Below are 72,089 nucleotides of genomic sequence, written 5' to 3' on the forward strand. Positions count from 1 at the left end.
ATTATCCGGACTTGCCATGAGGTCCGTTGTGGATCATTTGTGGCCGAAAGGGCCAAGGCCGAATAGCTACTTTAGCTTAGTGCAACAATTCCTTGGTGCTGTGCCACACATCGATGCTGTAAAGAGGTCGGCGTGCATAGAAGGCTCACGGATGGCCCTTGCCCGTGTCAAAACATACTGGGCGGAGATGGATGCCACCACTGTTGTGGCACAGGGTTCGGCCATAGGCCGAGTGTCTGCCGAGCACTACTTTGAAGAAGTTCTTGAAGGCGCTCGTTTGATAGAGGCTCAGTGCTCGAAGAATATTATGTTTGAGTGACATGTATTCCCATTGTAAAAACAATGTTTTATTGAGTTTATCAAGGCTGTATTTATACTTTTTCCCAAAAGTACTATGATGCCTCCTGTGTGGCCGTTTATGTATATATGTATATAACCTGAAAGATGGCAGTCGTCGGCTTCAGCCCCCACGCATATAATGCGGGGGTGTTCGCAGAAGACGCACGTTCACACTTGATCCAACGTCTTGGTCCATTAAGGAGGTGATAGCGTAGCGAACTAGGCAAGTGGACTATAATGCTTTAATATTTTCACTTAGCCAGAGGAGTTTGACAGTGGGGCTACTATATAGCCCCTGGTGGCTCCGCACTCATCCGAATTCGGGGCGCATACATGCTTGGCCGGGAAACGGCCCTTCGTCAAGGCGGAGGAATCCCGAAGATTCTGCTAGGTCATCGAGTGGTTGACCAGTCTCACGCTATATCATGACAGTCAGTTTTTGGCTTTCTCTACTGAGGTGCTTGTCCGGATGAACCAGGGCACAATCGCAGTAGTTCTCCTGGTGCCTCCTTAGCCGATAGAGCGGAACGTAAGGCAACAAAACACAGGAGCCGGGCAAACCCAACATTTGAGCAAAGACATGATTCGGAGCTGATGCATATAAGGCCAAACTCGCGACGCCGAACACTCCCTAAGGTATTCGGTCTTTATGATGTAAACCGGGCTTAAATAGTGCCCTTTGTAATAAGCCCCTGGTGTCCAGGTACGTGCAATATTCTGACGTGGCCACATGCCAATACATCAGCATCCTTCTCAACTGTACTGAGAATCCGAGGGATGTGTTTCAACAAGAGACAGTAAAAAAGGTTTACGCAGGGTCTTAATCTAAAAAGAATCCTTGGAACGGGTCACTACTGCACGTCTGCGCCTGTGTCTCCGTTGTGCTGTATCCTGGACGGGTGTAGCACGATGGTCATCTATAAAAGAGAGGAACTTAGTTGAAAAGTTGTTGTGCAAAAAGGTAGGTTATACTAAATAAACCATGTACAGTTCAAGATGAGTAAAGTTGAGCCTAATTGTCACTTGTTTACACACGTTGAGCCCCTTGTATTGTTATAGGGGTATAGCCATCAAACCTATATCAATTATATATAGCTGCACCGGACTCGTCTAACCATGTTCGTGGTCTTAACAACCTATCAGATGCTCTAGTTGGTGAGGCCGTCTAGTGTGCGGCTGCCAAGGCGGCAGCACGGTCTTCCGCGCGCAAGGAGCGCTCAATATTTCCATTTACTGTAATGATGCCACGTGGACCGGGCATCTTAAGCATGAGAGAAGCGTAATGCGGTATTGCGTTAAAGCGAGCGAAAGCTTCGCGTCCGAGTAGTGCTTGATAGCCACTTTGGAACGGAGCGATGTGGAAGGTTAAATTTTCACCGCAGAAGTTATCGGGAAAGCCGAATATAACCTCTAGTAGCAGGGAGCCCGTGCAATGGGCTTCTGGGCCTGGCGTTACTCCTTTAAAGGTAGTATTGCTATGGCTAATTTTTGTTGGGTCTATCCCCATTTTGCGGACTGTGTCCTGATATATCAGGTTTAAACTACTGCCGCCGTCCATCAGGACTCGTGTGAAGTGGTATCCGTCAATTATCGGGTCTAACACCAAGGCAGCCCATCCTGCATGCCGGATACTTGCCGAGTAATCCCGATGTTCAAAGGTGATTGGTTGGGACGACCAGTGGCAGAACTCCGCGGTGATAGGCCCTGGGGCACGTGTCTCTAGGAGTGCTGCTTTGTTTCTCCCCTTCATCACGTGTAACACGTTTACTGTTTTGATTTCTAGTGGGAATTTCTTCTGTTCCCTAGTGCTTTGCTTGCGAGGCTCGTCCTCGTCTTCGCTTGGTGTATCCTGCCCCTTGTGTTCGGCGTTGAGCTTGCCGGACTTCTTGAAGACCCAACATTCTCTATGGGTATGATTTGCAGGTTTATCGGGGGTGCTTTGGATCTGGCATATTTTGTCGAGAATCTTGTTTAGGCTGGATAGTTTGTCTCTGTTGCCTTTGGAGGGCAACTTTTGCTGACCTGGCCGAGAGCTTCTGAATCCGACGTTTACCGCCGTGCTCTTCGGGCTGCCTTCTTTATTCCGGCGCTTGTTTTTGCTGCGTCGTGGCTTCCCGTTTCCGTCCCTGACTTCGGATGTACTTGGGTCGCTGGTGCTTCATTGGGCTAACCAGCTGTCCTCGCCCGCGCAAAAGCGGGTCATGAGGCTTGTTAATGCTGCCATTGTTCACGGCTTTTCTTGGCCGAGGTGTCTGGCAAGCCATTCGTCTCGAACGCTGTGCTTGAAAGCGGCTAAGGCTTCGGCGTCCGGACAATCGACTATTTGGTTCTTTTTAGTGAGAAACCTGTTCCAAAGCTTTCGGGCTGACTCTCCGGGCTGTTGAGTTATATGACTTAAATCGTCTGCGTCCGGTGGTCAGACATAGGTCCCTTGAAAATTTGCCCGAAAAGCATCTTCAAGCTCTTCCCAGCTTCCAATGGAGTTTTCGGGGAGGCTTTTAAGTCAGTGCCGAGCTGGCCCTTTGAGCTTGAGGGGTAAGTACTTGGTGGCGTGGAGATCGTCTCCTCGAGCCATGTGGATATGGAGGATGTAGTCCTCAATCTAGACCCCAGGGTCTGTCGTTCCGTCGTACGCCTCTATGTTTACGGGTTTGAATCCCTCTGGGATTCATGGTCCAACACCTCATCGGTGAAACATAGGGGGTGTGCGGCACCCCTGTATTTAGGTGTACCGTGGTGTTCGGATTTTTGTTGTGTTGCATTGCATGCTGGAGCGCGCTTTCTTGGCCCATAGATGGATCTGATTGCACCGTCCTTTTGATGCGAGCCCTCACGTGGATCGCGTACGGGCTTGTGTGCGGCGTCGTTTGCCGCTCTATGTTGGCCACGAGGTCGTCTATCCGACCGGATGACTGTTTTGTTTTTTGATTGCGGGGGATCTAAGGCCTCCTCATCGAATTCAGGTAGCAGCTTTTGCTTCGGGTAGCTCTTTGTGTGGCGACTACCGCCGTACTTTGCTGCAATGTTGAGTACTTTACTCCATCTAATTCTGAGTGTGTCTTGTGCAGCCCTGAGCCTTTGCTTCTGCTTTTTCAGACTTCTCGCAGTGGCGACAAGCCTTTGATGGGTATTCTGTGGCTCCGGGTGCCTGTCCGGTGTGATGTCATCCGGACTGTTGTCTTCGCCGGAGACGGGTTGTTCGGTTTGATTTTCCGTGTTGCCGTGGTCGGACGGTGGTTCAATGCCGTGTTTGTCGTCCGCTGGCTCACCCTGCTCTATTGCTGGGTCTATATGATCGCTGTTTCTACCGAGGCGGGATTTGGAGCAGTGCTTACGCCGCCGCTTTGACTGCTTCTCGAGGGAACGATCCTTCGCTGTGTCCTTTCGTTCCTTGTCGTCGTTTTCTTTGGGTGTGTCCACCATGTATACAACATATGATGAAGTGGGCGTCTAGTGCCCTGTGGGCAGTGGCTCCTGTTCGTCTCCTGCATCGTCGTCCATACCGTCGATGTCTTCGGAGTCAAAGTCGAGCATGTCGGTCAAATCATCGACAGTGGCTACTAAGTGGGTGGTGGGTGGGCGACAAATTTCTTCGTCATCCGCATCCCAATCCTGCCGGACATAGTTCGGCCAGGGCTCTCCTGACAAGGATAGAGACTTTAATGAATTCAGTATGTCGCCGAAGGGCGAGTGCTGAAAGATATCCGCGGAGGTGAACTCCATGATCGGCCCACAGTTGGATTCGACAGGCATGGGCGCCGGCGGTTCGGAGTCCGTGGCCGGGGAAGGATCCAACAGTTCGGCGACACGGCTCTTGTTAGGGGTGAAGTTAGTATTTGGCTCTATCGCCGCTGAGAGTGCGGCCTCCATGGCGGGGTCTATCCACCCGTCCTTGGATGGTGCAACTGGCTCCAAATTGAGGGTCGGAGCGGTCGCTGGTGCGATCTCCCGAACACTGTTCGATGGTAGAGCTAAATCATGCTCATCGTGACCGTGCGGCACACTCGGCAAGGGCTCGAATCCGTCGAAGATCAAGTCTCCGTGGATGTCGGCCGTGTGGTTTATGCTTCCAATCCTGACCTGGTGGCCAGGGGCGTAGCTCTCTATCTTCTCTAGATGGCCAAGCGAGTTGGCCCGCAATGCGAAGCCGCCGAATACAAAGATCTGTCCGAGGAGAAAAGTCTCACCCCGGACTGCATCTCTATTGATGATTGAAGGAGCCATCCAGCCTAACGATGACGACACAGAGGAAGTCTCAATGAAAGCACCAATGTCGGTGTCAAAACCGGTGGATCTCGGGTAGGGGGTCCCGAACTGTGTGTCTAGGCGGATGGTAACAGGAGGCAGGGGACACGATGTTTACCTAGGTTTGGGCCCTCTTCATGGAGGTAATACCCTACGTCCCGCTTGATTGTTCTTGATGATATGAGTATTACAAGAGTTGATCTACCACGAGATCAAAGAGGCTAAACCCTAGAAGCTAGCCTACGGTATGATTGTTTTTTTTTGGTCCTACGGACTAAACCCTCTGGTTTATATAGACAACGGAGGGGGCTAGGGTTACACAGAGTCGGTTACAAGGAATGAAATCTACATATCCATACTGCCAAGCGTGCCTTCCATGCCAAGGAGAATCCCATTTGTACACGGGACGAATCTTCAATCTTGTATCTTCATAGTCCAACAGTCCGGCTGTCCGGATACCCCCTAATCCAGGACTCCCTCACCACCCCACCTGTTTCCTCACTGCAGTAACAGGTATCCTAGCACATATATCTAGACAAGATAAACTCACACAGAGGCATTTGTTTTGCTGACTAGAATGACAACAGCCAACAACTCACCAACTAAATCAGACAAAGGCCAGCTAACAAGTCGCTTTAGTAATGTTCGCAGCATTCTCCACGAATCTCTCGACACCAAACACTGCAACGGTGGCAGAGCCTAAAGAAAAACAAATAGGGAGCCCTCTAGTGGATCTGACGATGTATCTATCATAACACTGGGAAGGGACAAAAGAAAAACGAGGGGATTTGGGCTGTGCGAATCGAATCAACCTTGGCGGTCGCCGGTGTGCTTGACCTCGACGCCCTTATCGATGAGCTTGGCCAGGTTGAGCGCCGTCTCCTTACGGCCCGCCTGAGCAAAAAAACAAACAAGAAAGCATCAACGGCACGCTCGCACCAGCATGAATTGAATCACCGAACCAGCCTGCAGCACCAGCTTACCATCTCACCAGCCAAATCCTCCTCCGCCGACCTGCAGCTCCATAATGAACTGGGAGACCATGAGCGGCTCCTCCCCCTCCCTGAGCTGCACGATCTTGGGGTCCAGCGTGAGCCCACACGGAAGCACGGCAGCTCCACGGTCCGCCCCGGGCCCGGAACTCGTCACCGGTGAGCATTATGGAGTGCGGGCACTTGGCCCTATCCTCCTCATCCAGCGGGTCCGGCAGCGACCTTGCGGAGCGAGCCTCCGACGCGGGAGGAGTTGAGGCGGCCGAGGTCGAGCCCGGAGATGATCCCCGATGGCGCCGCCTCGAGGGCCTACCGGTGCGCGCGCACGAAGGGCCGCACCGGTGCGCCCCGCCGGCCCGGCGCCTCGTCGACGTGCAGCGGCGGTTGGATAAGGATGGGGATGACCGTGTGGCTATGGTGTAGCGAGCAGAGGTGGCGGCGGCGATGGGGAAAAGGGAGCGTGAGCGGCAGCGGTGAAGGGGATAAGGGAGCTAGGGGGATAAGGGTGCTAGGACGGCGACGGGGGACCGTCGTCGTCGATCTGGATCGGGGAGAGGATTGGGGTGGGTGGCGGATCTTGAGCTAAAGAATGGAGGCAGGGGAGGGAGGAATGAGAGAAAGAATGGAGGCGGGGGGAGGGGGGGTGGGTGGGTGGGTGGAAAATGTCCATGAGGACAGACCTAGGGTTTCGACTCGGGTGGGTTTAGCCCGTTGGATCCGGAAGCATCCGACGGTGGTTGATGCGTGATCCGCGCGATATGCCCATGGTCCAATCAGAACGCAGCAAACCATTTGATAACCTTATGACCATATAAATTGGTCATGATCGATTCAAGATAAAAATTTTCATTCCATTTTTCAGTGCTCAAAATGAGTTTTTTTGTGAAAGTCCTATCAAATAATTGTTCAAATGATCTCATATTGTGCACAATGGTGCATCTTGGAATTTGAAACAATGTTGCCTAAGGGAGTTTTCATTTTCTTTGCACGGAAAATTCATTTTCTATTTTTCGAGTGCCCGGAAAGAGGTTTTTTTGAAGGACCTACCATATATTTGTTGCAAAATTGTACCAAATCAATTTTCTAAAATACTAGGACATATTTAATGCACAATTTACCAAATGGTTGGGTGTAAAAAATTTTGATCCACCTCTCGTGAAAAAGACAAATTTCCGCCGATTCAGCTGGAAGCGGGTCAAATTTGAACTGTAGCTACATCGTAGTTTGATCCTTATTTTTTTCCAAAAATCATTTCTAGGTACATAAGTATCTATTTAATCAGAGAAACACCAAAAAAAATTCCAAGATTCAACCACTAGCTAGGAACGGTCATTCCCGCCATTTTGACCGCATTTTGAAACAGGCATAAAAAATTCAAAAAAATCAAAAAATTGGAAAACCTTCGCATTGTTTCATTATATGTGGCCAAGTTCCCAGGAAAAGTAACAAACTTGTAATACAACAATTATTTTAAAAAAATGTTCTCAGAAACGAGCTATCATGTGTGAAGATTCATGGCTTTCAAGCCAAATGATCAATCTTATGGCCACATTCATGGCATAGTTTGTTCAAATGATCTCATATTGTGCACAAGGGTACATCTTGGAATTCCAAACAATGTTGCCTAAGGAATTTTTCATTTTCTTTGGACGAAAAACCATTTTCTATTTTTTGAGTGCCCAAAAGGAGGTTTTTTTGTGAAGGACCTCCCAAATAATTGTTGCAAAATTTGACCAAATCAATTTTATAAAATACTAGGCCATATTTAATGCACAATTGACCAAATGGTTGGGTGTAAAAAGTTTTGATCCACCTCTCGTGAAAAAGACAAATTTCCGCCGATTCAGCTGGAAGCGGGTCAAATTTGAACTTTAGCTGCCTTGTAGTTTGCTCTTTATTTTTACCAAAAATCATTTCTAGGTACATAAATATCTATTTAATAAGAGAAACACCAAAAAAATTCCAAGATTCAACCATTAGCTAGGAAAGGTCATTCCCGCCGTTTTGACCGCATTTTGAAAGAAGCATAACAAATTAAAAAAAATCAAAAAATTGGGAAACTTCGCATTGTGTCATTATATGTGGCCAAGTTCCCAGAAAAAATAACAAACTTTTAATAAGGTAATTATTTTAAAAAAGTGTTCTCAGAAACGAGCTATCACGTGTGGAGATCAATGGCTTTCAAGCCAAATGATCAATCTTATGGCCACATTCATGGCATAGTTTGTTCAAATGATGTCATATTGTGCACAAGGGTGCATCTTGGAACGGCAAACAATATTGCCTAAGGAAGTTTTCATTTTCTTTGGACGAAGAAACCATTTTCCATTTTTCGAGTGCCCAAAAGGAGGTTTTTTTTTGTGAAGGACCTCCCAAATAATTGTTGCAAAATCGGACCAAATCATTTTTATAAAATACTAGGTCATATTTAATGCATAATTGACCAAATGGTTGGGTGTAAAAAGTTTTGATCCACCTCTCGTGAAAAAGACAAATTTCCGCCAATTCAGCTGGAAGCGGGTCAAATTTGAACTGTAGCTGCCTTGTAGTTTGCTCTTTATTTTTTCCAAAAATCAATTCTAGGTACATAAGTATCTATTTAATCAGAGAAACACCAAAAAAATTCCAAGATTCAACCACTAGCTAGGAATGGTCATTCCCGCCGTTTTAACCGCATTTTGAAACGGGCATAAAAAATTGAAAAAAAAACAAAAAAAATGGGAATCCTTCGCATCGTGTCATTATATGTGGCCAAGTTCCCAGGAAAAATAACAAACTTGTAATACGGCAATTATTTAAAAAAAGTGTTCTCAGAAACGATCTATCAAGTATGGAGATCAATGGCTTTCAAGCCAAATGATCAATCTTATGGCCACATTCATGGCATAGTTTGTTCAAATTATCTCATATTGTGCACAAGGGTGCATATTCGAATGGCAAACAATGTTACCTAAGGAAGTTTTCATTTTCTTTGGACGAAAAAACCATTTTCCATTTTTTTGAATGCCCAAAAGAAGGTTTTTTTGTGAAGGATCTCCCAAATAATTGTTGCAAAATTGGACCAAATCAATTTGATAAAATACTAGGACATATTTAATGCACAATTGACAAAATGGTTGGGTGTAAAAAGTTTGGATCCGCCTCTCGTAAAAAAAACAAATTTCCGCCGATTCAGTTGGAAGCGGGTCAAATTTGAACTGCAGCCGCCTCATAGTTTGCTATTTATTTTTTCCAAAAATTATTTCTAGTTATACAAGTACCTATTTAATCATAAATACATGGTTTGGTGGCGATACGTCGAGGTTTGGGTGGTGGCCGAGGGCCCCAACTCTAGAGCGCGTAAACTCGCATGCCCGCCACGTGGTCACCGCGTGACTGTGGCATTGCCATGTGTTCTGGGCGGCCTAGGCATGTCTAGTGGGTTGGGCACTCCCTACGTAGGTGCTAGGAAGAAAATTACAACATAAGATTCTCACGAGGAGACCGATCGATGGTCAAACATGAATTAGCAGCCAAGTGTTTGATTAGCGGTATGGGAAATGTACATGGCTAATGGGCGTGAGTTTTGGCTGAGGATGATCAGTTACTAAGAAGACCGTCTTCAGAAATTTTCAGCTCAAAAGGAGGAGCCTAGGTGGTACTTGCTTTGCAAACTACCACACTGGACATAAATACAAATGTTGAAGCTGGGCTCAAAGTAATGAATGGATTGAGCTCGCATTTGGTGTAGGATGGTTATTTGGGCATAGGAAAGCACTGTAGAAAATGGATACTATTTGGACATGCCAAAGTGGTACTTCCTTCACAAAGTGCTGTTTTGAACAGAATAGGAAAATGAATATTGTTTAATTATTTTTGAACTAGGCAAGGAAGGTTTTTGACATATTTGATGAATATATGATCCAAACAATTTATGAGAATTTTTTGGGAATTTTTCGAATAACAGAAATATAGGTTGCTTCACAACCTAGGACAAAAATTGACACATGGACATGACACATAGGCAAAACTGATGAGATGGCGCCTAGTCATCGCAACCCACCATAATTTACAAGGCTATGACCATCTATATTGGTCATTAACAACTAGAAATAAGGCAGCGGACTAGCGATGTTTGCTTTATGACCATTTCTTGTAAGAAAATTACGACCTTTCTGACCAAAATGGTCGCAATGGTTTAGGGTTTGGAGCCCCCCGAACAGCTTTTGACGAATTGCTCTCAAATGGTCATAGATCTATGACCAATTCTTCTAGGGTCACTGCCAGAAGGTCACTAGTTGACATATTTCTTGTAGTGATATACCTACGTACCCCCAAACGATCAGATACGGAGCCAAAACCTTAATTCCACCGCCGTAACTTTCTGTATCCACGAGATCCCATCTTGGGGACTGTTCCGGAGCTCCGCCGGAGGGGGCATCCATCACGGAGGGCTTCTACATCAACACCATAGCCCCTCCGATGAAGTGTGAGTAGCTTACCTCAGACCTTCGGGTCCATAGTTATTAGCTAGATGGCTTCTTCTCTCTTTTTGGATCTCAATACAATGTTCTCCCCCTCTCTTGTGGAGATCTATTCGATGTAATCTTATTTTTGCGGTGTGTTTGTTGAGACCGATGAATTGTGGGTTTATGATCAAGATTATCTATGAAAAATATTTGAATGTACTCCGAATTCTTTTATGTATGATTGGTTATCTTTGCAAGTCTCTTCGAATTATCAGTTTGGTTTGGCCTACTAGATTGATCTTTCTTGCAATGGGAGAAGTGCTTAGCTTTGGGTTCAATCTTGCGGTGTCCTTTCCCAGTGATAGTAGGGGCAGCAAGGCACGTATTGTATTGTTGCCATCGAGGATAACAAGATGGGGTTTTCATCATATTGCATGAGTTTATCCCTCTACATCATGTCATCTTGCTTAAGGCGTTACTCTGTTTTCATGAACTTAATACTCTAGATGCATGCTGGATAGCGGTCGATGAGTGGAGTAATAGTAGTAGATGCAGGCAGGAGTCGGTCTACTTGTCTTGGACATGATGCCTATATACATGATCATACCTAGATATTCTCATAACTATGCTCAATTCTGTCAATTGCTCAATAGTAATTCGTTCACCCACCGTAAAATACCTATGCTCTTGAGAGAAGCCACTAGTGAAACCTATGGCCCCCCGTGTCTATCTTCATCATATTAATCTTCCAATACTTAGTTATTTCCTTTGCTTTCATTTTACTTTGCATCTCTATCACAAAAATACCAAAAATATTATCTTATCATATCTATCAGATCTCACTCTCGTAAGTGTCCGTGAAGGGATTGACAACCCCTTATCGCATTGGTTGCGAGGAGTTATTTGCTTTGTGCAAGTACGAGGGACTCGCGTGTAGCCTCCTACTGGATTGATACCTTGGTTCTCAAAAACTGAGGGAAATACTTACGCTACTTTGCTGCATCATCCTTTCTTCTTCAAGGAAATCCAACGCAGTGCTCAAGAGGTAGCAACCCGCTCCTTGGCCCGGATTAGCTCTGCCCGAAGAGCCCCCATGGCGGCAGCACCATCACTACAAAAAAAATACACATCCGTGACATTTTGGGCCAAACGAATTTTTTTTGTCATACATATGACACTTCTATGACGATAATTGTGACAAAACCCGGTATCATCATAGATGTGGTGGGCTCCTACTTCTATGACAAAAAATCATGACAGAAAATGGGCTTTTCGTCCTGGGCGGGCCGGAGACGCAGCTGCATGACATTCTTTGGGCCGTCCATGACGGAGAAAACTGTGGTAGAAGCGAGGGGGAGGAAAATTTCGGGGAGTTCCCGGTTATGGTGGGAGGTCGGGGGCCGAGCGATGCGCGTTTCTCTCGTACACGTACGCGCGTGTGTGCGAGGCGTTGGCTCTAACTGAACCCGAGCGAGGCGTTGGGCTCTAACTGAACCTGAGCGATTGCACTGCAGACTACGCGTTACTGAACCCGAGCGATCAATCGATGGCTGTTAACTGAACCCAATCGAGCGATTCCTTCGCTACTGCTGCTAACTGAAGCCGATCGATGGGATGAACAGTGAGCGTTGCGGGGGGGGGGGGGGGGGGGGGGGGGGGGGGGGGGGTTGGATGAACAGTGAGCGATGGCGTTGCCTCTGGATGAACAGGACCCCGTAGTGTGGTGGAGGGCTGGATGAACAGTAGACGGTGGAGGGGTGCCCGTGGAGGGGTGGATGAACAGGACCCCATGGTGTGGAGGGCTGGATGAACAGTAGACAGTGGAGGGGTGGTTGAACAGGACCCCGTGGTGTGGAGGGCTGGATGAACAGTAGACGGTGGAGGGGTGCCCGCGGAGGGGTGGTTGAACAAGACCCCGTGGTGTGGAGGGCTGGATGAACAGTAGACGGTGGAGGGGTGGTTGAACAGTAGCCGGTGGAGTAGCGCGCGGTGGAGGCTGGATGAACATGAGCCCGTGGAGGCTGGAGGAGGTCGACGGTGGAGATGAACAGTATCCCGTGGAGTCCCATTTTGCGGTACGGCACACCCCTCCCGATGAACAGGGCCTCCGTTTCGACCATAGCGCTCCAACACAAGTCCGTTTCCTCCGTTTTGCGGTACGCCACACCCCTCTCGATCAACAGGACCCCCGTTTCGACCGTTGGAGGTCCGTTTCCTCCGTTTTGAGGTACGCCAGACCCCTCCCAATGAACAGGACCCCGTTTCGAACGTGGCCAGTCGAACACAAGGCCGTTTCCTCCGTTCTGCGGTACCCCAGGCCTCGTTTCCATTGCCTATTCCGTCCAAGCCCTCCCGATGAACACGGCGCATTCTGTTGCCTCCCCATGAACACGACGATGACGCTGTTTCTCCATTCCAACCTAGCCATGTACACGAGTCATCGCCGTACATATGCGCGAGTAGGCGTTCGAGACCCCGCTCGTATGTACACATACGTGGTCGTATTTTTTCTTTGTTGCACCCTAGCCGCTGTACGTACGTGTAAATGCTATGTGCGCGCCTCTACTATGACACGTGCGCGCCTCTACATCGACCAGTATGTACGTACACGTTTGCGACCAGAATGACAATGCTACGTACGCTTCGACCAGGTGGGTCCCGACTGTCAGGCACTTCCTTGCCTACAAAGATGTAGCTGGTCGGTCCCAGCAGTCAGGGGGTGAATTGTTTTTTTTTTTTGCCCGGACACACTTCCATGCGTGCGAAGATGTAGCTGGTGGGTCCCAGCAGTCAGGGGGAATCATTTTTTTCGCGAAATACGGCGGCCCGTCCGGTGGGTCCCGCTGTCAGGTGGAGGAATAATTATTTTGCACGTAATAAGGAGGCACTTCCTTGCTGCGGCCGTGGACCCAGCTGTCAGCCTCTCCACGTACAGTCCACGTCCGATGGAAGCCGTTCCTTGACCACGTTGACCACGCCGCACCGAGAGCACCAGGGCAGTGGACGGCGGCGAGGCCTAGGAAGGGGACGACGCAGAGCCGGGGAAGGCGTGGTAGTGGATGCCCACGCGTAGAGGAGTACGAGGGTTCACTGATTCGCTGCGGTGTGAGGCTGCCGTCGCCATAGAATAACAGGGGGTGTGGGTGAGTAGAGGGATGGCCTGGCCAGCGGTGGGAGTAGTAGGGGGCGGTGAGGCCTCCGCCGCATCGCAGCCGGCCACAGGAGGCAGGATCACGAGGCACGACCGGCGCTGGTTTGGGCGGTTAGAGCAAGAAGACCAGAGGTTGAAGAAGCACTACGACCGTTGGATGGACATCATACGGTCACTGGAGCTAGAATCGTGCATATTGACTAAGTTGACAAAGCCCTCCGTCCCCGTCAACTTAGTAGGCCTACAAGTCAGCCTGCCACTATACTGGGTCCCAGCTAACAGGGGGAGTATTCATTTTTTTTGCGTAATAAGGAGGCACTTCCTTGCGTGCGAAGATATAGCTGGTGGGTCCGACATGTCAGCAGCGGTAACGTTTTTTTCGTGAAATACAGAGGACCTTTCGGTGGGTCCCTGATGTCAGGTGGAGGAATCATTATTTTGTGCGTAATAAGGAGGCATTTCCTTGCGTGCGGCCGTGGACCCTGCTGTCGTCCTCTCCACGTAAAGTCCACTTGAGATGCATGTCGGTCGTTGACCACGTTGACCAGGCCGCACCGAGAGCACCAGGGCGGTGGACGACGGGGAGGCCTAGGAAGGGAACGACACGGAGGTAGGGAAGACTCAGCAGTTGTTTCTCACGTGGAGGGGAGTACGACTGTACGAGGGTTTACTGGTTCGTCTGCCATCACCAGAGAATAACAGCAGGTGTGGGTGAGTAGAGGGATGGCTAGGCCAGCGATGGGACTACGGTGGGGCGGTGAGGCCTGCGCGGCAGCAGAGCCGGCCGCGGGGAGGAGGGAGCAGTCAGTCCCGCCGGTGCCTGTTTGAGCGGGTGGAGCAGGAAGAGCAGAGATTGAAGAAGCACAACGGCCGTTGGATGGCCATCCAACAGTCACTGCTTGTGCGTCAACCTTTTTTTAGGAAAGCCTCAAATCTGTGGAAAATAGCATACAACCCATTTGCTAATTCTTAAGGTTTTTTTGGAGCCCATATTCTTTTTGTTAGCATTACAGCCCATATTGTGGCCACGGTTAAGAAATTATACGAAATTTTGCATATTTCGGTGCGGTCCGAACTGTTTTTAATCCCGAAATTTCGACTCACATTCAAACTAATTGTAAAAATAAATGTATATCAATATAAAATCCAACAAATTCTCCACGCATAAAAATTAATGTAATTTAAAATCTCGAAATGAAAAAAAGATATTTGAAACTAATTGCTGGTTTGATGTGTTTTAAAAATGTACATCCCGTTTCTCCTTACTGATGGGCCATTTTCTCGGCCAGCCGAATGAAAGCTCTCCTCATCTTGAAAGATTTGCAGCCCAACAGGCCTGAGAAAGCGACTTACTTGGCAAATCACAAAAAAACTGGGCTGTGGCCGTGGACCCAGCTGTCAGTCCATTTATTTTTTTAGTCCATTTGGTGGGCTGGGTGAAACAATGATATAGCATCTATGCAGCCCATTTAAATCCCATTTTCATTTTTCTCGAAAGCCGCGGACTTGCTGGGCTGGGTGAAAATATCATGTTGGGCTAGACGGAGAAATGTTATAAAAACATAAACACATGATTAAACGTCAGTAAAATCTTTGCATGCTTATGTACGCAATCACTAGGAGTTAACTTGCCAAGTTATATATAAACAATTATTATTATTATTTTGTAAGAACTTTCAACTTACGAAATAAAATATCATTTTAATTTGATGAGTTAATAGTACATGGGGTATTATTATTTTTTAGGCTAGACGTGGGACATTTGAGTTGGTTCTAGGGGAAAGTACTGGGAGAAAACTCAGTTTACATCGAAAAAGAAAATTGGGAGAAAATTCAGAGACCTGTTGGGTCCACCTGAGGAGGGGAATATGTTGAGAGGAAGGAGATTCAAAGCACGACAGCCGAGTGAACTAGTTTTTTTACGGACAAGTGAACTAGTTTACATACATAAGAAAATTGCCACTAAAAAGCAATCAGGTTAATGCGTTCTTAAAAGAATATTTCAGACAAAACAGATAATTATGACACATAGGCTAATGCATGAAACACTCACATGATAAAGGTGCTTATAAATAGATAAAGTACAACATCTATACCTTGCTGGCACGCTTGATCATGACGCTGCGGTTGTCCATGTACTCGTCGGTTACGGGAAGCAGACACGCCCTCATGTCCAAGATCTGCATGTACATGTCGTAGCATGCGTATGCGCCCTTGGCCACGTAGGTTATGTAGGCTAGATTCAGAGGTACCTCCCACGTGTTTAGGTCGTCTTCTTTCATGTTGGCGTATCAGGGGTCGATGATGGTCTCAGCGAGGTCAACCACGGAGTCCTTCTCCTGCCCGTTGCTGATGATCTTGTATTGCTTCTGGATGTCGACAAGCTTGTTACACCAGATGACCGAATCGTCGCATTCTTCCTTCTCTCCACCGTAGCGAAGGTGCAGTCGGCGCTGCCGATGAAACGGGCGAATGCTCCAGAACCTGGTGCAGCCATAGGACTGAGGTGAGGCAGAGCTTCACCGAGTCCGTATCGTTGGTGTACATAACATTCAACTTGGTGCAGCCATAGGACTGAACGGCGAACTCAAAGGGGAACTCCTTGCTGAAGTCCATATTCAGCAGGCTCACCCCTCGGATCGCCATTGGAGTCTCTTCGAGTGAACGAGTGTGTAGGCGGCGGCAGCAGTTCATTTATCAGCTCTTGGGGAACTGGATTCAACAGTAAGCTGAGTGTGTACAGGCGACAACATTTACCACCCCTCCCTCGTCCGCTGCACGCCCGACAGAAGATGCACCCTCGACCACATGTCGGTTCACGAGCGAGTCTGTATTGGTACTGTAATAACAGGAGTTAGTGGTCACTTTACTTAAATTTAATTAGCTTTAATAGAAATTTGTACTTAAAACAAGCAATGCATTCACTCGTTCTATCAGTGCCACAGGATCAACATGCACAACAATTAGAATTATTATTCTCAGGACGCACACGATCATCACATTTGTCGCACTTTCACAAAAGAAAATACTACCGAGTTTGAACTGTTTGTTATGGTTGTTGTCCTCTGCATCATCATGCCGTGTTTCCCAGCTTGCAAGATTCAGAACCAACAAATAAGATCCAAATAATAAGTACAACAAAGATGCCTACACATCTCATTGATTCCCAGCTTGCAAGATTCAGAACCAACAAATAAGATCCAAATAATAAGTACAACAAAGATGCCTACACATCTCACTGATTCCCAGCTTGCAAGATTCAGAACCAACCCATTAGAGCCTTTTGATAAAGTGAATATCGGGATTAAATCCATCTTGGCTAGCCATGTCATACAATCAAAGAACTTGGCAAATGCTCTTGACCATCACAACATCGATAGTTGAGTATTCCTGTTTGCACAACATGTTTGCACAGCACAAACAAGGAGACAGGAGAGCATGATTTCGCTTTAATAGCGGCCTCCTTGAACTCAACCTCCAGCTCTACTTGGATGAGGTCTGCCTGGAGTTCCATGATTCAATTCATGCGTCTTTTTTTGCAGTTCACCTGAAATGAAGCAAAGATTGCATCATTCAGCTAGCAAGAAGTACTTGCTCTTGTGAGCTGGCAGGTTCTTCTTTAGTAGTTGCACTAAAATTGAGGAACATTAAGGTTGGCTGTCTGGCTCATGTAAGGTGCAACTATAATTTTCTTATCCTTTTGTGCAGTTCCACTAAAATAAAGTGCCATTGTGGTGACAGTGACGGCTCCATCTTGCAAAGGCTAATAAAATGTTGCACGAGATTACCAGCAGAACTTGACAGAGATTTTGGAAACTCCAATCACCATTTTGTGCAGTTCCACCAAAATTGAGAGATGTTGCCCACGTGACATTTTAGTTGAACTGCACAAGACACTCATTCCAAAAAAGTGTTTTCTGCAGTTCACCAAAAGGTCACAATAGCAACAAGGTGAAATGGATATCCCTATCTGCACAAAAAGATAGAAAGTAAACAGTTGCTGGTCAATAAGAATATACGAAACATATACAAAATGAAAAGAAGCATCTTAATTATGTTCATGGCAATCACGCAAGGACAATAGAAATTTTGAAACGTCAGCGATGCTTCATGTTACCAGAAGCATTACAATCAACAATGAGATTCCTCAAATATGGGATTACTTTAATGGTGGCATTGCTTGTTTACCAGACACAGTAAATCAACAACAGCTAAATAGTTGGTTTAAGGGCATGGGACCGTGGGGACAGGAAACCAGGACACTCAGCAGCGTAAAGGAGCAACTTACTTATCATACTGGGGAAAACAGCAGGAGTGCCATTGTACTATGTGAGGGCAGCAAATCTAATCCTGGAGACCTTTTACTATGTGAGGGCAGCAAATCTAATCCTGGAGACCTTTTACTATGTGAGGGCAGCAAATCTAATCCTGAGACCTTTTACTATGTGAGGGCAGGAAATCTAATCCTCGAGACCTTTTACTATGTGATGGCAGCAAATCTAATCCTGGACATACTCTGTTGACTTGTCCACCAGCCGCCACTTTCTATCCTTTTTTCAACCAATAATAGATCTGTTCCTTATCCACTTTGTACTGCGTTTTCCCATTATTTCCCTTTTCAACCAAGAGACCGGTTGGGTATCCGGTCTCTACTACTTTCACCATATTATTTCCTCTTTGAATCAAGTCCTAGATTCATGCTACAACTTTCCCCCCTTTCTTCGTTGTTTGAACAAAGCCCTAGATTCGAATGCATGAAGTAGCTTTACCTCTAATAATACTAAAAATTTAGGTGGCTTTGGAAGAGCTGATGGGAGTAGAAAAAGATGCACATGCAGACACGTGGGGAGCTGGGGAAGTAGAGCGAGGCCGCTTTCGAAGAACTTATACCTGAGGGTCGCCGGGATGTCGAGGGCGGCAGGTCGGATCTGCGGACAATACGACAGGGAGGAAGAAGGGTCGGAGGACCTCCCGAGCCAGCCATGTGTCGGAGAGAACGACACGGGCAGAGGATCGGGCCCCTCCGGCAGCTGTGGGTTTCCTCCCTCAGCGGCGATGATCGCGTGAATGATGCACCTTTTAGTACTCTACACACACCGGCCGAAGGGATCCGACCGGATCTGTGACCAGCGGTGAGTAGAGAGAAAATGTCGCTACCGCTGTCTTGTTTACATCTGGAGAGGATGAGAGAATGAAGAGAGCAACCCTAGTAAAGCAAGTGCTCAGGCCCCTGCGTCCATATATAGTGGAGTGATTAACTTTTTTCTCTCCACAACAAGCGTTTCAACTTGTGTACGTGGCATTAAAGAAAAGAAACTCTCTATTTAAGGTGACTACTGTACGACTCCTACTTACTACTAGTAGTAGTACTGTATTGTTCACTTGTGCTCCCCGCCCCTCCATTCATTGAACAACCCCATGGGTGAATAAACATACAGTAAGTACTGTATTTATATAGAACGAACAAGCTCGAACTATTTTCGCGTAGTTAAAAGTTGAGGGCGGGGCTTTTCTCGGGCAGTACACGCGACAGTTATTGGGTAGGGCCAAAAGACTATTTTAATTTTTTTTAAAACTTCGAGACAGCCACATAGCATGGAGCCGACCCCAACGATTTTAAGCTTACAGGCACGGTACATGCTATCCTAGACTACTATACACATGAAACTGCCACACGAGCGTTCGGGCTGCGCTTGGCTGTCAGGACCCCGATTCCAAGTCACATCGATCTAGCCGGTAACACCTCATATCACTTTGCGGCCTCACGCACGGTATTCCCATGGGTGTCGCCTTACCATGGCCCGGGACCGTTTGCGCCTTTTGGCTCACGTATATGATAGTGTCGCTAGCATCCATATGACAGAGAACCCGGGCCGACATGGCTAGTCGTGAACCCAAAGCGGCACTAACCTATGGGGACAGGCATACATGAATCACATCGAGCATGTCGGTCAGCAGCTTGTGAATCTGGGCTGTAGCACTGAGCTAACAAGACTTCGGGAACCCGGGCTGTAGTAGGCTAGGCAGGACTCTGGATGTCACCGCGTGACATTTCCCCGAAGGGACAGACACAGGAACGAAGTGAAACACATGCCGGCCAGTCAAGTGTCCTGAGCAGTAGTGCTGGGCTAGCAGGACTCCGGTGAACCGGGCTGTAGCGGACTACTATGGCTCATGGAAGCACTAGACTACATTTCCCCATAAGAGAGGCTGCCAAGGATAAACAACTAGATTGTCGGATCCCACACACACCAAGCATTTCAATCATACACACAATATGCTCGGTATGTGTAAATACAACATGGCATCACAACATAACTCTACAACTCAAGTATTTATTCCTTAGGCTCCGAGGAGTGAGATATTACAAACGTGGGTCTCATGACCCAACAATCACAACATACAAATCAAGCACATGCGGAAGCTTAACATGTCTGAGTACAAACATCTGCAAATGGAAAAAGGATAAGAAGCCTGACTATCTACCAGATCCTGCCGAGGGCACAAGATCGTAGCTGCGGTATCAAGCTAACGTCGAAGTCCACGCGGAACTACTAGCGAGACTGAAGTCTCTCTCTGCAAAACATAAATTAAGAAAACGTGAGTACAAAGGTACTCAGCAAGACTTATATCAGAACTAGCTACATATGCATCGGTATCAACAAGGGGGGGGGGGGTGGTGGAGTTTAACTGCAGCAAGCTAGCTTTGACTCAGTGGCTAACCTAAACTACGACTGCAAGAAACTCTTTTGAGGTGGCGCACACGAGTCCACATATTCACCATTCAATACACCACCACGGAACCGCTCCCGTCTCCCTACGAGAAGGCCATCCATAGCACTCACAGTTATCTTGCGAGTTTTAGAGTATCCACTTTCACTTGTCTATGAACTATGCAAGGGGTCCAAGTTTCCATATCCGAGGAATCCGGCTATTCGAATAGATAATGATAACCCTGTAGGGGTGTAATTCTTCACACACACTTCCACCACTTACCGTCGTTTACACGACATGTACTCGGCAACCTTCAAGCGGAAGCCCAACGAGGGTGTCGGCCATGGCCTACCTAAACATTCAATTCTCTAGTCCAGGTTTATCGCCTATCCAGGTTCCATCCGCAGGGAGTCCGGCCGAGGTTTCCACATACGGCCCCGAATGATGTGAACAGGGTTCCCGAGACACCAAACGGGCGCCCGGTACACCGTGCCACGGTGTATCTACCGCAACATAGCCCACCCCTGGGGTCAGCGCTACGCACGGCCGCCAACACATAACCTACAAACACCAGAAGCTAGTTGCAACTCCTGGACAGATTACTAGGGTGATTAAGAAGCCGAGAGGGTCAATTAAGGATCCCAATGAGTGGTAGTAGCTGTTCATGGATCACAGACACAGAACTCAATTCCTGAGGACGGTTTCAATGAGACAACCCACCATGTACTCCTACATGGCCTCTCACCACTACCTTTACCAAAACGTGTTCACACACTTAGCTCACACACAGTAGGACATGTTCACACACCTCCGATTCATTCCTGATGAATCAGACCTGACACAACTCTATGCAATAGCAGGCATGACAAACAAGCATGAATGAGTAGGCACATCAGGGCTCAAACAACTCCTACTCATGCTAGTGGGTTTCATCTATTTACCGTGGCAATGACAGGTCATGCAGAGGAAAGGGGTTCAACTACCGCAGCATGTAATAGTTGAATCGTTGTTGTCGTAATGCAGTAAAAGAGAGCAGGAGCGAGAGAGTGGGATTGTATCGGAATGAACAAGGGGGTTTTGCTTGCCTGGCACTCCTGAAGATAACATAGTTCTTCATCGGTGTCATCGATCTCATCGTCGAAACCACGTCTATCGAGAGGGGACAAATACCGACAGCAAAGAAAGAAACACAATCAATGCAATGCACAATATGATGCATGATCATGACATGTCAATATGCTGTGGTTCGAGCTAATGCAACTAGCTACATGTTAAATGGAGTTGGTTTGAACCCTAGGTTCAAATTCAAACTCCATATGTGAAATTCAAATGCCATTTAATTGATTTGACCTGATCAGCAGGTATAAGTTGATATAACATGCATGAAAGTGGTACAGATGGATAGATTGGATTTTTTTGATCATTTTCATATATAATTTATTTCATTTGGAGTTACGGTTGAATTTCTATGAATTTTAGAAGTTATACGAATTTCTGGAATTTTCTAAACTTTTCGGATTTAATCAAATTTCAGAAAATTGTTACAGTGTCAGCATGACGTCAAGATGACGTCATCAGGTCAACATAGCTAACCGGGGTCAAACCTGAGTTGTGGGTCCCACATGTCGGTGTAACAGGGTCAGCAGCAGAGGCTGACCAGTGGGGCCAGGTCAACGCTGAGGTGGTAAGGTCAAACTAACCAGTGGGCCATGGGCATTAGCTTAATCTAAGCAGGGGGATAAACCTGTGATTAATTAAGGGTGTGGGCCCATTTGTCAGTGACGGAGGAGGTTAGTTAGCCCCGTCATTAGTACTAATGATGGTGCCACGTTGGCTGCCGCCGGGGATGGTCGCCGGGGAGCACGCAGCACGGCGGAGGGCTTCGGTTTCGCGCTATAGGGCATGGATCGACGAGCGGTTTGCGGCTACGGGAATCTGGAAGTCTCACGCGTCTAAAGGAGGCAACGGCTCACGCCGGAGTGGACTAAATCGACGACGGCGACAGCTTTTGCGGCGGTCGGAGTTCGGGTTAGTTTGGGCTCGGCGTTAGGGTGCTCAGGAGGAGGATTTGGTGGGCGTTCCAAGCTCCTGGGAGCGTGCAGAGAATGGTGACGCGCTCGGTTTCGAGCCTCAGCGGCTGCAGCGATGGCGGGGACATCGCCGGCGACGTGGAGCTCTCGGTTCCGGCTCTGGAGCTAGCTAGAGGATGTGCGCGACGACGAGGTAAGGGGGGTTTCGATCGGGGGCTCACAGAGGATCGTTTGGCGCAGACGGCGAGGCCGGGGAGGGTCGAGGCTGAGCGGGAGGCCGAGAGGGATCTCCGGCGACCGAAGTTGAATAAGATGGTGGTGAGGGCGCTCGGGGGCATTCGGCATCACGTAGCTTGGTGGAGAGGACGAGGCAGACGTGGCGGAGCCCGTGGACTGCTTGGAGAGGCGAGGGGAGCTCGGTGGCCACAGGGGCAGCGGGCGGCGACGACGGTTGCGCTCCGGCGTTCTCGGGTCTAAGGGGGAGCGAGGCAGAGAGCGGGGTGGGGGCAAGTGAGAGGTCGGGCGGATCTGTACAACAACGGGGTGGTCATCCGCGGCGTCTCGCTGGCCAGCGAGGGCTAGGCAGGCAGCTGCGTGCCAGCCCGCGCGGGCGCCGTGCTCGGCCTCGCCTCTGCCAGTAGGCAGAGGTTGAAGACAGGCATGCCCCTGGTGGGCTGGGCCGGTTAGCTGGGCCGCCGTGTAAGGAGGCCCAAGTGGGTGAGGCAGGTGAGTTCTTCTCTCTCTCTCTCTCTCTTTCCTATTTTCTGTTTTCTATTTTTTTGCAGTATGTTTTGACTAGTCCAAGGACAGGGTAGAGCTAGGGCTGTGACAACTCACCCCCACTAAACAAGAATCTCGCCCCGAGATTCAAGACGCGAGGTAAGAAGATAGAGGGACACAAGCTAACACAATCTTCACGATCCAGATGTCTTTCTTGAGGATATTGATTCATTGCGTCATCTTGATCTTGACGTCTTTGCTTTCGGGATCTTCATCCAGCATGATGACGGTAGAAAGAAAATCTACAAGAATCGATCTCCTCGGAGATCGAGCACTCAAGATCAACTCATGGAGTGAGATATAAAACATCTCTTGAGTTGAGACACGAAACACACATTAGGGGTGATGGAAAGAAGAGGATGATAAAGGTTCACATTTGGTAGGCAACAATTCCACGCTTAAGTAGGATGGTGCATGGTTTCAAAGTAGCGAGGAGATAATTGCCATGATACCATAACGAGACATCTTAAGGAAGGTGAATCGCAGAAATATTCCCTTAAGTGGCAAAAAGAATTACTTTTGATTCAGAGATCATTGAAACTCTTCATACCAGCTTAAGGTAATTTACAATTGATCGTTTGATATAGCTCGAAGAGATGGCATACTTGGACTAGGATGGATGATGTGGAATACCTTGTTGAAGACAACGCAATGGATGATTTTTGCTTATCATTGGAAATGTATGGAACCCGTGGTAGGACCACTTTGAAGATGATCCTGATCAGTAACTACTGAGAAGGGTAGTCCATAGTAGGATGACACAATGGCGGTGCAAGCTGGGAACAAAATGCAAATGCTAGGAATGATTCTAGTAACTGGAGAGAAACCCAACAGTAGAGAGAGATTCCACTGTTTGAAAGGTTATGGCATAATCGAAGAAACTGAGACTGGATCCCAATTAATGCCGACGATAAATCCTAGTGCTTGCGCGTGCTCTCAAGAACTTGAGCATTTCCGTATTCATCAAGGTTCTGCCACTATCCGTGTCAAGGATCCTAGCAACACAACATGCTACCATGATGAATAATGGTGGAAGATGCAGATGCAAAGAAAGATAACACTTTCTCATATTTTCACCTTAGCGAGGCCAAGGGATCAGAATCTGGATGATCGACCGAGAGACATTTAGCACTCCGCCTCTAATGTTCTCCTTGATGTCCTAGCGTAATCCATTCATAGATATGGTTTGATATCTAGAACATCAAGTAAAAGGTCGGACTTTGGCAGCTCAAGAATCCATAAGGAATAACTACGGAGGCAGATCCTGCGAGATCCTTATGGGGAGGTGACTAACTTCTTCAACCAGGATACTACAATAATATGCCTTCCGGTTAGGTGTGTTGGCCACGACATCCACATTACCGGTTACAGAGGGACCAACAATATAGTTCTTGGAGTACGTTCCAACCATCATATCTGCCCGAGATTCAGATCTGGTTGGTGTTAGGATATTCCAGACTCATCGAGTCTAGAAAGAAAATGAAAGTTTGCAACACAAATCGACGAGATGTCATTGCGAGATTCTCAGGAAATGGACTATGGTAGTAATCTCCAAAACATGAGCCAGTTTTGCTACAAACCTGTGAACACGCTGTCCCAGACAAGCATGACCACATAGTAGTCTTATAATAAAACACTACCGAGTCCAGATGGGGAACCATCATCAAGGATATCAAAGTCCTTGCGTAAGTCTAGCTCTTAAGAAGAAACTTCTTTTCCTTGAACAAATCAATCAGTGGCTTGGTGTGCTGGGGATTCATATAGAATGAAGGTTGCAAGTCTCCAGACCATAGAATACTTCGCACGTATGCATGACTGACTTGGGATGATTCCAGAGAAGGCGATACAAACTTTCCCAAATTCATGGCGGCAACTTGCTTCAAATGCACGTGAACTAGAGGAAGTCACTTTTAATACCAAACATATGCTTCATGAGCTAGCATGAAGAAATGCTTTCAAAGTTTCCAACACTAGCTTAATGTTCAACATGAATCATGGATAAGATGAAGATATTGTCGATGGGCTCAACAACAGGTCATCCAGATTTCCATGAAGATGGAATTCCATAATTAGGTGAACAAGGTGATAGCATTGGTCAGAATAAAGTATGTAATGGTGTATGCCCGAGGAATCAACCTCGAGTAGGACAACATTACGAACATCGTTGGTTCTGATTTGATTTGAGGATAGCCCACACTCAAATCAAAGTTTGGACAAGACAATAGATCCAATAACTGATCACGAGGACCAATCGATGAAGATATCATCTTTCTTCAACACACACACACACAAAAGATATCCCTTAACACGAACTAAGCAAGATAAGCTTTTATCTTCCAACTCTCCAAGTTGTTGTTAAGCTTAACCAACTAGCTCAGGGGTATCCAACACAGATTCTTGGAGAAAAGGGTGGCTACAAGAAACCAACTTGATCATGAACTCAACATAGCGCTCAGGTGACAACCTGGTAATACTTCCAAGAAGATATTTGGAACATCACGAACCACCGATATGTTACTAAGCTCGAGAACAATCTTGCTTTTCAGGGCAAGACAATGTGATCAAGAGAGTGATGGATTGACACACTCCTAACACATTGGTCGAAGAGTGCACCATAAACAATGATTAGGTAGCACAATCTACCTTAGAACGATGATTCAATAACCAACATGCTAAGAATGAAGTTATTGTCCTTTAACTACCAAGCAACGGGGTTGCTAGGAGTATTGATTTCACACATCACAGTTCACTTGTCGGCACTCCGGTTACAACAACACGGGACCGAGGAATGGATATTGATAGCGAGAAGTATCACTATGTCAAGAATTCATGAGAAATGGTGCAATTCTCCAGACAATCCTGACATAAAGGGGGTAATACTTCGAGGTAGAACAGAACAAATGCTGGATTGGCATTTTGATCTGTAGAACACAACTACTTTGACCACTCCAAGAAATGGATGAGGTGCTGGAGTTAGTTTCTCCTAGTCATTCCGGAATAGAATGGCTTGATGGACCACAAGAATAATAGGCATCGATAACAGGAATGCACAACTAGTCCTGACTATCAAATGATAGATGGTGGTCGGATAACAAATGAAGAGGGACAACTCAAGGGGACATATATCTTTCTGAGTTGTGAATGCATAGATTAATATGTCGAACCAAGTCCAACATATTTCTTCCGGATAACCCATGCAGAAAGGAAGAACTGGCAGAATCACAATATGAATGGAGTACTCCTCAAGAGCACCCTGGTTGTGATCTTTTGATTCAATCGAATTTCTGCCAAGGATGGTTCATGGTATTTGGAAGAAGGAAATACCACGGACCTCGAGGGCTATCGAAAAGGTTACTAATATTCTAAAGGTACGAGCAACACTATCAACACGAAGTAGGGTGAATCACCAGTTCGAAAACCCAGGAGTAGAATACCTACTACTAATGGCATCACGAAATGCTTTCGAGAATGGTGGCCAGAATTATCACACTGGGGATACAAAACATGGCTAGATCACTAGGTGACTCCCTAAAACACCTAGGGTCATAGTAATAGCTCCAACATATATGTCGAGGCAACAAAGTACCTCAACTCACCGATTAGTGTGATTAATCTGGCCCAAATGGACATCAGGAATAGGAGGAAGGGATTTGCAAATGCATCAGACTATTTAGAAACCTGGGATGACTCAAACAGCATAACGGCTGTGAATGCTCAAAATATTTGAGACATCCTGCAAAATAGTGGCATGACCACTCAACATTACAATATCATGGTTCTGAGGCCAGCTATGAGCATACGGAGGTAAAAGGAAATGAACTGAGACTTGAATCCAACAATCCTATAATTCGACGGATTAGAAACACGTCATCCTGATAGATAGATGAGAAGGCCTAGTTCTTAATTCCCGTAGAAAAGAAGAGGATGACTCAAATCAGAGGGCATGAGGTATAAGGAGTAAAAAGAGCCTTACGTTCCCTTCCACAATCAATTCCCTTACATAACTAAAGCATTTCTAGACTCGACTTCGACCAGTTTGGCTTGGTAATCCTACAGGCAGTCAGGCTCTGATACCAAAGCTGTCAGGACCCCGATTCCAAGTCACATCGATCTAGCCGGTAACACCTCATATCACTTTGCGGCCTCACGCACGGTATTCCCACGGGTGTCGCCTTACCATGGCCCGGGACCGTTTGTGCCTTTTGGCTCACGTATATGATAGTGTCGCTAGCATCCATATGACAGAGAACCCGGGCCGACATGGCTAGTCGTGAACCCAAAGCGGCACTAACCTATGGGGACAGGCATACATGAATCACATCGAGCATGTCGGTCAGCAGCGTGTGAATCCGGGCTGTAACACTGGGCTAACAGGACTCCGGGAACCCGGGCTGTAGCAGGCTAGGCAGGACTCCGGATGTCACCGCGTGACATTTCCCCGAAGGGACAGACACAGGAACGAAGTGAAACACATGCCGGCCAATCAAGTGTCCTGAGCAGTAGTGCTGGGTTAGCAGGACTCCGGTGAACCGGGCTGTAGCGGACTACTATGGCTCATGGAAGCACTAGACTACATTTCCCCATAAGAGAGGCTGCCAACGATAAACAACTAGATTGTCGGATCCCACACTTACCAAGCATTTCAATCATACACACAATATGCTCGGTATGTGTAAATACAACATGGCATCACAACATAACTCTACAACTCAAGTATTTATTCCTTAGGCTCCGAGGAGTGAGATATTACAAACATGGGTCTCATGACCCAACAATCACAGCATACAAATCTAGCACATGCGGAAGCTTAACATGTCTGAGTACAGACATCTACAAATGGAAAAAGGCTAAGAAGCCTGACTATCTACCAGATCCTGCCGAGGGCACAAGATCGTAGCTGAGGTATCAAGCTAACGTCGAAGTCCATGTGGAACTACTAGCGAGACTGAAGTCTCTCTCTGCAAAACATAAATTAAGCAAACGTGAGTACAAAGGTACTCAACAAGACTTATATCAGAACTAGCTACATATGCATCAGTATCAACAAGGGGGGGTGGTGGAGTTTAACTGCAGCAAGCCAGCTTTGACTCAGTGGCTAACCTGAACTACGACTGCAAGCAATTCTTTTGAGGTGGCGCACACGAGTCCACATATTCACCATTCAATACACCACTATGGAACTGCTCCCGTCTCCCTACGAGAAGGCCATCCATAGCACTCACACTTATCTTGCGAGTTTTAGAGTATCCACTTTCACTTGTCTCTGAACTATGCAAGGGGTCCAAGTTTCCATATCCGAGGAATCCGGCTATTCGAATAGATAATGATAACCCTGCAGGGGTGTACTTCTTCACACACGCTTCCACCACTTACCGTCGTTTACACGACATGTACTCGACAACCTTCAAGCGGAAGCCCAACGAGGGTGTCGGCCACGGCCTACCTAAACACTCAAGTCTCTAGTCCAGGTTTATCGCCTATCCAGGTTCCATCCGCAGGGAGTCCGACCGAGATTTCCACATACGGCCCCGAACGATGTGAACAGGGTTCCCGAGACACCAAACGGGCGCCCGGTACACCGTGCCACGGTGTATCTACCGCAACATAGCCCACCCCTGGGGTCAGCGCTACGCACGGCCGCCAACACATAACCTACAAACACCAGAAACTAGTTGCAACTCCTGGACAGAGTACTAGGGTGATTAAGAAGCCGAGAGGGTCAATTAAGGATCCCAATGAGTGGTCATAGCTGTTCATGGATCACAGACATAGAACTCAGTTCCTGAGGACGGTTTCAATGAGACAACCCACCATGTACTCCTACATGGCCTCTCACTGCTACCTTTACCAAAACGTGTTCACACACTTAGCTCACACACAGTAGGACATGTTCACACACCTCCGATTCATTCTCGATGAATCAGACCTGACACAACTCTATGCAATAGCAGGCATGACAAACAAGCATGAATGAGTAGGCACATCAGGGCTTAAACAACTCCTACTCATGCTAGTGGGTTTCATCTATTTACTGTGGCAATGACAGGTCATGCAGAGGAAAGTGGTTCAACTACCGCAGCATGTAACAGTTGAATCGTTGTTGTCCTAATGCAGTAAAAGAGAGCAGGAGCAAGAGAGTGGGATTGTATCGGAATGAACAAGGGGGTTTTGCTTGCCTGGCACTCCTGAAGATAACATAGTTCTTCATCGGTGTCATCGATCTCATCGTCAAAACCACGTCTATCGAGAGGGGACAAATACCGGCAGCAGAGAAAGAAACACAATCAATGCAATGCACAATATGATGCATGATCATGACATGTCAATATGCTGTGGTTCAAGCTAATGCAACTAGCTACATGTCAAATGGAGTTGGTTTGAACCCTAGGTTCAAATTCAAACTCCATATGTGAAATTCAAATGCCATTTAATTGATTTGACCTGATCAGCAGGTATAAGTTGATCTAACATGCATGAAAGTGGTACAGATGGATAATTGGATTTTTCTGATCATTTTTCATATATAATTTATTTCATTTGGAGTTACGGTTGAATTTCTATGAATTTTAGAAGTTATACTAATTTCTGGAATTTTCTAAACTTTTCGGATTTAATCAAATTTCAGAAAATAGTTACAGCGTCAGCATGACATCAAGATGACGTCATCAGGTCAACACAGCTGACCGGGGTCAAACCTGAGTTGTGGGTCCCACATGTCGGTGTAACAGGGTCAGCAGCAGAGGCTGACCAGTGGGGCCAGGTCAACGCTGAGTTGGCAAGGTCAAACTGACCAGTGGGCCACGGGCATTAGCTTAATCTAAGCAGGGGGATAAACCTGTGATTAATTAAGGGTGTGGGCCCATTTGTCAGTGACAGAGGAGGTTAGTTAGCCCCGTCATTAGTACTAATGACGGTGCCACGTTGGCTGCCGCCGGGGATGGTCGCCGGCGAGCACGCAGCACGACGGAGGGCTTCAGTTTCGCGCTATAGGGCATGGATCGACGAGCGGTTTGCGGCTACGGAAAGCTGGAAGTCTCGCGCATCTAAAGGAGGCAACGGCTCGCGCCGGAGTGGACTAAATCGACGACGGCGACAGCTTTTGCGATGGCTGGAGTTCGGGTTAGTTTGGGTCGGCGTTAGGGTGCTCGGGAGGAGGATTTGGTGGGCGTTCCAAGCTCCTGGGAGCATGCAGAGAACGGTGACGCGCTCGGTTTCGAGCCTCAGCGGCTGCAGCGATGGCGGGGACATCGCCGTCGACATGGAGCTCTCGGTTCCGGCTGTGGAGCTAGCTAGAGGATGCGCGCGACGACGAGGTAAGGGGGGTTTCGATCGGGGGCTCACATAGGATCGTTTAGCGCAGACGGCGAGGCCGGGGAGGGTCGAGGCTGAGCGGGAGGCCGAGAGGGATCTCCGGCGACCGAGGTTGAAGAAGATGGTGGTGAGGGTGCTCGGGGGCATCCAGCATCGCGTAGCTTGGTGGAGAGGACGAGGCAGACGTGGCGGAGCCCGTGGACTGCTCGGAGAGGCGAGGGGAGCTCGGTGGCCATGGGGGCAGCGGGCGGCGGCGACGGTTGCGCTCCGGCGTTCTCAGGTCCGAGGGGGGAGCGAGGCAGAGAGCGGGGTGGGGGCAAGTGAGAGGTTGGGCGGATCCGTACAGCAACGGGGTGGTCATCCGCGGCGTCGCGCTGGCCAGCGAGGGCCAGGCAGGCAGCTGCGTGCCAGCCCGCGCGGGCGCTGTGCTTGGCCTCGCCTCTGCCAGTAGGCAGAGGTTGAAGATAGGCATGCCCCTGGTGGGCTGGGCCGGTTAGCTGGGCCGCCGGGTAAGGAGGCCCAAGTGGGTGAGGCAGGTGAGTTCTTCTCTCTCTCTCTCTTTCCTATTTTCTGTTTTCTATTTTTTTGCAGTATGTTTTGACTTAGTTTAAATACTAAAACACTTTATAAAATTCTGCAAACTTTTATGGGCACTATCTGATTTAAACCAGAGGCCCTCACCAAGTTTCAGAATATATGGAGCTACCAAATATTTTATAGGAATTAGTAGCTCCAATTCAAATAAGTATTGACTTAATTCAAAGGCCCAAATAAATTATTTCTGTGACTCCCAAAATATTGGTTTGAATTTCACCTCATGCCAATATTATCACAGAATAACAGGAACGTTTTCTTGGACTCATTTGATGAGATTTAAATATTGGTTATTTTTAGAGGTTTTCTGAGGCTTGGAAAATTCCTCAATTCAAATTTCAATTGAATTTAAACATGATGCAGCAACCAAACTAGTCCAAGGCCAGGGTAGATCTAGGGCTGTGACATTGGCTCTTCGCCTCTTTGGGAAGTCGAACAATGATGTAATACTACTGCACTGGAGGAGTACTACAGTATGCTTCTGGCCATCTGACACCGATTGAACTACTGCATGTCCACCGCGTGCGGGAGGGAGAGCGTGTAGCGAAAGCTTCTCCTAGTCTTGCCAGCCACCACGCTCATGGGCTAGGGAGGGACGCTCCTGCCTTTGCGTGTATGATAGGTGGGCCCTATACGTGTGTGGCCAACCTGTCATACAGCCAAAGGCATGTGGAGTTAAGTCTGTGAGGGAGAGGATAATCAAACTTCTCGTTGATGTACAAGTTGATGCGACACATCAAAGCACTTCACTCGATATATTTCAATAATTTGCGTGTGTGACTCCCAGATGCAGAGGCCGGGGGTCATCATCCTCCTTTTCGAGAGAAAATAGACGCGTGTGTGAGAGGACGACTGCGTGCGTGCACCTCTTCTCTTCCTGTATAACATACTACTAAACTCAGAGTACAAGTTTTTGTGGGTGGCACGATGGTGCGTGCGAGAAGTCCCAAGAGATAGGTTTAATGCATTAATTGCAATGCATGCATGCATAAAGTACATGCATTGGTCAATTTTCTCTTAATACTTGCATGCAATGATTTAATGCACCTTGGAATCTGAACATGTGTTGGGGACAACCAAATTGAGCCTTATAAAATGGAAAAACTAAAATTTTGAGATAAACCTTATAAAACCGGAAAGGAGGGAGTAGAAAAAGAAGTACTCCATCCGGGAATAGTGCCGCACTTCGAAACTAGAACCGTTAATAAATTTTGAGCTTGCGTCTCGTCACATTCCAAATTACTCCACGCTATATTGAATTGCAAACCTGTTCACACCGATCACAACCTGTCCACGCTATATTGACATGCGACGACTGTTACAGGCGCATGCATGCGATCGTCCATAGCCAGACGGATCAGATCTCCCGCTCGGCGAGGTTGCAGGACGACATGATAGCCTCATTTGAACAGGCTACCGGCGTCATCCGGCAACTAAGGGAGGGCAATGAGAGGCTCCGGGCCGAGCACGACCTGCTGAGGGAGAAGATCATCCGAAGTGCAGTCCTGCAGGAGGAGACTAGTGCCTTGTTGAGGAAACTTATGGACGAGAATGACATGCTCCGCAACGAGCGCCAAAGGCTGGTGGAGGAATCCGTGGATGTTCTCAAGCTGCGTCTTGAGGACACGAAAGAGCTCATTGCCGCTCGCCGCGGAGACTAGTTTCCTGGTTTCTTTTGATGTAATAATCGGTTTAGGATGTGGATTGTGTCATCGGTTGTGAAATGTTGGGTTCTAGCGCGGATGTTTGGCCTTTGTTGGACTCTTGTGATGTTGAGATTTCAATCTGGTAGCTTTTAGTCCTTCGTGTTAGGCTAGAATTGTGCTGAACTTCTTGTGAATTGTGGTAATTTTCAGTAATGAAAATCGGAAGGGGCAAGCCCTTCTTTGATCAAATTTTTTTTTTAATCGTCCTTATATATTCATCAGTCTTGCTATAAGTCGCAGTAGATGCTATATAGGTCCGTCGGATCTTACATCAAGATCCGTGCTTTCAGATTTTCTTTTTTCTCTCTTAAATCTTAGTCGAGTGAGACATAGCCACGCCATTAAACAGAGGCTCGGGCGCCATTAATGGAGACCTTGGGAGAGAGGTGGATGGCAGATGGAGGTCAAAGGGCTCTCCTCCCGATAAGCACGCGCAGGGGTCTGATCGCACGCCTCACGTACTCAAATAGCTATCCTGCACGTCGCCTCCTAGCTAATAAAAAAGGGGACGCGTGGCGGCACGTAAATGGTACTAGTAAGTAGAACGCCCACGGTTTCAATAATACTTGTGTTTCCGATAGTAACGTGACAGCACTTCTTCCAAAATGACTTTGTTGATTGTTAATGTGTGCGCCTTCGCAAATCGGACTGCAAATTTACCACAGTATGTTGGTGCCATGTCATGGCACCAAGCCAAGTTTCATTATTTTCATGCGTGTTTTGGATTTACAGGAATTAAAAAACTAATTTTCTCAATGTTTCCAACCCAGGCACGACGCCCAGAATTTTGAATTTCATTCCCATTTCTTGCATGGAACCTAGAAAGTTACCCGAGGACACACATGTGATTTTTCAACCAACTTTGGTGCACTGGAACATGTGCTTGTATTTCAAATTTGAATTATGCACACAAAGTTGACACGTTCCCTCCCAGAACCACGAGCCTTTTTGAGAGAAGCTCCGATTTGCAAGAAGCTTATACCAAAATTTGTTCCTATTCGGCCAATTTTTTTACCACGTCATGGTGCTACCATGACATGACACCATGCCAAGTTTCATGATTTTAAAACCAAGTTTCTCAATGTTATTGACCGAGCCACGATGCCCAGATGTTTGAATTTTATTCTCATTTTTTGCATGGGACCTACTCCCTCCTTCCATCTATATAGGGCCTAATGTGTTTTTCAAGACAACCTTTGACTATTGACAAGATTAATAGCACATGAGATGTATACTATGCAAATTATATTATTGGAATCTCCTTTGACATACAAAATTGAAGGTATGCTTTGTGTAAGTTGCATGTCATATATTATTGCTCTAACGTTTGGTCAAAGTTAGCCTCGAAAAACGCATTGGGACCTATATGAATGAGAGGAGTCGACTTCGAGAGAACGTGTTTGTTCTAGAGACACCGAGGAAGACTACTATATATCGATGGTGCATGTAGGCGGGAATTAAACTAAGGGATGTTATTATTGGTTTCGGGGATATAGGGGAAGAGTGAGAGGCGGGGGGGGGGGGGGGGGGGGGTAGCTAGAAGGAGATTGTTAAGTGTGAGTGTGTGTTTTACCCATCTAGGCGGAAGTTATGTGCAGAAAAGAGGAGAACGATTCGATGTGGCGTTAGGATTGAGGGTAATTAACTACGTATGGAGACATAGAGAACTTGAACGTGCATGTGTGAGATGTATACATGTATACGTGGGATGTGTGTGTGTGCGCGCGCATGATCGAGATAAAAGAAAGAAGACATAAGTCATAAGATCAATGACATGGGAGAGACGGATCGGTATGACAATATGCATGCATGTGAGAATGCATGGAAGAAGTCCCAACAATTGAGCATCTGTTTTTGTCTTTAAGAGATAGTGGCGTGGGCTGGATCATGCATCTATGGCGAGCAGAGGGAGTGAGGCGCAACGATTGTGCAAAAGAGACCAACCTATAAATGCATATGTATGGAGAGACATATATAGTGTGGGTGATAGGAAGCAAGACTCCGTGTGAGAAAGAAATGTTGATGGAGAAACTACAGATAGATACAGAGATGGAGATGCTAGCTAGAGGGACATCCGCTAGTTTGGGTGTTGGAGATGACCGTCGGGTGGTTCAAAGGGTGAAGTTATATATGTGTGTGAGAGGGCACTTGACTACATGTAGAGAGAAACATATGTAGTGTGCGTGATAGGAATCAAGAGTGAGGGCGAGAAAGAAGGTTGATGGAGAAACAGATAAATAGAAAGATAAAGATGCTAGCTAGTGTGCGTTAGAGATAGGAGTCGAGTGGATCAGAAGGCTGGGTTATGTGGGTGGGTGTGAGAGAGATAGAGAGAGGGTGCGTGTGAGTCACATACAAACAGATATCAGAGAGAAATGAGATCTAGAGAGACGTAGTTTTGTGTCTGCGAGAGAGAAAGATATTTCACAACGAGAGTGATAGCTAGAGAGACATACAAGGGAACGCAAGATATCTCTAGGGAGAGAGGGTGTGTGTGAGCGACATACAAGAGAACGATGGAGAAATATGAGACCCTGGGAGACAGAGTTTGTGTTTGTGTGTGAGAAAGAGATATTGATGAGGAAGAGTCGTAGGTTCTCCTATCTAAGGAGCGAAAGACATCTCTATATGAGGGGTGTGCAAGTGGCAAACTATCGGTGTACAAAAAGAGGGGTACACTTTTTGTACCCCTATAACTGTGCACGGGCAGTCTGAGCCACGGGCACCACCACACCAAGCAAGGCAAGGGAGGTGAGCCAGGGTAAGACCGAAGCTCGAGAGAACCACGACGCCAAGACCAAGACCACGAAGAACAAAGGGGACGAAGCGGACTCCCCCGGCAAGATCCTTGCTGGGAGACAGTTCTAGAAGCCCCGGCAAGACCCTTGCCGCGGTGACTCGTCCCGCGCCTATGGAGCGAATCACCCTTGTGTCCACTGCCCCCAAAGGGCAAGGATTCGGGAGACATCCCCGTGGCGACTTGCAGATCTTTGTGAAGACATTCAAGACCGGATACACACTAAGGAGACGACAACCCTTGGCGGGATCCCAGCCAAGGAAGACCACAAGGTCCCCGGCAAGCGCCTTGCCGGGCATGACAGCAGGCGCCTCAGCAAGACCCTTGCCGGGGCCCTGGCAAGGCTCTTGCCGAGGACACCCGCAGGGCCACCATCAGGCCCACGCCGACTGAGCCTCCACCACCGCATGCATGCAGCTGCCGACCCAACCAGCTGGGCAGGCACCTGCGTGGCGGCATGTAGATCTTCGTGAAGACCCACCATTGCTCCACCTCAGCTGCCTGCCTGCCTGCATGGCATCTCAGGCGTCGCTGGCCAGGGCGCGTGTCGACACAAGAAGGAGCGGCAACGGACGAGGCAGATCTTTCCCCCGTCCCCGATAAAGCAAGGACACCTAAGCAAGACGCATTAAATGCGCCTTGTCATGTAGTGCGAGGGATAACCTCGCATCACTATTCCCTTGCCACCTCCTGTGTGCCACTGTGGCCACCCCTTTTCCTATAAAAGGAGGCCCGAGGCGACCAGGAGAGTGATTCGGCTTTTTGGAGCTCCTCACGCCCCATAGCTAGCTCAAGAACACAAATACATAATCCACCAAAGCAGGAGTAGGGTTTTACGCATCCTTGCGGCCCGAACCTGGATAAACGAACTGTGGGCTACCTGCTTGATCCGCTCTTCTCATGACCCTGCGCCCCGCTAACCGTAGTAGGGATTCTCGTGATCCCATAGGTGTCGTTCCTCAGCACCGACATCTTTGGCACGCCAGGTAGGGGGCGCAGTTGTGAGAATCGGCTCTAGTAATCAGCCCAGCACTCCTTCGTCTTCGTGGCTCTTGGAGAGGGAAGGAGGCCGGGAGATCAGCGCTCGAGCGACTAGAAACAGAAGCTAAGTTGCACTGAACCCTTATTTGTTCTATCCTTTTTATATGAGGTTATTCCCCCCGGAGATGTCACGCCTTTGTATGATAAACCTGCACGCCAGGGGGCTCTCCCACGATCGGCACCGCCCTTGCCCTGTTTCGAGTCCGCTCAACAGCTCAAGCGACTGCGTCGAGAATGGCAGAGTAGCCTTCCGCGTCCAGCAACACTCTCGATCCTGACTCGAGTCAAGCTCGACAGTTCGAGCGGCCGTGTTTGGAACAGAAAGGTGGCTCGTCCGGCAGCACGCGTACCCAGCAGGCCCATGGGGATCCGTCCCCAAAACGCCGCTAGGGGCTTCCGCACCGGCGAGCCTACCCAATCGGTGTAGGGCGCACATACAAAGAGGAATTGAACGGGGAAATAACGTGCATGAAATTAAAAGTACTGCAAAGTTATATTACATCACATCATTGCTGCGGTTCTAACTAAAGATGAAATTTGTCTTGGTCGTGAACCTGCAGCGGCGGTGAAGAACGGGATGCCTAATCCCGGCGCTAGCCTTCCACCCTCTTGATTTCGTCGATGCTGCTGATGACGGGCTTGATGCGCTCCTTGAGCACCGTGAGGTCAACACCCTCTGGCCAGCTATCCATCGTGGCACCGAAGTTGAGGTCGGGATTCCAGTACGCCATCTTGGTGAGGACCTTGGTCATGACCCCTCGGTAAAGTCACCAGGCTTCCCCGGCCAACGTGGCCACTCGGTTGGAGTGAAGATAAGCCAAGGCTCTGAGGACGCGCTCGAAGAACAGGGTCAACTTGGTGTTGACGGTCCCGCTGCGCTCAGGGGTGTACCTCACGTTTGGCATCCCCATGGTGGCCAACTGCGAGGTGACCCTGCCGGCGACCTCCTCCAGACGGCTGATCCATCTGTTCTCGCCCGCCACATAATCCTGGTGGGAGGCGGCCTCGTTCGCCCGCAGCTACTTCTCCTCCTCCAGACTCCTGGTCAAGGTCTCCTCCCGAGCCCTGCTCTCCGACAACATCTTCTCGAGATCCTCCAGCTTCAGCTTGAGATCTCTGACGGAGTTTTGCGCTTTGGAGAGCTCCCCATCCCTGCTGATGACCGCTCCTTGCGCCTCCACCAAGGCGCTGTTGAGTGTGCTCTTCTCGTTGGACAGCTTGAGGGCCTGCTCCTTTAGCTCGTCCTGCGCCACCTCCAACTCCCTTACTTTGCCGGCATGGGCTAGAGCCTGGGCATCGAGTGCGTCCTTGTGCCTCTGCTCCAGCTCACGAGTCCACCGTGCGACAAGGGCCTCGAGCTCCTCATCCTTGCCACGGAGCGCTGCGGCAAGCTTCGCCTCACGCGCGGTGAGGTCCTCTTCCTGGGAATCCAGTGCGGCTTGATGCTGGTTCCGGACGGCCTCGGCCGCGGTAGCCAAGTTCGCCGCCTATTCCTGGGCCTTCTCGATGTCAGCCATCTTCATGGTGAACTCGACATTGCGCTTGGCCAATTCCTCCTGAAGGGCCCTCTGCTCATCGCGAGTCTGGTGGAACCAGGTCTATGTCTCAGCAACGCGCGCCTTGAAATCCACCTCCGCTTGGTCCGCCGTTTCCATCCTGGACATAACCTTGTCCAGACGGACACGGTAGAGCGCCTGGAGTTTTTGGAAGTTGGCCCCCATAGCGCGGAAAAGCTGCTCTTCTGGAGAACCGTCACCGCCAACGCCCGGCTCACCGACAACCTCGAGCCCGGTGGCGGCAAGCACCTCGCCGTCAAAGACTTCCCCTTCAGCGGGCGCCCGGGAACTTGACGCCCCTGGGAGGTGGACGAAAAGATCGTCGCCCACCTTCAGATACCTGCCGGGGCCCGAGGTTGAGGAGGAGGGAGGCTAATCGTCAACCGCCTCTTCCTCGGCGGTGGCCTTGCCGGCTTCCCCAGCAGGCCCACCGTTGGCGCCGTCGGCAGAAGCCTCGTTGGTCGCCTTGGCGGCCCCCGCAGTGGTGTCCTCGGCGGCATCCTTGGTGGCCTCATCAGCGGCAACCTCGGCAGCATCCTTGGCGGCCTCCTCAGCAATGTTCCCAGCAACGGTATCCACGTCCTCCATACCTGTTGAAGGAGGGCCTGGGTAGTAATGGGAGCATGGAAGACAAGAAAAAGGGTAAAGGAAAAACAGAGACGGAGGACAGGCGACTCACCAGTGCCGGGCTGTGAAGCAGAAGTCCCCTCCCCGCCAGCATCCGGCGCCGTGGCAGAGTCACCAGCGCCCAAGTTCCCCTCTTCCTCCATGGGTGTGGGCTCCGTGCTTGATGCCCTTGCCGGGGACGCCCCTAGCGGCGGCGTAGTCGATGGTCGTGGTGTGTTGGGGGTAGCCCTCTGCGGCTCCTCCTGCTGCCGCTCCCCTCCTGCAAACCCTGCAAGGTCAACACCATAGCATCGAACGCCTACCACATGTCTTGTAAGAAGAGGGTGACGAACTTACACTGGGGGCTGTGCCGGGGGCTGCTGTCCGGGCTGCTCAAGACCACCAGTGGCGTCTTTGAAGCCCCAGCTAGGGGCTGACTGCTCGCCGAGGCCTTCGCCCTCTTCACCCTCAGGGCCAACGTCTCTGCATCCCTGCAAAAGCAAAAACGGATCAAGATGGGTGGCTTAATTCAGAGGAATGGAAATGGCAGTAAGGAACGGAGTACTTACTCGTCATCCACCTCCTCCTCTTCCACCACTTTCCTCTTCCTCTTCGGGCTGAGAGGCCCGAGATCAAAAGTGGCCTCCGCGTCAACATTCGAGTCGACATCTGCTGGAGGAGGCGAAGACGGCGGGGTTTGTGCGCGCCCAGATGAGGAAGGGGCCGTTGTCTTCTTCTTCTCAGCGGCCTTCGTCAGCCTCTTGCCTGCCGTGGCACTCGTGTGGCGCCCAGACCCCTCCAGGGTCAATTGAGGCCGCGCAGCCCTTCCGGGCCGGACCGTCTCACCAGAGCCAGCCCGCCGCGGGACTCGCCCTCTTCCCCTGGTTGGCGTCGAGCCCGTCGCCACTTCCTCCGACGACGACGACTCGTCGGCCGCGTCTTCGACGAGCGGTGATCCAGTGTCGGTGCTGCTGACCTCCCCGGAGGCCGCCGCCCACCGGGTGAGCTCCTCTTCCTCCGCAGCCATTGCGGCCTTGTCGTCCACACCCCCGGCGCTGCCGGCCTCCATGGCAAGCTGTGCCTCCCTCGCCCTAGTGGCGATGTAGTCTAGCTCTGCCTGGGTGGTGTCCATGATAAGCCACCGCTCGGCGTCAACATTGACGTACACCTCGATCAGGGTGTCAAAGAATTGCTGTACATCCGCATCCTTCGGCTCCTCCCAGCTCGGGACAGGGCTGTGCGCATTACAGTACGGCATCATGGCGATGATCTCGGACCGACGCGAATTGTTGCACAACGGGACCACCCCCGCTGGCAGCTTGAAAAACGGCCCCTTGATGCCCTTGCCAACCTTCGCGGCAGCCCTCGCGGCCTTGCCGGTCCGTTCGACCTCGCTGTCGCGACCCACATCAAGCTGGAAAAGTCGTTGGCAGAAGTGGGCATGCGCCAGCACTATGAAGTTGTGATCGAGGCCGGGGCAGAGTCGCATAATGTCAGCCGGGTTCGTAAAGAGCCAAGCTGGCCTCCCCTTGTTGTGCAACGGGGTGATCCGGCGGCGAATGAAGTCCGCCCCGATCATCTCAAGGGTGAATCCGGCCTGGGTGAGCCAGAGAATCCTGGTGGTGGCAACAGTGAGCCTCCCATCAACGGCGTCGACATCGCTCCAATCGCTGCCACGGACCGGCGGCACTCGGCGGACCTTGCAGAATTCCAGCGGGTTTTCATCCTCAATCCAGCACCACCGGCCACGCCATTCCTCCCACCTCTCCTTCACGGCACCGTCTGGGTACGCCCCCTTGGATCTTGGGATCCAGGTGACGCAACCAGAGACGGCACCTCCCGGCTGGATCCGAGGGAAGAAGTAATGGCGGAAGAGCGCCGTGTTGGGCTGCACCCCGGCAAAGCCTTTGCAAAGATGCGCGAAGAAAGCCATGCATGCCACCGCATTCGGAGTAAAATCCAAGAGGCGAAAGCCAAAGGTGCGCATAATGTCGCCGAAGAAATCGGAGAAAGGGGGGCATAACCCGCAAGAAAGATAATCGACGAAAAAGGGATACCGATTTGGAGCAGGATCGGCGCAAGCAGCAGGAATGACGCGCGTTGCCGGGTGCCCCGAATTCTCATCCCCCGTCTTCGCTCCCCATAGGGACCTGAAGGAGTCCCAGAGCTCTTGAACATCAACCGTTGATGGGAAGAAAAAGGCGGACTTCGTCTGGTCCCCCGACAGCGCGCTCTCCGGCGGCTCCACAGTCCTGGCGCGCTTAGCCATTCCCTTGCCCTTGACGGATTTGGGCGCCATGGCGACCAAGAAGTTTAGAGGGCTGAGGAGGAGGGATGGCGAAGCAACAACGGCGGGCGACAGCAGAAGCTTAGGAAGGAAGGAAGAGAGGAAACAATGGCTCTGAGATTGGAAAAGGCATGAGGAAAGAGGAGAAAGTGAGCAGCGCGCCCGCGGTTATTCCTTTCTTATGGGGGAAAACAACAGGCCGCCTCCTTTCACATTTACTATGACGTGACGCATGCCTGCGGGAACCAACCCCACGCATGCCGCCCACGTCACACGCACCTCCCCATGCCGTGCCACGCGCGGGAATCGTTGGAAGTGCAGCGCGCGAAGAATCTTACCACGGTAAAAACCACCCCGCCTGCCCACGCACCGTTTTTGGGCCTAGCCCAAACAACGCGTTGCACTTATGTGTGGCCCAGGCCCGGGGGCTCCTGTCGGTGTACAAAAAGAGGGGTACACTTTTTGTACCCCTATAACTGTGCACGGGTAGTCTGAGCCACGGGCACCACCACACCAAGCAAGGCAAGGGAGGTGAGCCAGGGTAAGACCGAAGCTCGAGAGAACCACGACGCCAAGACCATGACCACGAAGAACAAAGGGGACGAAGCAGACTCCCCCGGCAAGATCCTTGCCGGGAGACAGTTCTAGCAGCCCCGGCAAGACCCTTGCCGCGGCGACTCGTCCCGCGCCTACGGAGCGAATCACCCTTGAGTCCACTGCCCCCAAAGGGCAAGGATTCGGGAGACATCCCCGTGGCGACATGCAGATATTTGTGAAGACATTCAAGACCGGATATGCACTAAGGAGACAACAACCCTTGGCGGGATCCCAGCTAAGGAAGACCACAAGGCCCCCGACAAGCGCCTTGCCGGGGATGACAGCAGGCGCCTCGGCAAGACCCTTGCCGGGGCCCTGGCAAGGCTCTTGCCGAGGACACCCGTAGGGCCACCATCAGGCCCACGCCGACTGAGCCTCCACCACCGCATGCATGCAGCTGTCGACCCAACCAGCTGGGCAGGCACCTGCGTGGCGGCATGTAGATCTTCGTGAAGACCCACCACTGCGCCACCTCAGCTGCCTGCCTGCCTGCTGGCATCTCAGGCGTCGCTGGCCAGGGCGCGTGTCGACACAAGAAGGAGCGGCAACGGACGAGGCAGATCTTTCCCCCGTCCCCGATAAAGCAAGGACACCTAAGCAAGACGCATTAAATGCGCCTTGTCATGTAGTGCGAGGGATAACCTCGCATCACTGTTCCCTTGCCACCTCCTGTGTGCCACTGTGGCCACCCCTTTTCCTATAAAAGGAGGCCCGAGGCGACCAGGAGAGTGATTCGGCTTTTTGGAGCTCCTCACGCCCCATAGCTAGCTCAAGAACACAAATACATAATCCACCAAAGCAGGAGTAGGGTTTTACGCATCCTTGCGGCCCGAACCTGGATAAACGAACTGTGGGCTACCTGCTTGATCCGCTCTTCTCACGACCCTGCGCCCCGCTAACCGTAGTAGGGATTCTCGTGATCCCATAGGTGTCGTTCCTCAGCAAACGAAAATGTATATAGAATGTAATTCCAATAGAAAATGGATCCCGCCCGAAAAAAATAGAATACAAACGGGATTCGAATTGAGTTGGCATGGTAAACGTGCACTCTGCAAAATTTGAACGAAGCGGGGAAAGTCGCAGTAACCGCCCGAAACCAAAATCTGCGAGATGGAAATCACTGCTGCCTATCCCTGCCACGCAAAGCCTATATGCTGGATTTCTATAGGTTTTGATAGGGGTAGGTTTGTAATTTCACCCAAACGTGATGTAACCGCCTCTCACCCGGATTCATACACGGTGGGCGCGAAAACACAGTGTGTCCTCGGCCGAAATCGACTCCCTCCCCGATTCATATTCATACACGGTGGGCGCCAAAAACAAACTCTCGTGGGCAAATATTCGGTGTATGCGAGATTACCGTCCTATCCCCGACCGACTAGTGTTGCGGTGATGTAGTAGAAATTTGAAACGGGGGCTAAGTTTGTAAATTTCCTTGCATTTGAGACAAGCACGCCCTGAATACATGGTTCCCCTTTCTTCTCTACCTCCCTTTTCCCCATTCGTACTCCGTGGGCGCAAAAACACCCTCTCCACCCCACCCTCCTCCGTCCGTCGTTGTCCGCCACCCCATCCACCGCCGTCCTCCTCCACCATGCCGGAGGTGATACCCCGACGCCGCCGTCCATTACAAGAGATCGACCTCTCTCATCCATGGCTTCAGACCGGGATCCTTGCATCCCGTCCTCTCGCTTCATCCCCGCCGTCGTCCACCTTGCCGGCGCCGCTCCTACGACCGTCTCGTCCACCACGCCCCGCCGCCACCGTCTACCCTCCTAGATCTGCTTCCACCCCACCGACAGCCATCGCTACCGCAGCACCGTCAAATTCTCAGCAGATGCCTACACGGTGCCGCACCAGAGGCGGCACTCTTTCGTATCTGCTTAACTTATTTATCGCAGCAAGAAAATAGATCGCCACTGCTATACTCTGATTTCTTGTCTTGGTTACGAAGTTGCCTTTGTCCGGTTTGCACCTTCAGATCCGCCATGGCACGCTCAACACCATACTCGCAATGCTTATGGTTTTCCCCTTTTATATTCCACACTAGTTAAATCACAGTAGACTAAATTTCAAAATTGGGTCAGTCGATTTTTCAGAGCTCGCCGGAGTTCGCCGATGCGATCGAAGGGGCTCGGGTGGTTGTGGGGCCTCATTGAACAAATAAAACTCGACGCGGGTGGGTGTTGGGGTGGGGGTGGGGGGTGGGGGTGGCGGAGGAACACAGGCGGTGGGGGCTGGTGGTCCGGCCGGCGGCCGTGTGGTGTTCTGTATGGGAAGAATCAGAGATGAGGAAGAAGAAGGGTTAGGAGATGTAGGATCTTCATCAAACCGCGTGAAATGGTCGAGAGACAGCTAGGAGTTGCATTCTTAATGCACTCTGGTTCATCATGTGTGGGCACTGCGCAACCAACATTTTATTATCCAAAATCTGCTTTCTCTTCTTTACCATGTTCCTCTTCCGTTCTTCTTTAATATGTACTCTCTCCGTTCCTAAATATAAGTCTTTGTATAGATTCCACCATGGACTACATATGGAGCAAAATGAGTGAATCTACACTCTAAAATGTACCTGGATACATCTGTATGTGATCCATAGTGGAAATCTCTACCAAGACTTATATTTTGGAACGGAGGGAGTATGATAGTAGTACAATATGTTCCTTGTACTGAAGATGAGCAGGGACATTTGTAGTGTAGAGGTCTATATGTCGGTTGTGATGGACACTTTGAGCCTCTTTGATTCGTAGGATCTTGTAAACATAGGAATAGGATTTGTAGTGGCCTGCCCACTTGAATCCTATAAGAATAGCAAGGAAATGCAGGGAGCTGTGTCGCCTTTGAGAGTTACACTGATATTAACAGTACCGCACCTTCACTTGAAGAGAGCTGGTATCCGAAGCCTTTCTAGCCGTACCGGCAATACTAGCACATATATTCCAGCAAGTTCCACTTTGCTGATTTTACTCTGATGCTTAAGGTTTTCCCGTTATATCTACACTATGATCTGTGTAGCTGCTTTGTGTCGCACTAGCAGCAGTCCACTCTTGAAGCTAAACACTGCAATGACTTACAAAATTGGCACCAAGGCATTGAGTGCTATTCTGGATGCAATGAAACTCATACGCTCCCCACCTGTTGATTCTTTTTCAGAATATCATCCTAATGACTATTCTAACCTCGAGGAGTCAAAGGCAGATGGCCTGTCCTGTTCACCCATCAAGGTGCCTGTTCTAATTTGGCAATGTTTTATTGATTGCGGGTATCTTGAATATGTTGTCTTTCATTTCTTCTACTTTGTTGCACCGCCATCTGCTTAGTTTACTCATCATATATGTCGAGATGCCATGCCCATCCATTATCAATACATATTCCATCTGTCATCATACCATGTTTTCCACTCAAATGATGTTCTTGTGCATCAGACATCAAAAAGGAAGAGGGTGATTGCCGAACCTCAAGGAGCACCAGCAAAGTCCTTGAAAAACGTGGTGGTGCCGGAGAAATCAGACAACACCCCACTTATATTGGTTGTACAACCAGTGACACAAAACGTAGGACCAACTCCAGCAGACTGTACCCATACTTCACTGGCCACACCACTAGCCCCACCACACAGGACCTGCACTCCAGCAAAAGGTATACCGATTTCATTTGCCATAGCACCAGCTGTACCACAGAAAAATCCCACTCCAGCAAAAAGTACAGCAAGTCCACCGGCCGAAGACCTATCCCAACTGCAGAGACGGCCAATTCATGCAGATTGGAACCCCATTCAATTTATTCCAAGTTTAAAAGACAATGCTTTCAATGTTGTTACGGACTATGTGCATATATTCCCATCATGGGAAGATTATTGTGAAGACAAACACCATTTTCACATCTTCCTGTCCAACTTACGTGTAAGTGCTATTATTCATGGCTATTATTTTCCAGTTTTCTGCTGATTGAACACATCAGTGATTCACATTACATTGTTGTAACTAGGCGAGGGTCAATCTGGATAGTCATGACGAGAAAAGCTTGCTTGTGCCTTTCAAGGAAGCATTGAAGCAATATCTGTGTTACCTGAGGATATCACACTTTGATGGCATGTCTATAAACGAATTTCTGATGAAGTCTCCTGTGCTAAATTTAGAAGACATTGAATAGAAAAACCTTGTTATGCACTGGTCTCGTTCCCAGGATGAGGTACTGTGTATGAAATCACATGACAATTTGAACTTCTACTTTTCCGCATGTGCCTTACAGATCTTTTTTGCAGGAAATCTTCTCGAAGAAGAATTCCGGTTTGACAAGAACGACAGGATATCTCAAATATGTTGCCCGCTGCTTTGCTCTTGTTAGTTCCTGTTGTCCTGTATCACTATACTTGCATACATACCTGGTTCATTATGTGACAGCAGTATGCATGATATCTTGCTTATCAATTGTTCGCTCCAAATTATCTGATCTGTATGAATGGTTACATTAGTGTAGAATATATCCAATGCCAATGTTTTTTTAGCTCTGCATTGTTCTTGTAAGTACATGTTGTCCTTTATCAGTGTACTTATAATGACAGGTAGTTGTTCATGTACCATCACTTTGCAGCTTATTTTCCTTTGCCCTCCATTTTCTACATATCAGATCTATATTTACTCTTACCATAAGGTTGGTACTGAAGAAGTTTAGCTGTGCATTGCTCTTGGCTGTACCTTTTTCCTGTATCACTGCACTTACATTTATAGCTACTTGGTTATGTAGCATCACTCTTCATCTTATCTTAAATATTCTCCATTTTTTCGTATATTATCACATCTATATTTACTCTTAACAAAATGTAGAATAAAGGCAATGCTTTTGAAGAAGATTCTGTGGTAAACTTCTTGAATTGCCCCCCATCGGCATGGACAAGGCCTTTATAGAGCCTGTCTTCACCAATAATGTAAGTTTGTCCATCTCAAGCCTTCAAACTTTGTTGTATATATTTGGTTAGGCATGACTGCAACAGCTGTTTATTTTTGGTGTTTGCATCAAATTTCTTGTTTAAAGTTTATTATATGTAGTTCATAAACAAAAGTTCGTCCTTTCTCAATTTAAGTTTTCAGTTATACAACCAAGTTCCTTCTTCATACCATGTAAATTAAACTATACAGAGCAAGTGATCTTCTTTTGCACTGCATGTATGCTTCTGTTCTTCATCTGTAATCCAGTGGTGTGGTGAACCTACCCACTACAACACAATGTCATATTCTGCAATGTCTTAACTATGAAAATATCATTCTACTATTATTTAAACCATCTCTTTATTTGCCAATCTGAAATGGTATAAATTGACAGCACACTAACCATTGATACTTATGAGTTCTTGATTTGTAATCCAGTGGTGTCGTGAAGCTGCCAACTCCTTCACAATGTCATTTCCTGCCATGTCTTGACCTGAACAATACCATATTGTGTTAATGCAATTTTAAACTGTGTCACTTTATTCGTCAGTAAGAAATGTGATGAATTGTCAACACTGATACTTTTATGTGCAAAACCTGTCATCTGTCTGCTTGTTTATCTTTCAGAGTGAGGAAGATATAAGTGTTGAACAAGCGTAGTCTCATCATCTTGCTCAGCTGCTTGCGCTGCAGCTCCCCAGCAGGGCTAACCTTTCTTGAACTCTATTGAAGTGCTGTCAGTTTTGTATATTATTTTGTCAGCGTGTTTATTTGCACTGGTGGCGATCTTTGATGCCCAGTGTATGTAATCTGCTGTGTGCTTGTGCTTTATTATCATAGTGGCGAACTTTGATGCTCAGTGGATGTAAAATGCTGTAATTTCTTTATTGTATGGTATAGGTTTTTTCTTATTCACGATGCTGCAGTTATTTTACTGTATATATATCCTGTCTTCGCAGTAAACCGGCCAAACCGTAAAATTACGGTACATAATCGGGTCGTCATGCAATCACGATGTAGGTTGGGCCTGAAACGTGCTGATCAGCTCACGGGCTGGCAGCAGCCCGAAATGAACCCCGGCCCATGATTGTGCGAATCAAATCACGGGCTTTTAACAGGTCAAAATTGTCTGGGTCCTTGTTTTGCCCAATCAGATATCGGCTGTGAGCAGGCCGGATGTAAACTGGGCCGTAGTTAGGCCCAACTATATGACAGGCTTTTAACAGGCCAAAATTAATATAGGGCCGAAATGTTTAACGGGACCTTAACAGGCCAAAACTAATATCAGGCCGAATTACTAAGTGGACCTTTAGCATGTGGGCCCAAAAGCATAGTGTCCAGTTGACGGCCGAATCTGATATGGGCCATAATTGAGCCCAAAGCCTCTTAAAGGGCCGGACCTAATCTGGGCCGTAATTTGGCCCAGAACGTGGTAGGATTTTAATGGGTCGGATCTCATATGGGCCACTATTAGGCCCGAAGCGTGGCAGGCCATTAATGGACCGGATCAAATATGGGCCGGCATTTGGCCCAAAACATGGCAGCCAGTTAATGGGCCGGCCTACTAGGGTCCTCAAAATCTTGTGGGCCTACAGCTAGGCCGGCCCATTAATGTCGGCAAAATCTCATGGGCCTTTAGCTGGGTCGGCCCATTATGACCCGCAAGAATCTTGTGGGCCTTTACCTGGGCCGGCCCATTATGGCACAAAAAAATCTTGTGGGCGTTTACCTGGGCCGGCCCATTATGGCCCGCAAAATCTTGTGGGCCTTTAGCTGGGCCAGCCCATTATGGTCCGCAAAATTTCATGGGCCTTTAGCAGGGCTGGCCCCTTATGGTCCGCAAAATCTTGTGGGCCTCTAGTTGGGCAGGCCCATTTAAACTTGTTGGGCCATGCCACGTGTCGACGTATCATAGGCGCCTTCTGTCCAGTGAGTGGATGACATCTGTCCCGACGATGAGCCGACACGTGTTTCCTCTAGCCAATGATGATTTTACACGTGGGAAATCCCCATTGGTCGGGGCTGTTAACGGGTTATCGGATCCAAAACCCGACCCAATAGCTTAACGGTGTTCTGTTACGGTGGATGCCATGTGTCGGTCACCCTTGACGAAAGCACTTCTGTGATGCGTGATTTATCGTCATGGAAGTGGAGACTTCCATGATGATAATTTTGGTAATGTCATGCAACACTTCTACGACAACACAGGTATGACTATCTTGATTCTGTCATAAATTTGTCATGGATGTACATGCATGACAAAAAGCGACCTACTGTGACAAACACGTATCATCACGGAAGTGTATTTTTTTTGTAGTGCATCTGCATTTCATGCACATTTCATATAAAGCTCTTTCCCGTGTCAAGCACACTGGTGTAAAGAATACTCGAAATACATACCTTGCGAGTCGTCAAGACGCCTGTTGATCAACGCAACATCATCCTCCGCAATATCCATCTTTCGCTGCAGTTCGGCCACTTCCGTATTTCGGGAAGCCACAGGTGGGGAAGCATCCTGTATTTCAAATTAAACAAAGGTTAATACCTAAGCATATCTCTTTGATCCTCCGATCGTTCCCTTCGGAAGACAATCCGAGTCTCAGGGGCTACTGCATATACAACAGGTGCATTCTATCAATGAAATTCAGTTGATAAAGCTACATCACAAACCTCAAAACCTCTTAGAAGGATCGTGAAGGCCTCGTTCAATCCACTCTTTGCGGATATAACCCTTTCGACCACCGTAACCATCAAGGAATGGTGCTCTTCTGAAATGGACGCTTGTCCTAGCAAGTCCGTCAGCATCTCCTGCGCTCCTGGGTATTCGGAAACCATCGCTGGAGTATGGCATTCCAGTGAAGGAACCCGCCTGCTTGCCTCCAGAACCGTCTCTGGCTGTAAACCGGACGGTTCGGGAACACCAGTCTCAATCCCGGAACCTCGAGTGACGGAGCCACCGCCTTCGGGCGCCCTTCGGGACGATACCTCGGTATCATCTCCTCTGTTGGGCGATGAGGCCAGAGGAGGCGTGTCACTCTCCATCATCTTCGGAAGAAGATCTCCCGAGGAGGAGGATGATTGAGAAACACCGGGCGTTAACCTGTGTGGATGAACATACCATCACTTCACTAGTGGGAAACGAACGAAGTACGCTCAAAGTGCCCCAGCTTCACTTACGGTTTGCCTCGAGTTTCGTCCTCGTCATCAAGCTCTATGACAACCTCACTCGCCTGGCCCAAGCCGTTCGACGATGCCTTTTTTCCTCTCTTGGAAGGCTTCCCCTCCTAATCTTCGGAAGCAGCCCTCTTCTTGCCTTGGAGGACTCCCTCTACACCCTTGCCCTTGGGCAAAGGGATTTCGGTTTCCCTGAACGCAGCCACTTGGTACGGTGCCGGAATCAGCATTCTCGTGAGCAGGACAGTTGCAGGGTCTTCGGGAAGAGGCGCCGGACACCAGATTAGCACCGCTTTCTTTATCCAGTCCTGAGCAGGGACGAGTTGTTCAATATCTCGTTAAAAGATGCTCGAATGAAAGGTGCTCGAGTAATTACCGAAGTAGCTGGACGATTGCAGTCAAGGCCAACATCTTCGGTAGTGTCCGGCCATTGCCCTCGTTCCCCAAAATACAATTTCCACATTCCTTCGTGCGTAGTGCCGAAGAAGTGATGTAGGGTCCACCACCCTTCTGGGTTAAACTCCCACATACGAAGAGGCCGCCGCTGACATGGCAGGATCCGTCGGACCAACATTACTTGGACAACGTTCACAAGATCGATGCCCTTCTCGGTAAGACTTCGGATGCGACTTTGTAGAGTCTGCACTTCATCGACGGATCCCCAGTCCAATCCCTTATTGACCCATGAAGCGAGCTGAGTTGGAGGGCCGGGTCGGAACGCAGGTATGGCCGCCCACTTGGGGCCCCGCGGCTCGTTGATCTAAAACCACCCCTGTTGCCATAAGTCGGAAGTTTCGGCAAAAGATCCTTTGGGCCAAACCGCGTCGGCCAGCTTGCCTATTGTGACACTATCGCGCTCTGCCTGCTCCTTCTCTGCCACTTGCGGCCTCACATCAAAGGTCTTGAGCCAAAAACCGAAGTGCGAAGGAGTCCGAAGTAAGGCCTCACACGTGACTATAAATGTCGAGATGAGGAGAACAGAGTCCGGGGCCAGATCATGAAAATCTAGCCCATAGTAGAACATGAGCCCTCGGACAAAGGGGTTAAGTGCGAACCCTAGCCCATGAAGGAAGTGGGATACAAATACTACCCTCTCGCCAGATCTGGGGGTCGGTATGACTTGCCCTTGTGCAGGAAGCCGATGAAAGATTTCCGGGGTCAGATATCTCACTATGCAGAGCTTCGCAATATCCTCCTCCGTGACAGAAGAAACCACCCACCGGCCCTGACGGCTGGATCCGGACATGACTAAGGCTGGTGGCGATTGGAACCTGAGGGTTGGAACTTGGGGTGGCCGGGGTTGAGGAAGGAGCGAGCGCAAGGGAAGAAGACGAGACTAGGGTCTCTATATAAAGGCCCCGAATACTGGGCATTTTCCCCTAGGTCTCTAAACTTACCTATCGCCAAGGAGTTGTACCCAGGGGATGATTGGGTTCCCTATGCCTGCATCAATGAAAATCCCGTAAATAAAGGGACACGATCTCTACCTTGACGGGACGTGCCTGTAAAACCGCACCCCGAGACATGGGGCGGTTCGCTAGCCGACGGTTGGAAATAGCAACCGGGCAGGCGTGATATGATGTCATGAACAGTTATCAACAAGTTGGGCTCGTGGGGTATTATGTCCTCTGCCATTATATACACATGTCCGGATATACTTACTTCGTCCGAAGACTATTCTGGAGTTCGGAAGGAGGGAACCCGCCTTGCAATGTCGAAGACAAATCTGCGCGCCGGACTCCTCGTCATTGAAGCCAGGTTCAGGGGCTACTCAGGGAGTCCTGGACTAAGGGGTCCTAGGGCGTCCGGCCTATTATCCTTTGGGCCGGACTGATGGGCTGTGAAGACATGAAGGCCAAATACTGCATCGTGTCCGGATGGGACTCTACTTAGCGTGGAAGGCAAGCTTAGCGATCGAAGATTCCTTCTTATGTAACCGACTCCATGTAAACCCTAGACCCCTGGTGTCTATATAAACCGAAGGGGGTAGTCCGGAAAGGATATCACATATACTCATTATCATACCCTCACAGGCTAGACTTCTAGGGTTTAGCCATTACGATCTCGTGGTAGATCCACTCTTGTAACACTCATATTCATCAATATCAATCAAGCAGGACGTAGGGTTTTATCTCCACAGAGAGGGCCCAAACCTAGGTAAACATTGTGTCCCCCGTCTCCTGTTACCATCGGTCCTAGACGCACAGTTCGGTACCCCCTACCATAGATCCGCCGGTTTTGACACCGACAGTCCACTTGCCCCGGAGGGCCCTATGGGCTGAATATGGAGGGGAACCAGCCCCTAAGTGGGCAGGGCGCCAAACCCCCCTAGGGCCCATGCGCCTGGGTTTAGGGGAAACCCTAAAAGGGCGCTCCCCTTGGCTTGGGGGGCAAGCCCCCCCATTGGCAGCCGCCCCCCTCTCCCTTGCCTCTATAAATAGAGGGGACGTAGGAGGGCTACCGCACCCTTCCCTTGGCGAGTCCTCTCCCTCCCCAACACCTCCTGCTTCATAGTAGTGCTTGGTGAAGCCTTGCTGGAGAACCACAGCTCCACCACCACGCCGTCGTGCTGCCAGAGCTCTTCCTCAGCTTCTCCTCTCCCCTTGCTAGATCAAGGAGGAGACGTCCCCGGGCTGTACGTGTGTTGAATGCGGAGGCGCCGTTGTTCGGCGCTTAGATCGGAATCAACCACGATCTGAATCGCTGCGAGTACGACTCCTTCATCCGCATTCTTGTAACACTTCCGTTTCGCGGTCTTCAAGGGTATGAAGATACACTCCCCTCTCTCTCATTGCTAGTCCCTCCATAGATTGATCTTGGTGATGCGTAGAAAAATAATAATTTGTGCAACGATCCCCAATAGGAGTGAAGGTTTCAACTTGGAAAGGAAGGCGGAAAGAGGGGAAATGTGGCTTTTCGTAAGGGGGAGGGAGCGGGGAGGTAAATATTTCCGCGGAAGCCGAAAATTTGGAATCACTTCAGCCAAAAAACTAGCGCACAAAGTGTCATTAGACACGGTCCCTTATTCAGAACTGTGTACGATATGTGGACATCACAAACGATTCAGATAGCTTAACCTGCGTGTGATGAGTTTGAACGTCAAAAGTTTGGTTCGAATTTCCACTGTTACAGTGGTCATCGACGTCATTGCATAATTTGGGTACACAAAGGAGACTACAGCACACCCACACTTCTTAATCGAGCAAGTTCAGTAGTTAAACAGAGCCAGCTAACCTAAACATTACTCTAACAAATTAAAGACCGGTGCTCTTAATTAAACAAAACAAAGAGTACAACTATGGCTGGTGCTCGTCGATCTCCGCCGCCGCCTCCATGTCCAGCTTGCGCCCAACTGTCTCCTGTGGAAGGGGCTCCATTGCATCCATCGCACCATACTCGGTAAGCATCTCGCCATCCACGTCCGCCATCTCTTTGGAAAAGGCCGCCACGAGCTGGGCATGGGCGGATGCGATCTGGGCTTGGACAAGCTCCGTCGTCGCAAGGTATGCGGTGGAGGAATGGACGGGTGCTCGAACGCTCTCGGCGATTGCCAGTTCTTCAGCCGTGGGTTGCCGACCTATATTCCAGCCCAGAGATCAAGGAGAATTCTTCTGGAATACGTCACTTCTTAGCATAGAACAACTCAGCTCTATATTACAATCTATATGGGTACAAGGGGATTACATCGGCACGGTGACACTATGCCTGCCACAGTTGCTCCATGCAAGCAGCAGAACAACACGATGCAGCGGAATTCCTACTGGCAGCAGAAGAGCGACAACGGTGATGAACTCCACTCTGCAGGGACTCTGGCTGGAACGCTTATCCTAGCTCGCAAACAACGAATCCACGACAAACAAGCAATCAAATCTGGCATGACCTGCAAACTGGCATGACACGCCAGGTTAGTACATTGAATGTACTTCCAAGCTCACAGCAACCAAAGCAATCAAGACAAACAATAGCATGGCAATTACATATTATTAAACAATGATGAACACGATACTATCAGAACAACATGGCATGTACAACATGATGCAGCTTGGACAATACGAGCATGGCATAAACATATGAACATGATGAGACTAGCATGCAACATGATGAAACTATCATGCACCAACTTACTCTGCTCGGGTTACATCGTAACCATCACATTCATCACTTACCATCACGGACATCACACGATCATCTTAGGATCCGATCAAGCTTGGTATTAACAATAGCGTAGTAATCATTTATGACCACAAGGAGCTTGACCTTTACCCTTGACTCTCGCATAACACCACAAATATCCAACAAGTCGGTATTCACAATACCACAGTGATCCTCTGACGATCACATAAATATCAACCAACTTCTTTCATCAACGAACCAGGGTTGTTATTTAGCAAATTATTATTACTGTTGACCCATAGTGTGACCGACACGAACTGGGCCCTTATCCGTGGGCGCGGCTATCGATAGATTTAATACACACACTCTGCAGAGGTTAGCACACTTTACCCACACCACATAACCCATGGCCTCACACTCCCATTCAGGTGGACCAACAGCGTTCCAACAAAACCGTCCTATTGCCATGACACTCTCTCAGCCACTCCGACCAACTCCCCGTTGGGCTAAGTCCTGGGTGGCCCCGTGCCTACCAAAGGCACCAACGGCCACCGTCGTGGCAAAACGGTCCCAAATGGGGACAATGATCCTTACAAAAACAACGGGCACACAAGGCTTATGCCGTCCTACCTGGCCAAGGTAGCGCCCGCGCATAACCTTCCCTCGCGGGAGGCACCAGCGAGAGGCATGACAATATTCCCAGTTAGGACCCCCCATAACATAAGCGTGGTTGCACTAGTCAGCTCGATATGGTGGTACCATGACTCAGCCAACAGTTGTTCAAGTTCAATTTAATATGGTTAAACTTGAATGCAATATGTTGAGTCATGATAAAAATAACATGATGCAACTACAATGCAGGAACATGATATTAACATAAGCATGGGGGTGCATCCCAATCAACGAAGATAACAACATTTAACCATTTATCCAGATGAGCATGGCATACTAACGAGCATGGATATCACAACTGCAAACCCATAGCATAACATGACCACTAGCATCAACAATAAATACCATGTAATAACATAACGATAAACCTACCATGCAAGTATTTAATCAACTGGATGCAAAGGAACATGCATAACAACGGTACTCGGAACAGACGATAGTCAGGCACCGAAGGCCATCACCAACATGTACTACTACCAAACATTGCCAGTATTAAAGTAATATTGGCATGAAGAACATAATAATAGAGTGCAAGAAAACATGGCATGACGGTAAATACCGATCCATAAGCATAACCGAAATACCGACCGCAGTAGCAAAACAAACAGACAGTTATTAAAGATTCAAGTTGAAAACAAATGCTTCTGCATGACTATCATGCAAATGGTGGCTGTGGCTTGCCTGGGGATGAAGAAGGCTCCCGGGAGAAGTGCGGAACGACCGCGGAAAGAATCGCCAGAAAAGATTCACTCTCAGAGGGGGCTAATTAGGGCAAAGGTAAAATGGTCATTTCCAGTATGTCAAACCATAGTGAAAATGGTACCAAAAGTTCGGGCTCGGCGAGACGAAGAAATGGGCGTTGGATTCACCTCATTCAGAGTTACGAGCAAAAAGATATGATCGTTTAAAACCCAGGGACTAATCTGCAAAAATAACTTCTACAAACAGGTCCCTGGCAGTTTAAACGAAACACGCCTTTCTCAGAAATACGCTTTCCAGGGAGGAAAGCGCATTCTGGCCCAAAGAAGAAGTGAAATACGCTTTCGGTGGACGAAAGTGTACACGCGCAAAAGCCGTGTCCACTTATCCACGTCAGCGGGCCGGCCCGGTCAACGCGTAAGGCTGACGCGCGGGGCCCGCGGCCAACTGGCAGCCAGGGTCATCACCTTTCCCTTCTCCTCGCTCGTGCCCGTGGAGCAGAGAGGCTGCCAGCGTTGGGCGGCGATTGCCGGCGCCACAGAGGGTCTCTGGCGACACTCCACTTACCGACGAGCTCAGCGCGGAGAGCCGCGTTGTTCTGTACCCGCGGAGCACGCCGGAGAGGACGAGATTGGGCAGGGTTCGCGAGGTGGCGGACGTTGGCTCGGGTGGCAATGGGGCTTGCGACCAGAGATGCTCCGACGAAGAGAGGAGAGGCTGGGGAGGCTCGTCGGGGTCTGGTAGGTCTACTGGTGGAGGATGAATCAGGAGAGGGGCTCGGGCTTGAGCCAATTTAGGAGGGTGGCCGCGGCGGTGATGGCTGACATAGAGAGCTCTTCGAGCTCGTTCGGGTGGTCAGGGAGGTAGCTAGGGGTGCCTGAGGTTGATTGGTGAAGAGGAACGCACTCGGGGTGGCCTTATATAGGTAGAGGGAGAGGAGGCCGAGCGTGTGTCACCGCGGATGCGTGTCCGGTGCCGCGGACGCGTGTGCATGCACGTGAGCTCGAAGGTAGACGGCGGGGAAGGCACAGGGAAGATCGCATGGGGCAGAGGCGGCCTAGGGAGCACGGGGAGGAAGCGGCCGAGGCGCGGAAAGAGCCGGTCGGCTACACCGCTCCTGTGGGTGCTCACTGTTTGGTGATGGGGATGGCTCACCGGGGAAGAAGACGGAGGGGGCAATGGCTCCACGGGAACGGCGACAATGCGGGGAACACGCTAGACATTCCCATGCTCGCCAGAACGACGAGCAGGAGAGGGGCCCGAAGCAAAACGACGCTCTGGACGCGGCCATAGCATGCCAAAACGGTGGTCACCACCAGTACTGGCACGAAGACTACAAGGGAGGCTGTGAGGAGTTGTCAAGTGACTAGTCCCTGCATAATAGAGGCCAAGGGAGTTGATGGATCGACAAAAGGAGCCAAGGAGAGGAGTGTGACATCGCTGCAAGTTTGTTGAATCAAACTTGGATGTGCACTGCTGATCAACATGAACTTGATTGGGTCAAATGGTGTTCTCTAGGGTGTTTAGATGAGGAAGTACTTTGATCCTGTTAAGTTTGAGGGGAAATGGATCACAAAACAACAGGGTTGCTTTGTGACCTCATATTAGGTCCAGAAACGTGATCATGATGTTGCACTCATATGTAGTATCAACTTGATCTAAAATTTGACAAGGCAAGGTTATTTGGTCATATGAAGATGTTGCAAAAGGTTTCATACCAATTGGATAACCCAAAATGGTACTTGCTTCACAAGCATATCCACTGATCAGAAACTTGCAAAAATTCTAGAAGGAAAATGGATAGATGAAATATGCCCAAATTGGGTGGAGATAGGTTATATGGATAATAGAAGGCCTAGGAAATTTACAGCCATAATGGAGCAAGATAAAATATACTTGCTTCACTAACTGAAAATTTGGACAGAAACAAAGATTTGAAGTTGTGCTCACATGGATGCAGAGCATGAGCTCAAATCTTGTGGAGAGCTTTTATTTGATGATATGAAAGACCATGCAAAAATTCAACTCAATTGGATTAACCTAGCTAGTGCTTCCTTCACAACCAATTCCCTCAGACAGGAACTTTGAAAAATTGCTAAGGAATATTTACTAGGCAAATTAAGTTGAAATTTGTCATGAGGATATTATTTGGACATGAAAAGATGTCCAAGAAGTTTGGAGTCAATTGGGCAAAGATAAATGGCACTTGCTTCACAATCTGCCATTTAGGACATAATAGGAAAAGAATTATTTGAGGATGATGGGAAACATGGCCAATGAAATATTTTGCCATATTTGAGAAAGATATGACCCAAACAATTTATGATAATTATTTGGGAATTTTAGGAGTGATGGAAATATAGGTTGCTTCACAACCTAGGGCAAATTGAGCTATTCCTTTAATAGAAAAGGAATATCCCCAATAAAACTACTATTGGGATTTGGGATAGGATGAAAATGGAAAGGTCTAGGGAAGGATTTGGGTATGACAAGCCACTATGGAAGCAAAGAAGAGTTCATCTTCTTCAGTTTCCAGACCACAAAGCCACGAAAAAAGAAAACCCAGGCAAAAACCTCAGAAAATAAAAAGAAAAGAAAGAGCCAAAAATCAGGCTGTTACAAACCTTACCCCCTTAAAGTAATCTTGTTCTTGAGATTTGGTTGCTCAAGGAACAAGTATGAATATACTGACTTAAGGAAACCGTTTCCTACTCGGGTCTCCTTTTTCCTTTATTGTTGTTCTCACCAAATTTTTACCTGACTGGCTCTGGGTGGTCTGATTCACTACATCCATATTCTGATAGATCTTTCCTGGCTTGTTCATGCTTATACTGGCTCCAATTATTTTCATATCCACTAACTTAGCTGAGATTCCATGACTGAAATATGTGTCTGTCTCACAAATCTGAGAGTGATTTCCGATGGGTGCGTCGTCCAGCACTGACAACCTTTCATGAAGTTGTGGCCACATTTTCCTGCTGAACACCCAAGCCCTGACTCCTTGCATTGGGTTTCTTCACTGAATGCAGGTCCTTTGGGTTCCAAATTGTGAGTTGAGGTATAACCATTTCCTATCAGATTCTGACCCATCGCAAAAGTTTCTAAATCATCTTAACTGGCTCCACCTTCTCGAGTATCAGATCCGTTCCAAATATTCGACTGTCCCTTGCCGGGGCCAGCATGAAGGGGTACGATCTTACATGATAATATCCGCAGACTCGACTGATGGTGGTTCTGGCTGAAGAATTTGGCTCACGACAGGCTATCCTTTGATAATCCTCATAAGTGAGGGCACATTCCTCAAGACTGTTACTCGACATCCTGATTATTCATTCTGTCGGCATATCCATGGGGATAGTAGGTTGTGTGATGCTTTACCACAGTTGTTGGAGTCACACTGTTGATTTGACCTTTGGTCTGACTTCGCAGATTCGGATATTTGATACTGACAAATCTTAGGTGAATATCCATGGTAATCCATACTGACTCAGACTGTCCGGGTATCAGCACCATGTGGGTCTTGCAACCATTCTCATAACTGCATCACCAGTCTTGCTACTCCATTACTGTTTTTCTTGTTTGGATACTTGGCTGAAAGAGCTCGGTCATATTGCTTCTTCGTGTGACCATGGATTCTGTCGGCTGCAATATTCTGACATGCGTACTCTTATCCTCATTTCCTGGCATGGTAGCATTATTCAAATTGCTGGTTCATCACCTCTCAAGTTCTGACCGTAGAGAAATGATCATCTGAACCCTTGCAAGAAATTGGAAAATAAATCAGTAGCCACCAGAATGGTCTTTACAACTCAGATCTAGGACATTACTGCGATAACTCAACCACGGCTCAGGACGGCTGAAAAGCATCTTAGAACATGAGACCGGGTTGATAAGAAGAAAGTGGCAGCTCCCAAAAATAGCCAAAAGCAGCTATAGGGCTACTATCACAAAAAGAAACTCAACAGCTGTATGAGACGACCGAAAAGAAGCTCAGAACTCATGACAGTCATTGAAGAGAGAAATAAAAATCGGCATCCACCACGGATAGCTAAAAACGTCTTAGATCACAGGCGTGGTGCCGTTACTGTAGAAAGAAGACAAGGGCTCATCAGGATCATCTTCCAGGTTCACAGGTACTTGTACTGAGCTCATTCCTTTGGCACACGGTGGTCTATAGCTGGCTTCCTTCTTTTAACAATCCTCCTGTGCCTGTCAAATCTGCTTTCGAGTGACTTTCAAGACCTTGGTGGCATGCTGACCGCTTATATGTGAAAATCTCATTCCCGAGGCAGACTTGCTTTCTGACTGAACTGTTGCAGATCTTATTCTTGAGATGTACTAACATATATTGTCAATCTTGCACATAGCTCATCTTCTTGATCATTTCTGCTATGAATTGTGCACACTGAGGCAAACCAGATTATCCGTATCACGATCAGATATCTCTAGATCTCAATGCAGTCGGCTAAGAAATCCATAATGATGCAAACTTGATACTGACAGTCTATCCAGGATTTCTTTTGCATTCAGACAAGATATTCCAATTTCACTGCAGTCTGCCGATAATTCCATTATGTTTAGCTGAGCTTCCAAATATATGCATTCCTTGCTGATTCTTCGGGTTAGGTGTCGGTTGATGAGCAACTTTAATAAGGGGAAAAATTTGTAACACCGAAGGCCCAAAGAAAGAAACAAAAGAAATGACGAAAACAAAAGCACACAAGCATACTACTAATATAAAGCAATCAGCACATATTACTCCTACTCACACAATAATATGCATGCACACCTAAGCACACAATTGTCGCTGAAGCTCTGGTACTACGGTCGAATATGTTGTGGCGGTGTGCATGAAAGTCAGTCTGTGTGTGTGGAAAGAGTTGGCGTAACCAAGGCTATACCAAACGCTGGCTGAACACCGGTTGGATCTGGATGGATACGGAGGCGAGGACAGACTTGGCGATCATGCAGCGAGACATGGAGGTCACGACTACCTCATCATCAATCGTACAAAGGGAATCGTACACGTCCAAAGAACGAGATGACACGACAAACTAGGGGAGGAAAAGCAAGGCTTGCTGGCCTTGCCATCTTCTGATGACGAAGATCAGTAAGGGTTGCCAAAGGGACGAGATGGAGGGCGTGATTCGGGATAGAGACACGTCTATCTCCATGCAAGCAGCAGAAAAACATGACGCAGCAGAATGACTACTCGCAGCGGAACAGTGACGACGGTGATGAACTCCACTCCGCAGGACTCTGGCTGGAACTCTTATCTTAGCTCGCAAACAAGGAATCCACGACAAACAAGCAATCAAATCTGGCATGACACGCCAGGTCGGTACATTGAATGTACTTGCAAGCCCATAGCAACCAAAGCAATCAAGACAAACAATAGCATGGCAATTACGGATTATTAAACAATCACTACAAAAAATACACTTCCGTGATGATACGTGTTTGTCACAGTAGGTCACGTTTTTTTTCATGCATGTGCATCCATGACAAATTTATGACAGAATCAAGATAGTCATACCTGTGCTATCGTAGAAGTGTTCCATGACATTACCAAAATTATCATCACGGAAGTGGCCACTTCCATGACGATAAACCGCGCATCACAGAAGTGCTTTCGTCAAGGGTGACCGACACGTGGCATCCACCGTAACGAAACGACGTTAAGCTATCGGGTCGGGTTATGGATCCGATAACCCGTTAACAGCCCCGACCAATGGGGATTTTCCACGTGTAAAATCATCATTGGCTAGAGTAGACACGTGTCAGGTCTGCGTTGGCACATGTGTCACTCATCCAATGGGCGAGACGCGCCTATGATATGTTGACATGCGGACCAGCCCATCAAGTTTAAATGGGCCGGCCCAACTAAAGGCCCACGAGATTTTGCGAACCATAATGGGCCGGCCTAGCTAAAGGCCCACGAGATTTTGCGGACCATAATGGGCTGGCCCAGCTAAAGGCCCACAAGATTTTGCAGGCCATAATGGGCCGGCCCAGGTAAATGCCCACAAGATTTTTGTGTGCCATAATGGGCCGGCCCAGGTAAAGGCCCACAAGATTCTTGCGGATCATAATGGGTAGCCTAGCTAAAGGCCCATGATATTTCGCCGACATTAATGGGCGGCCCTGCTGTAGGCCCACGAGATTTTGAGGACCCTAGTAGGCCGGCCCATTAACTGGCTGCCATGTTTTGGGCCAAATGCCGATCCATATTTGATCCGGTCCATTAATGGCCTGCCACGCTCTGGGCCTAATAGTGGCCCATATGAGATCCTGCCCGTTAAAAGCCTACCATGTTCTGGGCCAAATTACGGCCCAGATCAGGTCCGACCCTTTAAGAGGCTTTGGGCTCAATTATGGCCCATATCAGATTCTGCCCATCAACTGGACACTATGCTTTTGGGCCCACTTGCTAAAGGCCCACTTAGTAATTCGGCCTGATATTAGTTTTGGCATGTTAAGGGCCCGTTTAACATTTCGGCCCTATATTAATTTCGGCCTGTTAAAATCCCGTCATATAGTTGGGCCTAACTACGGCCCGGTTTGCATCCGGCCTACTCGCAACTGATATCTGATTAGGCCAAACAAGGACCGAGATAATTTTGGCCTGTTAAAAGCCCGTGATTTGATTCGCATAATCATGGGCCGGAGTTCATTTCGGGCTGCTGCCGGCCCGTGAGCTGTTCGGCACGTTTCAGGCCCAACATACATCGTGATTGCATGATGGCCCGATTATGTACCATAATTTTACGGTTTGGCCGGTTTACTGCGAAGACAGGATATATATACAGTAAAATAACTGCAGCATCGTGAATAAGAAAAAACCTATACTATACAATAAAGAAATTACAGCATTTTACATCCACTGAGCATCAAAGTTCGCCACTATGATAATAAAGCACAAGCACACAGCAGATTACATACACTGGGCATCAAAGATCGCCACCAGTGCAAATAAACACGCTGACAAAATAATATACAAAACTGACAGCACTTCAATAGAGTTCAAGAAAGGTTAGCCCTGCTGGGGAGCTGCAGCGCAAGCAGCTGAGCAAGATGATGAGACTACGCTTGTTCAACACTTATATCTTCCTCACTCTGAAAGATAAACAAGCAGACAGATGACAGGTTTTTCACATAAAAGTATCAGTGCTGACAATTCATCACATTTCTTACTGACGAATAAAGTGACACAATATAAAATTGCATTAACACAATATGGTATTGTTCAGGTCAAGACATGGAAGGAAATGACATTGTGAAGGAGTTGGCAGCTTCACGACACCACTGGATTATAGATCAAGAACTCATAAGTATCAACTGTTAGTGTGCTGTCAATTTATACCGTTTCAGATTAGCAAATAAAGAGACGGTTTAAATAATAGTAGAATGATATGATATTGTTCATAGTTAAGACATTGCAGAATATGACATTGTGCTGTAGTGGGTAGGTTCACCACACCACTGGATTACGGATGAAGAACAGAAGCATACATGCAGTGCAAAAGAAGATCACTTGCTCTGTATAGTTTAATTTACATGGTATGAAGAAGGAACTTGGTTGTACAACTGAAAACTTAAATTGAGAAAGGACAAACTTTTGTTTATGAACTACATAATAAACTTTAAACAAGCAATTTGATGCAAACACCAAAAATAAACAGCTGTTGCAGTCATGCCTAACCAAATATATACAACAAAGTTTGAAGGCTTGAGATGGACAAACTTACATTATTGGTGAAGACAGGCTCTATAAAGGCCTTGTCCATGCCGATGGGGGGCAATTCAAGAAGTTTACCACAGAATCTTCTTCAAAAGCATTGCCTTTATTCTATATTTTGTTAAGAGTAAATATAGATGTGATAATATACGAAAAAATGGAGAATATTTAAGATAAGATGAAGAGTGATGCTACATAACCAAGTAGCTATAAATGTAAGTGCAGCGATACAGGCAAAAGGTACAGCCAAGAGCAATGCACAGCTAAACTTCTTCAGTACCAACCTTATGGTAAGAGTAAATATAGATCTGATGTGTAGAAAATGGAGGGCAAAGGAAAATAAGCTGCAGAGTGATGGTACATGAACAACTACCTGTCATTATAAGTACACTGATAAAGGGAAGCATGTACTTACAAGAACAATGCAGAGCTAAAAAAACATTGGCATTGGATATATTCTACACTAATATAACTATTCATACAGATCAGATAATTTGGAGTGAACAATTGATAAGCAAGCTATCATGCATACTGCTGTCACATAATGAACCAGGTATGTATGCAAGTACAGTGATGCAGGACAATAGGTACTAACAAGAGCAAAGCAGCGGGCAGCATATTTGCGATATCCTATCGTTCTTTTCAGGAATTCTTCTTCGAGAATATTTCCTGCAAAAAAGATCCGTAAGGTTCATGAGGAAAAGTAGAAGTTCAAATTGTCATGTGATTTCATAGATAGTACATCATCCTGGGAATGAGACCAGTGCATAACAAGGTTTTTCCATCAATGTCTTCTAAATTTAGCACAGGAGACTTAACCGGAAATTCGTTTATAGACTTGCCATCAAAGTGTGATTTCCTCAGGTAACACCGATACTGCTGCAATGCTTCCTTGAAAAGCACAAGCAAGCTTTGCTCGTCATGACTATCCAGATTGACCCTCGCCTAGTTACAACAATGTAATGTAAATCATTGATGTGTTCAATCAGCAGAAAACAGGAAAATAATAACCATGAATAATAGCACTTACACGTAAGTTGGACATGAAGATGTCAAAATGGTGTTTCTCTGCACAATAATCTTCCCATGATGGGAATATATGCATGTAGTCCCTGAAAACATTGAAAGCATTGTCTTTTAAACTGAGAATAAATGGAATGGGGTTCCAATCTGCAGGAATTGGCCATCTCTGCAGTTGGGATAGGTCTTCGGCCGGTGGACTTGTTGTACTTTTTGCTGGAGTGGGATTTTTCTCTGGTACAGCTGGTGCTATGGCAAATGAAACCGGTATACCTTTTGCTAGAGTGCAGGTCCTGTGTGGTGGGGCTAGTGGTGTGGCCAGTGAAGTATGGGTACAGTCTGCTGGAGTCGGTCCTATGTTTTGTGTCACTGGTTTTACAACCAATATAAGTGGGGTGCTGTCTAATTTCTCCGGCACCACCACGTTTTTCAAGGACTTTGCTGGTGCTCCTTCAGGTTCGGCAATCACCCTCTTCCGTTTTGATGTCTGATGCACAAGAACAACATTTGAGTGGAAAAACATGGTATGATGACAGATGGAATATGTATTGATAATGGATGGGCATGTCATCTCGACATATATGATGAGTAAACTAAGCAGATGGCGGTGCAACAAAGTAGAAGAAATGCAAGACAACATATGCAAGATACCCGTAATCAATAAAACATTGCCAAATTAGAACAGGCACGTAGATGGGTGAACAGGACAGGCCATCTGCCTTTGACTCCTCGAGGTTAGAATAGTCATTAGGATCATATTCTGAACAAGAATCAATAGGTGGGGAGCGTATGAGTTTCATTGCATCCAGAATGGCACTCAATGCCTTGGTGCCAATTTTGTAAGTCATTGAAATGTTTAGCTTCAAGAGTGGACTGCTGCTAGTGCGACACAAAGCAGCTACACAGATCATAGTGTAGATATAATGGGAAAACCTTAAGCATCAGAGTAAAATCAGTAAAGTGGAACTTGCTGGAATATATGTGCTAGTATTGCCAGTACGGCTAGAAATGCTTCGGATACCAGCTCTCTTCAAGTGAAGGTGCGGTACTGTTAATATCAGTGTAACTCTCAAAGGCGACACAGCTCCCCGCATTTCCTTGCTATTCTTATAGGATTCATGTGGGCAGGCCACTACAAATCCTATTCTTATGTTTACAAGATCCTACGAATCAAAGAGGCTCAAAGTGTCCATCACAACCATCCGTATAGACCTCTACACTGCAAATGTCCCTGCTCATCTTCAGTACAAGGAACATACTGTACTACTATCATACTCCCTCCGTTCCAAAATATAAGTCTTGGTAGAGATTTCCACTAAGGATCACATACAGATGTATCCAGATACATTTTAGAGTGCAGATTCACTCATTTTGCTCCATATGTAGTCCATGGTGGAATCTATACAAAGACTTGTATTTAGGAATGGAGAGAGTACACATTAAAGAAGAACGGAAGAGGAACATGGTAAAGAAGAGCAAGCAGATTTTGGATAATAAAATGTTGGTTGCGCAGTGCCCACACATGATGAACCAGAGCGCATTAAGAATGCAACTCCCAGCTGTGTGTCGACCATTTCAGGCGGTTGGATGAAGATCCTACGTCACCTAACCCTTCTTTCTTCCTCGTCTCTGATTCTTCCCATACAGAACACCGCACGGGCCGCCGGCCGGACCACCGGCCCCCACCGCCTGTGTTCCTCCAGCACCCCCAACCCCCCCCCCCCCCCCCCCCCCCCCCCCCCCCCCGAGTTTTCTTCGTTCGGCAAGGCCCCACAACCACCCGAGCCCCATCGATCGCACCGGCGAACTCCGGCGAGCTCTAAAAAATTGACTGACCCAATTTTTAAATTTAGTCTACTGTGATTTAACTAGTGTGGAATATAAAAGGGTAAAACCATAAACATTGGGAGTATAGTGTTGAGCAAGCCATGGTGGATCTGAAGGTGCAAACCGGACAAAGGCAACTTCGCAACCAAGACAAGAAATTAGAGTAAAGCAGTGGTGATCTATTTTCTTGCTGCGATAAATAAGTTGAGTAGATACGAAAGAGTACCGCCTCTGGTGCGGCGCCGTGTACGCATCTGCTGAGAATTTGATGGTGTTGCGGTAGCGATGGCTATCGGCGGCGTGGAAGCAGATCTAGGAGGGTAGACGATGGCGGCGGGGCGTGGTGGAAGAGACGGTCGTAGGAGCGGCGCCGGCAAGGTGGACGACGGCGGGGATGACGCGAGAGGACGAGATGCAAGGATCCCGATCCGAAGCCGTGGATGAGAGAGGTCAATCTCTTGTAATGGACGGCGGTGTCGGGGTATCAGCTCCGGCATGGTGGAGGAGGACAGCGGTGGATGGGGTGGCGGACAGCGGCGGACGGAGGAGGGTGGGGTGGAGAGGGTGTTTTGGCACCCACGGAGTACGAATGGGGAAAAGGGAGGTAGAGAGGAAGCGGGAACCATGTATTCAGGGCGCGCTTGTCTCAAATGCGAGGAAATTTACAAACTTAGCCCCCGTTTCAAATTTCTACTACAGCACAGCAACATTAGTCAGTTGGGCATAGGACGGTAATCTCGCATACACTGAATATTTGTCGACGAGAGTTTGTTTTCGGCGCCCATCGTGTATGAATATGAATCGGGGAGGGAGTCGATTTCGGCCGAGGACACACTATGTTTTGGTGCCCATCGTGTATGAATCCGGGTGAGAGGGGGTTACGTCACATTTGGGTGAAATTACAAACCTACCCCTATCGAAACCTATAGAAATCCAGCAGATTGGCTTTGCGTGGCAGGGATAGGCAGTAGTGATTTCCATCTCGCAGATTTTGGTTTCGGGCTGTTACTGCGACTTTCCCCGCTTCGTTCAAATTTTGCAGAGTGCACGTTTACCGTGCCAACTCAATTCGAATCCCATTTGTATTCTATTTTTTTCGGGCGGGATCCATTTTCAATTGGAATTACATTCTATATACATCATTTTTATATATACTTTCAAAAGAACAACAAAGAATTCTGCTCCTTTATATGTATAATATGATTTACAAATACAACGATCTCGAAATCTTAAGGTTGAATTCGATTTTTTTAACCAAATTATGTTCTACTAAAATGTATGGATCAGTAATATCTACATATTAAATAACATAGATGTGCGTGAATTCATATGAGTATGCATGTTTGATAGATCAATTTTGGTTCGAGTATGGATTACATGTATCATCATCTCGAATTCAAATATTTGAATCCCTTTTTTGTTCACTCCTTTCACGCCCATCTCTCTCGCATGCATGCTCCTTCAGGTAGCTATCACTCTCTTTTCTCCAGCTCACCCGCACGCTCACTTCATGTTTCTCCTATCCTCGCAAACATGGTCTCTCGACATCTCCCTTGAGAAGTGTCATAGTCTCCCTATCATTATACATTACACGGTTTTCATTATCTCTCACGTCTCTACTATTCTCTGGTATCACTCGGTACCTAAGCTTTCTTTTTCACCGCCACACACACAGTCTCCACTCGTCTTTCACTTTGTCTTTCTCTCTATGGGATTCTCTCACACACCCTATATGTCTCTACATATGACTCATACCACTAAAATTACTCTCTCTCTCTCTTTCTCCTGTAGACACAACATTTGTTGCGGTCTCCTTTTCGTCTCCATCCCAGACTGACATTATTCATTTGTTTACCGATCAGACAACCCCGACTACCGTCTCCTCTCTCTCTCTCATAGACACACACACACAACTCCTGCTTCCACTCCCCTTCCCGACTACCGTCTCTCTCACACACACACAAAACTCTCGCTTTCGCACCCCAACTCATATTTCTCTCACAAACATTTATTGACTAGCTGGCCTCTAGATAGGTTTATACACCCGCACACTCGTGCTTCCACCATCGCATACATGTCTCTCTCCCGCTCCTTGTATCTATGTAGATTTTTCTTCCCTTCTTGAGACACGCCCTCTCGATCGTGCACACACACACTATCGCCTCATTTTAAGCTGATACCTATCGCACACACACTCCTTGTGTCTTTGTCACACATGCACTCCGTCCTCCTCCACTCTCCCTCTCTCTCACACACAGATGGGCTTTTTGCAACAACTAGCAAGATGCCCATGCGTTGCACGGAACATCAAGATGCATTTGTATGAGTTGTTTATCTTGTGGGGGGAAAGGATGAACGAGGGAAGGCCTTATTTGCAAATGTGGAGAGGGGTGTGGGTATATTTTTGCAAAATTGCCATAGTTTCCTTCCTATCCGTCAGATATAGATCGGATGGCCTATATTGCAGGATGGCAGGCACACGATCATCACCGACAATGCTTTTTATAAGAGTAGGGATAAAAAATAGAGTTGGTGATGATGGTGGGCCTGCCATCCTGCAATGTAGGTCGTCCGATTTATATCTGACGGATAGGAAGGAAAATATGGCAATTTACCCGCACTCTTCACCACATTTGCAGATAAGGCCTTCCCTCGTTCATCCTTTTCTCCCACAAGATCTTGATGTTCCGTGCAACGCACAGGCATCTTGCTAGTAAGAGTAGAAATTAGACATATAACACTTCTCGAATCTTGAAACCAACAACATTCCTCCCTTATCTCATCAAAACTGCCAAAGGAATATATTTTGAGTGAAACATAAAATATTTTTAGTGATATACGTATTTCAAAACTAGACTTTTTCTATCAAATCGGTGAATATGTATTAATCTACTTTGATCGTGTGGCAACGCATTGGCACATTGCTAGTACTTATAATAATTTTTTGGACACCAGACAAATGGTGGAGTACATATACGAAGAGAAGAGGCGCACACACGCAGTCGGCCTCTCACTGTCTCGCACACATGAGTGTTACGTAAAGGCGACGTTAACAAATAAACCCTAAAACCCTAGGTGCACGATTGCTGCATTTGCGGGTACCGAGTACGTGGTGGAGCACCTTTGTAGGAATAGACAGCTCGCGTGATAATTTGATCCGTAGGAGTTGATGGTCGGGACCACAGGTGAACGACTTGGAGCGCGGTGGCTCACCAGTTGCCACAGATCGAGTAGCCACGTTTAAAATATCGTTTATTTAGCGGGGTTAAGAGTTCCGATTTTCAATGGCGCGTTATAAGTAGTAAGTAGTTTTTAGAACGATTGGTATGGAGCGAAAATGGAATTCATAGTACTACGTACCTCCTTGGCATATGGTTGTATGGTTTTTTTGCAATGGAGGTTGTATGGGTTTATGTTGCGTGATGTTGAACCTGGTAGTTCTAGGGCAAATACTATGGTTTAGATTTACATGCTAGTTTTCAGTAATGAAAATCGGAAGGGCAAACCCTTCTTTGATTAAAAAAAACTACTACCTCCATTCTGGTTTACTAGTCCCCATCATAGTTTGGGTCAAAGTTTGTCCATGAATTTTAATTGTAAACTGTGATTGGAAAACGAGATGCATGCATGAACACTAGTTACTCTAACCCCCTCTCTTCTTTAATTCTTTGCCACATCAGCATGTTTGCTATTCCCGTGTGCATGATACCAGCTAAGATACCACCATTATGGCCAGCCTTAATCATCGCATGCAATAATTTAGTGCACCTTGAAATATGAACATGTGTGGGGCGTGTATGTTTTTAATGACTTGAGACTATACCTAGCCCGGCATGCAAGATGACTTATTATGCACCGTTCCCCATACCTGCAGGAAGCCCATTCGTCTCCAAATCTTCTCCTCTCCTTGTGTGGAAACAATATGCCTGTCAAACTCTCCTTCTCCCTCCGGCGGTCCCACCACTCCACCCCGTGTGAAAAAATCTGCATGCATGACTCTCCTCCCCCCACGCTCGTCCATCCGTTGTGACCAGCAATATTTCCACCCCTTCGCTCCCCCGTAATTTACTCCAACAAATATGCCCACGTAGCTGTTACTTAACTGCAGGTGCATTGGGTCACTAACATATGGGCCCAACAGGGGTCTGGCCCACATGTCAGTGATGCAACTGGACCTGCAGTTAAGTCAGTGCAACTCAGTCCATATCTTACGTAGGTGTGCCATTGCTCGCTATTAATACTGCGCCTCCCACGACATCGCTATTTCCTCCCCCTCACGTTCATGTTCATCGCTATCTCCTCCCCCTCCCTCTCAAGTCGACCACCATGGCATCGCCCCTCCCAAGCCCTAGGAGCCCCTCGCTGCACCACGTGGATGGTCACGCATCGCCGTTCCGTTCGTCGCTGCCACTAGTCAAGGAGCACGCGTCGGTGTTCCGCTCCTCGCCGCTACGCGATGCGTCGCCGTTCCGTTCCTCGCCGCCACTAGTAGAGGAGGACGCATCGATGTTCCGCTCCTCGCCACGATGCGACGCGTCACCGTTCCGTTCCTTGCCGCCAGTAGTCAAGGAGGACGCATCGGCGTTTCGCTCCTCGCCGCGATGCGTCGAGGTGGACGCGTCGGTGTTCCCAATCTTGCCAGCATGCGCGCCGGAGGATGCGTCGGCTCCCCTCTACAAGGAGAACGCCGCGCCGCCCGCCGAGCCGCCCAGCCTTGAGGAGATTTGGAAAGGAATGGATGTCGCCTTGTGGGAGGCTTTGCCTCCAGCAGAGCGCGCCAAAATAGAGGCGGAGAAGAAGGCCGAGGAAGAGAAGCGCACCGTGGAACAAGTTGCCTGGGAGGCCTATGTCGCGTCCGAGAGAGTCAGGCGATTGACTCTTTGGCAGAAGGCTCACGCGAGGGCCATGAGCATTGTGGAGGACGCCCATGCCGACGCCCTGAGTGCAGTCGGGCCCAAGCGCCTCATCTACGCTTGGCGGTACATGGACCGGGTGCATGCTTCCAGCGAGAAGGAGTACCTGTTGGCGCCAGATCACCACACCGGTGAGATCACGCTCGCCCGCCGGCAAGCCGCCAATCAGCACCTCGCGAGTTGCGAGGCTGAGGAAGAGCCATTGTGTCGGCGCGCTGGGAAACGACCGTGCACCAGGGCATTCGTGGCGCGCCGCAAGCGCTCCTGCGAGAGCCGTGGCTTTTAGGAGGAGTATAATTTTTGTTTCGTAAGGCGATCTCATTAGTTTTGGGATGCAAATGATAAATCTCGAACGTTCATGAATTTTTAGTGTCCTTAATTAAGTATGTAAAAGGGAAAGTTTGGAAACCTTTTGTATTCGTACGCATTTTGCAAGTACGTGCATATAGCACAAACTTTACTATATACTATCGCACTACACGTCTCTCTCAATATATGCTTGCAGACTGTGCTACTCCCTCCGTCCAGGTCAATAAGTCATCTTTGGTTGTGCACCGTGACCAAGAAGGAGGGAAGACTTATACACCTAGATGGAGGGAGTACTACTATTACTTATGTACGTGCAAATGCACGTTTTAACATTACGATGCGGTTTTTGTAAAAGTAGAAAAACAGCACCAGTCAAGCTTGTGAAACGATTCAATGCAAAACAAATGCAAAAATGCTCGTTTGATTGTTTACTTTTAGCTTCCTTCTCTGTGGTTATTTCTCTGTCGTACTTTGTACGGAGTATCTCACTGGTTGGAAAGGCATGCAAATTCCCAAACCGCTCCCTACACCCTCTATCGAATTTTTTGCCTAACAAGTTGTGCCGTGCAATTGGAATTCCAACTTGAGTACTACTACAAGTAGGATTACCAGGGGCCAGTTCTTTTAGGCTTCTAGATTAGTAATCCCATAACTACTACCTCCGTCCTGGTTTATTGGTCCCCATTGTAATCTGTGTCAAATTTTGATCATAAATTTACTAATGAAATGTTAGTGCATGTCACATGCACTACTCCATCCGTCTAGGTGAGTAAGTCATCTTAGAGCAAGGTTAATAGTAAAGCCTGCTGCTGGCTCTATAGTAGAGCCATGTCACTTGTAGCCTGTATTTGAAAAACTTCATACAGTAGAATGGCTGTAGTGTTGGCTATACATTTAATGCATGCATGCTGTGCTAGGCAAAGGAAAGTGACAGGATTGGTTGGGGGAGCTGAACACCGGCCGTAGCGCTCGCATGGGCTGCATGAAGCTCCTTTTCCTCGTTGCTTGTGCTATCGCCCGGCGACTCGCGAAGCGCCAGCTTGGTCCTTTCTTCTCACTTCTCTCTCCTCCAGCTATGATTTTGCTGATGTGGAAGATGCTATAGCCTGCTGACTAGTCTCTATTGTACTTGCTCTTAGGCTGTGCACCGTGACCAAGGAGGAGGAGAAAACGAGAAACGTTAATGTTTATTTGCTAATTAATAGTATTGCATGCAATGAACTAACCACTGCATGTCCTGTTTGATATCTCAAGTCATTAAAAGCATACACACTCTTTATCTCTTATTGGTTGATATGTTAAGAAACAAGAAACGAGGTAGAAGTTAATGCACCGCGCCTAAGTGTTTTGGGATTATTTGGTTTTCGTAAGATGACTTACACACCTAGACGGAGGGATTACAATGGTGAGGAATAAACCAATTAAATCTTTGGTCAAAATTTAGCACAAATTACAATGGTAAGGAATAAACCAGGATGGAGTAGTAGTTTAGAAGCCCAAAT

The sequence above is a fragment of the Triticum urartu genome, chromosome 6 (genome assembly GCF_003073215.2).
Source record: "Triticum urartu cultivar G1812 chromosome 6, Tu2.1, whole genome shotgun sequence".
Lineage (NCBI taxonomy): Eukaryota > Viridiplantae > Streptophyta > Magnoliopsida > Poales > Poaceae > Triticum > Triticum urartu.